General features: G+C 33.7%; 10 protein-coding genes across 10 annotated transcripts; 5 read left to right on the top strand and 5 right to left on the bottom strand.

Moving 5' to 3' along the window:
- Positions 1 to 4645: 4645 nt before the first annotated feature.
- Positions 4646 to 6182, bottom strand: LOC145730594 (uncharacterized). Its single transcript, XM_081981879.1, has 6 exons — positions 6055 to 6182; positions 5953 to 5985; positions 5672 to 5842; positions 5372 to 5618; positions 5138 to 5319; positions 4646 to 4963 (listed from the first exon to the last, which is right to left on the bottom strand). The coding sequence occupies exons 1-6, from the start codon at positions 6099 to 6101 to the stop codon at positions 4732 to 4734; spliced, it is 912 nt and encodes a 303-aa protein (XP_081838005.1). The 5' UTR covers positions 6102 to 6182; the 3' UTR covers positions 4646 to 4731.
- Positions 6183 to 7148: 966 nt separating this feature from the next.
- On the bottom strand, positions 7149 to 8799 carry LOC145730593 (4-vinylanisole receptor-like). The gene is made up of 6 exons (XM_081981878.1): positions 8284 to 8799; positions 7889 to 8234; positions 7737 to 7836; positions 7582 to 7680; positions 7371 to 7526; positions 7149 to 7314 (listed from the first exon to the last, which is right to left on the bottom strand). The coding sequence occupies exons 1-6, from the start codon at positions 8741 to 8743 to the stop codon at positions 7270 to 7272; spliced, it is 1206 nt and encodes a 401-aa protein (XP_081838004.1). The 5' UTR covers positions 8744 to 8799; the 3' UTR covers positions 7149 to 7269.
- Positions 8800 to 22461: 13662 nt separating this feature from the next.
- LOC145731205 (uncharacterized) lies at positions 22462 to 24512 on the top strand. Its single transcript, XM_081982871.1, has 6 exons — positions 22462 to 23273; positions 23333 to 23678; positions 23727 to 23826; positions 23882 to 23995; positions 24051 to 24206; positions 24271 to 24512. The coding sequence occupies exons 1-6, from the start codon at positions 22820 to 22822 to the stop codon at positions 24319 to 24321; spliced, it is 1221 nt and encodes a 406-aa protein (XP_081838997.1). The 5' UTR covers positions 22462 to 22819; the 3' UTR covers positions 24322 to 24512.
- Positions 24513 to 25503: 991 nt separating this feature from the next.
- LOC145731201 (uncharacterized) lies at positions 25504 to 26891 on the bottom strand. Its single transcript, XM_081982867.1, has 2 exons — positions 26060 to 26891; positions 25504 to 26003 (listed from the first exon to the last, which is right to left on the bottom strand). The coding sequence occupies exons 1-2, from the start codon at positions 26843 to 26845 to the stop codon at positions 25554 to 25556; spliced, it is 1236 nt and encodes a 411-aa protein (XP_081838993.1). The 5' UTR covers positions 26846 to 26891; the 3' UTR covers positions 25504 to 25553.
- A 3474-nt stretch (positions 26892 to 30365) lies between these two features.
- Positions 30366 to 31768, top strand: LOC145731202 (uncharacterized). Its single transcript, XM_081982868.1, has 2 exons — positions 30366 to 31192; positions 31283 to 31768. Exons 1-2 carry the CDS (start codon positions 30404 to 30406, stop codon positions 31721 to 31723), a joined length of 1230 nt encoding a protein of 409 aa, XP_081838994.1. The 5' UTR covers positions 30366 to 30403; the 3' UTR covers positions 31724 to 31768.
- Positions 31769 to 32212: 444 nt separating this feature from the next.
- LOC145731206 (uncharacterized) lies at positions 32213 to 35755 on the bottom strand. Its single transcript, XM_081982873.1, has 2 exons — positions 32795 to 35755; positions 32213 to 32734 (listed from the first exon to the last, which is right to left on the bottom strand). Exons 1-2 carry the CDS (start codon positions 33566 to 33568, stop codon positions 32294 to 32296), a joined length of 1215 nt encoding a protein of 404 aa, XP_081838999.1. The 5' UTR covers positions 33569 to 35755; the 3' UTR covers positions 32213 to 32293.
- Positions 35756 to 36174: 419 nt separating this feature from the next.
- LOC145731203 (uncharacterized) lies at positions 36175 to 37604 on the top strand. Its single transcript, XM_081982869.1, has 2 exons — positions 36175 to 37021; positions 37119 to 37604. Exons 1-2 carry the CDS (start codon positions 36233 to 36235, stop codon positions 37557 to 37559), a joined length of 1230 nt encoding a protein of 409 aa, XP_081838995.1. The 5' UTR covers positions 36175 to 36232; the 3' UTR covers positions 37560 to 37604.
- A 456-nt stretch (positions 37605 to 38060) lies between these two features.
- LOC145730436 (uncharacterized) lies at positions 38061 to 42378 on the bottom strand. The gene is made up of 4 exons (XM_081981649.1): positions 41561 to 42378; positions 41043 to 41498; positions 38643 to 39419; positions 38061 to 38582 (listed from the first exon to the last, which is right to left on the bottom strand). The coding sequence occupies exons 1-4, from the start codon at positions 42338 to 42340 to the stop codon at positions 38142 to 38144; spliced, it is 2454 nt and encodes an 817-aa protein (XP_081837775.1). The 5' UTR covers positions 42341 to 42378; the 3' UTR covers positions 38061 to 38141.
- A 1606-nt stretch (positions 42379 to 43984) lies between these two features.
- On the top strand, positions 43985 to 46334 carry LOC145730435 (uncharacterized). Its single transcript, XM_081981648.1, has 3 exons — positions 43985 to 45525; positions 45664 to 45737; positions 45863 to 46334. Exons 1-3 carry the CDS (start codon positions 44775 to 44777, stop codon positions 46304 to 46306), a joined length of 1269 nt encoding a protein of 422 aa, XP_081837774.1. The 5' UTR covers positions 43985 to 44774; the 3' UTR covers positions 46307 to 46334.
- A 3259-nt stretch (positions 46335 to 49593) lies between these two features.
- On the top strand, positions 49594 to 51031 carry LOC145731204 (uncharacterized). Its single transcript, XM_081982870.1, has 2 exons — positions 49594 to 50445; positions 50506 to 51031. Exons 1-2 carry the CDS (start codon positions 49657 to 49659, stop codon positions 50938 to 50940), a joined length of 1224 nt encoding a protein of 407 aa, XP_081838996.1. The 5' UTR covers positions 49594 to 49656; the 3' UTR covers positions 50941 to 51031.
- Positions 51032 to 51233: the final 202 nt, after the last annotated feature.

The raw sequence follows: 51233 nt of genomic DNA, 5'->3' as shown, positions 1-51233 counted from the left end.
ATTATATTCCACAATCACTGTTTTACTTAAAGAGAAAATAACGTTTTTAACATTATACCAAATTAAAAAGTAATGCAATTAACATCTAAAAATATCAAAATTGTACCAAATACAAATTTAAAAAGGTTACACATATCAGCAAACTTCGTTCTTTTGATTGTTAGAATAGGGAATGAGGCATATTTCTTGTAACTTTAAAAAATCAGCTACTTCGAGCAAATTAAAACGTGTATGGATTGTTATGATGTTTTCAAGTTAGGACATTGAAACCTAACACAGTTGACTAGTATCATTTTGGGGGTAACGATCAAATTTACTCAGAATTTTGTTTTTAAAATTGAACAACCATTTTTCCAATTTCAAACCAGTTTCAACTGTTCATTACTACAGCCCAGATTTTAGGCATGTTGTGAAGAAAAGTTACAAATTTAAAAACCTGTTACAAAGAAACAAACTTTTTTCGAATTAAATGCGTATTTTGATTAAAAATTCGACTTTATTGCCGCCTATTCGGTGTTAGTTTAGGGACATGGTGGACAAAAATACATGACAAAAGAATTAACAGAAAAGGGTCTAGATCAGTGGCGCACTATAAAAACACTGGAGCGTTAAAAAGGGTTATCCTCATAAAAAATATCAACTTGTATGTAAGCATTCTTATAGCAAAACTTTTAGCATCTTGCTGAAGTAGAATACATTCACGTTTCTTCAGATGTGCTAAGACTGATGATTAGATAGATGAATGACAAATTATTTCTGGTGAAATTATATACATATTACTGAAACAAATGATTTACTTGAGTTTGGTAGTCACAGAAACTTTCTTGGGATAACCTAGGCAATTGCAAAGTGTGGAGAGAAAAATTTATATTACCCACTAAAATTTATATTTATAATATCCACCTAGTACTGGAAGACAGGACAGGTAGTATAAATCATTTAAAAAATATTCTAAAACAGGCACAAATGTATCAAAGTTAACATTTTCTATAAATATAAGTAGACGTTTTTAGTTTTTTAATATTGCATCTAAATTAAATTAAATAGTTACCTACTAAATTATTCGATCTAAAATCAAACTGACTAAAAAATAAATGGTTTTCTGCTGTTATCTAAAAAGTATTCATAAAGCAAAAATATTTTGCACCGAGACCCAACTTTTATGACACGACTATTCTTTTAGCTTAATGCACATTGATGGGTTTTTAATAGTTTTTACTCATATATAAATTAAAGCAATGTCACCCGACAAGTTAACTTTTTTCTAGATTTCGTTGCTTCCTAAAAATCAATATATTTTTAACTAGCAATCATATATAAACTGGAAAACAAGATAGTCCACTGAAAAGTACCTGCATGATAACCATTATGTCTGTCCGAATAGTCAAATATAATGAACTCAATAAACATTACCTGAGTTTTCTGCAACAAGAGAAAGTTTCGCTATTTTTAAATTATTAGTCTCTAATTTTTGAGACATGAAGGTCTGTAAGCAGTTTTATCACATTTTCTACTAACAAAGAGTTATTTTTGCAAAATCTGATTTAAATATATACCCGCACCAACTTGAATTATGATTTTGTGTTCAGTAGCATGCGATACCCCATACTTCCAGTTTAATTAAAACGAGGCTCAGTTTCCTGCCAATGGCTAATTAATGCAAATACATCGCTTGTTACAAAGTCATTCATCAGCACCGTGCACCCCCCAGATTAATACGAAACTAAATTCTATATTTTATCGAAACGATTATCTAGAAATGCATTAGAGAACGCAGTCCAAGGCGTTCTGCTATTATATACGAGGGTAAAAGCCGAACAGTGTGAACCACCCCCTTTGCGTTATAATGGGAATAAACCGCGTTGTTATGCGCTGATTTCATTTCCTTATCAGATCACATTTACCCTCCAACACTGGTGCTCAGTAAGCCGCTTTGCAGTTTCAATTTTGCTGACAAATATTGGCTGTATGATTATTATACGTTTAGAAAATTTCGATTTCACATGGTTACGGGGTGAATGAATAAAAATTTCTTCAACAAACAATGCTATTTTTCTCAGATCAAACAGAGTTACGTGGAAAATTTAATATAATTTTGATGACGAAACCAACAATTTTAATTACCGAGCGCAACTTTTAGTGTAATTCTAAAAAGTTACTTCCGTTCCGGATAGAAATAACAATAAAATTAATTCAAAGGAATTTTCAAGTTTAATATTACCAGGTATATGAAGGGTACTTGTTAGAGAAATTTCAGCTTCCAGTAAACTTGAAGCGCCTGGATGCGTGCTTTGTAATGAACAACTAATTAATTAATCCAGTAAAGATCCCTATTTATTAAAATATTTACCTTGTTTCATAGAAATTCCACACCAAGGGATCGGGGCAAAGTTTGTAATTGAAAAATTTCATTCTAAAAGATTACTTTGAAACAATATCTCAATAAAGGCTTTAATTAGCTCTTAACCCTAGCTTTCGCATTAAGGAATTTTCAAATAAAACGCAATTTTAACCCGCTGAATGATACGTCTGCATTTTCGCTATCACTCAGGTATTGACCTGATTTCAGCCCTTAATAGAGTGCGGCCTGACAGAATTTTCAGAGAAATAAAATAGAATAGACCATTAAGTATTTAAGGGATGTAAGTGATAGATCGAGTAGACATCATTGTGAGGAAACCGAACACGTCACTCTCCGATAACAATGGCCCATCAATGGTCACAATGGATTTTCCCGATCGCATAAAAACTTCATTCGGTTTGACCGGCAAACTGATTGGAGTGTCTCTTTATCCCATCAACCTTAATTTGATTAGCACATTTTATTCTAGGTCGATTTATTACCTTCTGGTCTGTCATCTAATGCCTTTTAGTTTTACCATGTTAAAATCATTGACGCCAGTAAGAGTGATAGGGAAATGACTGGCAACTTCAATAAACTAGGAAAATATAATTAATATACCCACTGAAGTTGTTAGAAGACGTCTTCTAGAGCCAAAGTGCATAGCTTTGGCGATATCAGCTTTGGACAGTGGAATTTATGGCCAAAGGCAAATTTGAAGAAACCTTCTGCGATCCCGTAGAAGGGGAGCTAGAGACCACCAAAAAATGGTGTCTATCAGTGGGATTGAGAATTAATTCATCAAAAACCACAGTGGTACCTTTCACCAGGAAAATAAAACTTCAGCACTTGAGGAATGTCCGCCTCAACGACGAAGGCTTAGAATGGCGGCAAGAGGTTAAGTAACTAGGACTCATCCTAGTCTCAAAACTTACATAGAATCGTCACGTAGAAATGATCGCCAGCAAGGCAAAATCATCAGTGATGGTGTGCAGGAACATTGCGGGAAAGGTGGGGTTGTCACCCATCAGTACTGCGATGGATGTACTCCATGATAGTGAAACATATGATCTCCTACGGTGCAGCAGTGTGGCACAGCAGAACCGAACTTGCCACAACAAGGAAAACATTAAAGAAGGTGCAGAGACTTGCACGTCTTTGCATAACAGGAACAATTAGATCCACTTCAACAGCAGCACTACAGGTCATTTTGGACACCACGTCATAGTGAGGAGAACTGCTTGAGGAGCCTATTTCAGGTTGGATAAGACTCACCAACTGATGAAATCATCAGAAAGTTCAGTTTTGGAAAATTTCGAACGGAACTGACCAACAAGAGAGATTGGACCAGAGAATCTATTTAAACATTGGAAAAAAATACCATAATATGAATTCTCGTCTGTGTCTTATCACTTGCATGGTGGTTGTGTTACTGATGTTGTTGTTTAGAATTTCCTGTTTTTTTAGTTTTGAGCAGATCTTCTTTGAGCTGCTGTTTTCATGATGTTAACAATTTTTCATTGATTTAATTTATATCCATATTAATTTCGAGAGCTTCATCTGATGGTAAGTGTCTTGCTAGTTCTTTTTGGAAGTCCTCCTTGATTAACTTATTTCTTTCGATTTTGGTATTAATGTTGAAACATGCCTGGACCATTCCGCTTCCTGTGTCGATTCTATTTAAAACTTTGCAACACGATTATTTGAAAGAATGTAAACAATATCATTTCTTGTTAAATTGTCGACGTTTTTCTGATATAGCGACCAATCAATGTCAATTTTTGTTTCTGTAAGAGCTGCACTCCGAATGTTAATTAAAGAATTTCGGATTATGACAAAAATCGAAGAGTGGTACTATCATAACTTGACCATTTAAAAATGAGGACTATCTCCAGGACAAACGTCTTGATTCCACTTGTCCATCAGAGAAAATCTGTTTAAAAAAAACTACACGTTATCATTTTGGATTTTCCACAAATAAAGAAATACTCTTAAACATTACCAAGTTGAAATCCATGTCTAGATAAACTGAGCAGCAAATCCTTTTCTCATATTTTGAGCCGGCTCTTTTACGTCTTCTAAACAACTCGGGCGAATGTGATACGGTGGCTAAGTAGATTTAAATTCGAGTTTTGTTCAATGGGCTGTGCTTCCAACGACTTTTCGAAAACATTTTGTATAATAATACCGTTTATATTCGGTCGAGGATTTTATCTAAAACCGAACCACCCGAATATTTGATTTACAATATTCTATATCAGTTACAATACGGTCTTTGCAATGACAGACTTCATGAATAAACAATTATTAAGGGTACAATTCGCCAAATTTAATTCCGATCCACTGACAAATTATAACTAGGTATCAGATTGCAGTCATTTTACATAAATTCAAGTTTGAGTGAGATTACTGGTGACCAAATCTCCACTAATAGCTATATAACAGAAGGCTCCGTCGTCTGGCATAGGCTGTTCTGCTAGAAATTCATTTGCATAACATCCGGTTGGGTCAGTTATGGGACTATTTTCGGCTGCCAGCTTGGCTGCTTCGGCTAAAGGTTTTAAACTTTGCCAGGACGGATATTGTGCAAAAGGACCAACGACACGCAAATCTTGCAAATACCTAAAAGTTAATAAAATGTAATATCAGTTGATTTGATTATCATATGCCTGGACAAGATACCATAAGACAAATAAATCGCATAGAACATATTTTACCAAAAAGATTCATTTACTACTTTAATTTTAAATACTTCTACTAGAAGAATTATAATATAATATGTTTCCGTATATTTACCCTAATAGTGCCATCATGTAATCATTTCTTACTGCTTTCATTTTAGAGCAACACTCATTTCCATAAATAGAACATAGAATTTGCAACCAAGCTGCCACTCTTGTTCTCTCAGCTCCTCCAGTTATCATAGATGCATAAGGCTTAGCCAGATACAAGAAAATCTGAAACTCTTGATCCAATATCTGGAGATTACAATGATTATAGTCGTCATTACGTTACTGAGCTAGTTGTCACCTTATCAAAAGGATGATCTTTTCGACACTGATCTGGATCGTCATGAACAGTACAATCCAACAACTGAAAGTCGTCTGGCAAATTCTGAAGAGTATCTTGCCACATATTGTCCGTTTCCCATTGGGCTGCTGTCACATTAAGTGGGCGTACATCGTGAAGGTCTGGAAGAGGACCTTCTGGTGGATTATCGCAGAATATGTCAATGGCTTCATCCAATAGCAAAGACGTAGTCAAGTAGCTTAAGTACCTTCATGAAATGCATTATGTTAGTATTGCCAAAGGAATAAATCGTCATTGTACCGATTTCGTTTCTCTCTCAGAAGAGAACTTTGATACTCAGGCCTAAACAATTTCCTTATCCATGGAATAATGTATCTTCTGTCACCTTCTTTAGAGAGTGTAGGTCCAAACAACTTCAAAACTGCACTATAATACAGAAACTCTGTATTTAAAGGATCTGTAGTAGTAGGCCTGTAATAATTTAGTTATTAAACCAAAATATAATATAGAATAATTTTGGTTGAAAATATTAATGTAATGTTGATAATCTGCAGCATCATAATTTCTTCAAAGACACTTACCTGAGTGCTGCTGGTGCATCACTAGCAGCGGGTCTAAAACAGAGGAAAACATGTGATTTCAATAATAACTACTGCTTTAAAACTTCGTATCTAAAAACTTACGGAGCTTCTTCACCTTCTGGCGCTTCAGGAGGATTTTCATCAGCCATAGTAGCAAGAAATTAAATCACTTGAATTTTTATTCCACTGAACTTCACAATTTTGTCAGAATTTTCATTTATAACAATGTCAATGTCAATGTAAATGCCGGTTTCACGACCGGTTGGTTTTAAGATGTAAACAAAGCAATAGCCAAACTCCAAACAATCAAACAACACATCTTTGGAATTATATTCAATACAAATAAAGTTGCACTTGAATATCAGGAGTTATAAACTAAATGATTTAAACTTAGCGACAGTTACAGAAATTATACAGACGATAACAGAGTCCCCAATTAAATATGTAAAAGTTTCGGAAACCCTTCTTTACGAAAATGGGCTTAAAGTTAAGGGGGCGCCAGTTTAGAAATAATCTTATGTAAATCTGTTCGAGCTCACGAGAAGTGAGAAAGTCCCGCTTATAGAGAAGATTAAAAAGAGAAGGAAAGCGGCAAAGTTTTAGAGCAGGAATAGGAGCGTTTAGCGAATAAATTCGCTACCCACCTGGTTGTTCTCAGATTATTTAAACGTTTCTTAATACAGGCCATTATTTAAGATCTCGCTAGATGCTAATTAGGAGCTTACCGTGTGTCTGTTTTAACCCCATCTGGGGGTTAATTTTGGAAAGTTTAGGGCCGGGGAACTTTCCGTAGATGAAAAATATCCCATACTGAGGCCCTGTTTAGGATTGAGTCATATGGAAAATTTATGGGACTAGTAACTAGTAAATATAATCACAAAACAGGGGTTGTTGAATAACAAACACAAAGTCGTCTCCACGACTTATTTGGTCTCTTAAACTATAAAATGCTCTACATGTTTCGAGCACAGAAGCAGCTCATCTTCAGGGGCTTGTTAAGCGGTCTGATCAAATAGCTGTCTGTGTGAAAACCCTCATAAAACTGTTAAAATACCGCATATCGATAATGGGGTAAACATGCATGGCAATAAATCAAGTGTCATATTTTTCTATTACTTGCTCTCACTTAGGTTTAGGTACGTTACTATAATCATGCAGACTCAATTTATTAATTGTATTCAGAAAATAAAATCATGTTTTCATTGATTTATTCTATTATTGCATGTATAATGTGAATCAAAGCAATTACTATCAATAGTACTAAGTGCTCAAAATTGGTTAGTGCTTAGTCGTCTCAATTAGTACTATATTTTAAATTTATTTTTTCATTATATTAATATAAGAATATGCAGCTTTAAGTATCTAAAAATAAAACACACTTTCGCTGAATTTCTTGGAAAACATCTTATTAAACTTACCAATACACAAGAATCAGTTGTCATAGGACCGAATGGACCAATTGTCATTAACAAAGGCCGTTTTGTACTAGTTATTACGCATAATAACATTTGTTTTGCTTCTTGGTTTAAAACGTACCATTTGCTTTGATATAGAGCAATTCCAATGTTTTCGCTCTTTAATTAAAGCAGAACTGTTAGAAACAAAAAACTAGTTTAAGGTATTGCTTACTTGAATTTTTATCTCATTGCAATTCCACCCAATTAAGAAAAGTTGAGTAACCATTAAAAGACAATAGAAAAACACCCACCCATCTTCCATTGTTACATCCTAAATAAGTGGAGTTTAAAGACAAAAAGCATATTATAGTAACTTAGACCTGTTACATTAGATAAATTCATGCTGACAGAAGCCAAATCCAGTGAACTAAAAATGAATTCAACCATAGTAATGTATTTGACTTTCTCGTTGAATTGTGTAATAAATCTAGAATGTAACACTATCAGTACAAGTTTATTAGTTAAAAAATTCTACTAACAGAATAACAGACTGATGCTCCCGTATTAAGTTCTTAAGTAGATCAGTCTTTTCTTGAACCTTATCATTAGAGCTGCATAATTCAAAATCATCTTGAACAAAGCTTCTAAATTTCACTTTAAGAATTTCCAATTTCGTAGCTGCATAGACAAGTATTGTGACATAGATCAGTTCTGTGCCCACATTCTGTGTAAACCCAATCCAAGACCAAAACATTTCGGATAAAAAGTAAGCCTTTATGTGGGCCATATTGTTTAACGGAAAAATTAGTTGCAACATTAAATGCGATTCTAAAGTGTCATTGGTGGCTAAGTTGTGGGAATGTATTCTCAGAGTTCCCATTACGCCTGAAATATTTCCGAAAATTACAAAATACTAACTTAACGCCTATATTACCAATAATATCCAGTGAAATCACCGTCATAGCATCAGCAAAAATAAAAACTGCGGCACCAATATTAAGAAATGTAGTTTTTCTGCGATACACCTCTTCAATTTCTCGTTCACCATATACCCATTTCTCTTGGTCTCCATCAAGGATTTGACTGAATATATCTAAAGTGTTATGCTTCAAATAAGTCCACGACCTGGTAATAACTCTCAATTGGGTCACCACAATTGCAACACTTGACACGATAACTTCTTCTGGATAGTCAAAAATAATAAGTCGAATTAGTTCTGCGGTCAGAAAAATCCAAAACAAAAAACAGCTGGCTCTCATGCCCACCGAATAAACGTGCAAACAACTGTTGATAAACTTTATGGAACTAATTGGTCTATCCCAATAACCAGTAATAATCATAATAATTCGAATCCAGGAAATTAATTTTTTATTTAAATTTTTGTTGGCTTCCATAATTTGTTTAAATATCACTACTATAACAGGTTGAGAGTTAACAAATAATGATATTTCTTCCAAGAATGAAACAGATGGGGCAGGTCAGCAGAAATAAATTATTTAAAATTCGGTTTGATTATTCTTACTTTAAAGTCTTTGTAATAGAGTCATATGGAAATATTTACCTAGTTTTTCCACACCTGTATTATTATATTCTCCTTGTAATTTGAGTAGCAGGATAAAGTAATAGCTTTATTAAGGGATACAAAGCCCGCTCTGTTATAAAAACTTTGCTAAATAATTAAGTGTTCTTAATTAAGGCAACGTTTCTTTACATAATATGTGAGACACGTCAACCAAAATGTTTCCTAATAGCTAGATATCTTTAAACCAATGCCAGTTCCTATGATAAGAATAGAATCGTCAAAGTTGTACAGGGCTCTTAATTGTACTGTGTCTCTCATATTATAACTCTCTAAAGTAGAAACTTTTCGTATTAATTGGGGGAATTTTATGGATTTGTATTCTTTTAAAAAAAAAATAATTTATACTGGAACCAAAGAGCGGAAATCCGAATTCAAAACGCAAGAACCACTGAGGAGGGTGAAATAAAAAAGGATGTCCGTCAGGGATGCACCTTACCTCCAATATTGATTAACTCTTATGTGGAAAGAGCTTTCACCGACTCAATCTCCGACAGTCCCATGAGCATTAAAGTAAACGGAATTCCCATCAGAAATATTCGATATGCGGATGATACCGTGATATTAGGGGATAGTGCTAATGATCTACAAACTCCACTAGATAGGGTCAATGACGAAAGTCAAAGACTGGGTCTGAAAATTAACAATAGTAAAACCCAATGCATGACCATTAGTAGAAACGATATCAAATATCATAATATCCATAAATGGAGAGAGCATTAAACAATCAATTTAAATACTTGGAATGCATGATCAACCAAAAATGGGACCCAGATCAGGAAATAAAATGCAGAATCGAACAACGTTCTTAAAACTTTCTCTCTTTCTCAGTAAAAACCACTGTCCACCACATCATCTGCGTACTTCGAGATGTGGCATGACAAAATCTATTCGATTTTTCACTATGTGGTTATTTCGATAGGCTGGAAAATTCCACGAATACCTGTAAAAGATTTGTTTGAAAAAAGTGTTGGCAGCAGAGAAACGGTGCTCTGAACAAATTGGAACTAGATGATCTCCTCTAATGTTGCGTGTTCCCAGGCCTTAATCTCCACAGACCTAGCAATCAGCATCCTTCTCGGTTTTGGCCTTAAAGTCGCCAAGAACAATTGGTTTCTCATCTTGTTTAGTTTATTTCATAGCTTGTTCTGAATCAGAGTGGATAGCTCCTCAACCATCTCATCAGGTTTGTCCCTTGTTGGAGCATATGCTGGAATAACGTTCATAACTCTAAGAGTAGTGAGGAATCTCAAATCGCTCGTCTCCGAGTGGGACAATAGGTAAATACTTATGGTTCTGATAATATGGTAACATCTGAGAAAAGCTTGTGGACAATCACTAAGAACAATATTTTGAACAGTGATTTAGAGCATTTAGATAATCATCAACTAATATATTGGAAAACATTTCTATTACAAACCAAGACAGCTTTTTGCATTTTTTGCAATAAAAAACTAATTGGGCACGTTAAGAAAACCGTTTTTTTCACTTAAATTAGAAGTAATAATTATTTTTTTATCAAGAAGCTCTGAAATTTAGCAAACAAACGGCGTTTCTAAGCTAATTTTGTCTTACGTCTAGTATTGAATTAGTTTTATTGTAGACTTATCTTTATAAACCACTTTATTTGTGGTAAAATTGATAATACACGTATAAACCTTACTGATTTGAAATTTCTTGGTATTAAACAACTATTGGTGTAATGTTTATCTACCGATTTGTAGCAAGGGTCCAGACGTGCCTATGATGGTCGTTGCAAGTCGTATCCAGGCTATAAAGGATAAAGCCGAAATCCAAAGTTTTAATTCCTGTCGAGCCGCAAACGACACGTAAACCCCATAGGGTGGTGGTCTGTTTAACGAGAAACTGCCATATAACGCGTTTGGAATTACTATTGGCTCCATTAAGGTTGACAAGGTCTAGATTTAAACGATCCATTAACAAGGTATGTTGGGGGATAGTTTGTCCAATAAATTTATTTTCGTATTTGTGCCGTTGTTTATGCTCTAACGAACTTTAATAACTTGATAATTATCACCTTAATTCATTAGCGAAAAAAGTCTCTCCCTAGGAGATGTTAATTGTTGAGAAGGCCATTTCTAGTGGTTTAACAAATTGGGGTAAAGGTCGTTCAGATATTTCCACTTCCATTATCCAAGTCTTAAGTGTTGTTACACATCGTAGAGGTATAAGAGAGAATAGTTGTGTAAAGGAGGGGAACAGTGGAGGAAAAGATGTATTTTTGTTTAGGGTTGGTTTTTCTGGTCTTATTAGTGTAGCAGATACTAGTAAATATAGTAAGGGGGACCGGAAAGTAATGACGATTTTTTACGCTAAATTCAAACAGATACACTTTCAGCCAGTCTTTATTTTTAATCAATGATGTATTCCCCATCGTTTTCAATAACCTTTTGCCATCTAGTGAGTAAATTTTCCCTCCCAAAATTAATTGGTTTTTCAGCGGATTCTGCGGATGCCATTTGGATATTATCCAAATGTGCCCGTGTTTGCTGTCACCTAAAGCCCATCAGTCAAAATCTACCTCATAGAGCTATAAAGTGTCATTTTTATGAGTATTTTGCTACCAGTTAACCAAGATTCAATTCTTACTTTATACGTTTATAATGTAGTTTTTACATTTTTTTATATTTGACGGTGTTACTTAACTTTCACCTTTATTTGTCAAACGGGTTACATTCATAAAAGCCATTAAAATGTTACTGTGATGCTCGGTCAATACGAAAGTGCGCAAAGAAGATAATTCTGAAAATAGACCTGTCAAAATTCAATTACACGTGTTAAAACGTTAGTTAGTTTAGGTTAGGAATTGACAGTAGAAAACCAATAGTTTTTGGTGTTATTGTAAATTTTGAAAGTAGCCACTTGCCAACGTTGCCAAATTAATATTAAGTAAGTAAAATTTGACTTTTTGGAGTACTTGGACTTTTTTTAGAAAATCAAATATCTAAAATCTTGGTTCTCCTTGTCTTTCATTTCAAATAAGGGTGAATGGAACTTCTATACTTGTAGCAAGTAGTTTTAATGAGTTACTGTGTTACATCAAATTAAACCAGTGCTCGTTAGCTATCCAGAGCAATTTAGCATGTTTATTGCATTTTTCAAAATATGTTAATTCGCATCTAGCCCACCCTAACGAAAATTTAATTACATCGATGATTTATTGTGGTTTAACGTGTATTTTAATTTTAAATCGCGTTTTATCCATCCCCGCAGACGTTCTAGAGTCAAAAACTTAATTACAGAAGGGTCACGAGCGTTTTTATCGAAACATGTGCGCCATTAAACTGAAAAGCAATAATTACAAAATATTTTATCAAATACCAAATCTTGCTACATTTTAAAAGGGTGTAAGCTATAACTCTGGAAATGGAGTTATAATAATCCAATAGGCTACTTACATTATCGCGTAACAGGCCTCGGCCGAGCTCGTTTAAAAAAGTATTATAGTTTAAGTAAATTTATTGTCGGCACCGGAGGCTGGACATAAAAAGTCCATAAAGCCTGAAATATTACGTCGTACGTTAAGACGAAATGCTCACAAGCATGTGTAGCCTGAAACACGTGTAATTTAGGATGGGATTTGGTCAGTGACATTTTTCGATTTTGCTTAAACCTGGTTTATAAAGGTGGGAAAATATCTGGGCGAATCCATTACGACCACTTAGATTTATGTGTAATAAGACATTATGTAGACCTTTGGTCCAAAATACATGTTCTTGTGGCAGTTTCAGGCTAAAAGAAATAATAATAATGATAAGATCCTATTTGCTCAAGATTGTTACACACGAAACAGCAGTCACACATGCAATATGTAAACATACAGGGTGTCAATCTAAAAAATTGCAATGCAAATATTTCAGAGTGACACCTTGGAACCAATCAAAATTTTCTTTTAAATCGATACAGAGAGTAACAGAAAATAAAATCTAAGTAAAATAAACTGTGCTCTTATGTAATGTTATCTTATTTGATTCGTAGTCCAGGACAACGAAATCCACGAAGAGATACTTTGGTACAATTCTGTCAAGGAGGAAAACGGACTCCACAGCGACCACAAACTGGTACATAGCAATTTATACGTAAAACTGAAAAGGCATCAAAAACCATCTGCTACTTGCTACCTGAATAATCCTGCCACACTAGAAAAAGTCAGACAATATGTAAACGTATACTGAGCAACATAGAAAGAGAAGAACCAGAAATAGAAGAAAGGGGAGGAGCATGACAGACGACATACTACAAATGATGGAAGAAAGAAGAAAACATCAGAACAAAGATGCAGAGAAATACAAATAAATCAAAAGGGACATCCAGAAGTAAGGCAGAAATGGTAAATGGAAGTGCTGGAGAGAAGAAACGATCATTTTGCTGTGCATAAGAAAATAAGCGAAGAGAGTAACAGAAAATCTAACACGTGTGCCTTACTTGACGATAATATTAGGGCAGTTTTAAAAATAGAGGATCTTGGAGTCTACTTACTCTAAAGATACACTGGAAATCTTCTGGAGGAAACAAACCTAGATACCCTGGTGGCGCTTTTTAACACAACGTAGTACTGACCTACATAAACAACCTGTTTTTTAATTTGAACTTATCAAATTTGTTTCATATTTCCTTTTGTGCTCAACTTTAAAAACGACACTTTAAAAAATGAAATCAAAAAAGTATTTAATAACATTTTCACGCATTTTTTATAAATCTGCACCGTTCTGTTGTAAGATGGCAATAAGGGAGCACCCAAAAGTTACCCTCGCGTTGTTTAAATTAAATTGGACGCGTTGAATGTTTAAATGATAAATTCGTACGATATGAGAGTCTCCAACAGTCGCTCCCAACATATAAACCTATTCAGTGGTATCCAGATAATGTGTGCGGCTGGAACTAATGACCGGAGAGTCCGGTGATTTATCCGGGCCACAGATTCCGATATCTGTGTTTATAACCGGCTCGTTGCTACATTTTGATATATACGAGGGACTTATTAGTTCTAATTCCATTCAAACTCCATTACTCGCCCAACCCGTGCATAATTTATGCCGTGGCCAATCTAGCGACCTTCTTTGTATTGCTTTGGGATCGTCTTTGATTTATTAGTTTCATCGATTGTTATTATTCGATTAAGACTGTTATCCTTCATTGCTAAACTGGTATTGAACGCTAATTAAAGTTTAAGGAATTCAAATTAATAATTAGTGTAACATTTGGAAATAAGTTTACTCAACGAGAATATACCATAACAAACATGCACGTAGATATGCCTGGAAACACTTACTCCATTTTTTTTACTAGAGGTTATAGGTTTTTCCAATCAAACCAATCAAATTCAGAGAACCTTTCTAGTTCCACCATTAAAAGTCGTTTTATACTTATAACTAACACATATTAACACAAGCTTAATGCAAATAAGAATATGGTTAAAAAGTCCCTTAAACCACCTTAACGCCAATTACATTCCACGTTCAATTCACCATTCACTATCATATATCAACAACCCCCGCCCTTGCCGCAATAATTCTGTCGGAAAATCCACCACACTGATGATTCCAGAAACCATACATTTCATATTCAGGAATTGCCGTGCCGGAATTCCAAATAGACATGTTATGAAAATGTGGTCGGTTCTACATAACCTTGTCTCGAATTTGCGTTGGACCCTCGCTGACAGAGAAGATGCCTGTAACTAATTAACTAATTAATAACATTTTCATGCTTGTTCTGTAGTTCACGTTAAAATCTTCAATCACATGGTACAATCACGCACTCTTCAGTTGACATCTTAAAGAAACTCTCTTAAATAATTAAATTTTATACGATAGCTTCCAAGGGTAAAAGTATGTTCACGTACAAGCTTTTAGTAGGTATTATTTTTATTAAGCAGACCTGTTAGTTTGAGAGGAAAGTTACAATTAGGAAAAACATTGTGTATGAATGTTGTGGTATCGAGAGACTGGTAAAAGTGAATGAATAATTTCTCTAAAATGTAGAACAAATATGAACTCATAACTGTGATAGTTTGGAACATTGAATTGAAGCAACAATGAGCAAGTGGAACGTGACAATAGGGCATCCGAAAAGGAAGTGGAAACGGCCATGTTATCAGCGCATAAGTACGGCAGTTGCGGCTTTCTAAATATAAACAGGCAATTGTCTGAAATGAAGCAATCAGTGGTTTAGTAGACGATAAGAGCACCGCGTAACGATCGCCGAGGGAAACATTAACAGACTTCTCGTCAGATTACTCTCGCATCTCGTGACGCTGGAGGCGCTACTCCTGTTTGTAAAACGCAGGGAATCACGAAAGCCGAAATATGACTTTCGGAATGAATATATTACTTTTCCTGCTTTGTTTCCTTATCATGTCCTATCAAAAGCAGAAGGGTGCGGTGGTGCAGGTAACATAACAAAACCGCTCCCATAACTTGCTTTATGGTCCGGAGCTGACAACGACGAGGTTTTCGTAATTACTGCTGAGGTTCTCCTCGTTGTTAACATTAATAGAATGACCAGCCGTTTACGTTAACGTCATATAAATCCAAACTGCAATTTAATCCAAACAGGGTTTCACGTAAGAGATAACAATTTATCCAATTTAGGGACTCTTTACGTTTCCTTAAATCCTCTGTTGGGGAAGCGTACAAATCAAGTTTTGTTTTTTACGTTGTTAGAGTAGTAGACTTTCAGCTCTTGCTTATTTATGTGATTTAAATGTTTGACCTATGACATATCAATATCATATCATTGACTTGACAAAAAGTTGTTTCAAAAATAAAAACTTGATATACAAATTTTCCTCAGAAAACATATTGAAAAAAGCTATTGGAAAAGCTGGTGTTTAATCACTGTTAAATTTTAGCAGCTAGGAATTTAAAATTCAAGTAACTCTAATATAAGAAGTTCTAGGAAGAAATGGAAGTTTTGACAGTTGTCATGTGTCTGACAGTTGACACTAAGACGTCAAAGTCGACTTGACCTCTGGTTTAAATAAAAATACCACTAGGACTAATATTAAGGAACGGTTCTCTCAAAAACATCAAAATGTTAACAAATATACACTAACTTAGGTTACCTAAGGGTTAAAGTTAATTTGGTGCATATGACTTACAGTAAAAACATTGAAACTACGGGTATTTTTGGAAACTGCTAGGGCCAATTGCACCATTAAGTTAACTTGCCCAAACTAGGGTCACCTGGGTCTGCCAGATCATGCGTCGTCTTTCTGAACCTCTTCTGCCTTGGATTTTGGCTTACATAATATTCTGCCAGATACAATATTTTTTTCTTCTCATAACGTGTCCAACATACTCCAGCTTGCGTTTCTTGATGGTAAACATGACTTCCGGTTGATTCCGGAGACAGGCAAGCACCTCGGTGTTCCAGGCTCATGATATTCGTAGCAGGAGACAATAGCACCAAACCTCAAAAGCGTTTTGATTACACGTTGCACACATAGCCTTTGTTAAAGTTCATCCTTCCATTCAATAGTACAGAATAGTAAAGAACTTTCTTCATGTTGCAAATCATGCTCGGTATATCGGCCCTTCTTTCCTCCTTGTTATCCCACTCACTGCTCAACAAGCACCTCAGATATCTGAAGCTGGAGGTTGGCTGTACGCAGGTTTGCTAGAAGCTCCTCATTATATTTGGTCTTGCTGATATTTAACTTGAGTCCTCTTTCTTTGCATTTGGTTACCATGCTATCCAACAACGCCTGAACAACAACTAATTTATTAATTCTCCACTGACAGGACTAAGTTGATATTCTAGAGGATGTTGATAAGCTTTTCATGGTCATCACACCACTTAGGATGGAAACTGCTAAAGCCATTTCCACCATTAAGTTAACTTGTCCTAACTAGGGTCACCTGAGGGATTAAAGTTAATTTAAATTGGTGCCAATGACTCTTAGAGTAATATAATAACGCATGTAGTCTCAAAAACATAGAGACTGAGTATTTGATCTAATATTCCAATGAGCTTCTAATCTGCTAGGGCCACTTACTCTACTGAAAATTAACTTGCCCCAACTAGGGTTGTTTAGGGATTAAAGTTAATTTAAATTAGTGAAAATAACTCACAGTACTCTCAAAAACACTTAAATTGCCGGGATATTTTGAATCGAATTCCACTTAGCTTGGGGACTGTTAGCATTCCCAAAGTAAAATCCAATCTTGCAAAACATTTGGAAATATAAAAACGTTTTTAAAATAATGAAGAATACATTTGCCAGCAAATTCTTCAGACCAATATGAGTTAGATTCTTATTTGATTTGATATTTAAATCTGTAACAACCAATGTCAACAATCTATCAATGAAAATCTTCTTAACCTTGTATATTATACAGCTGCTTAAAGTGCTGATAATTAGAAGTAAGACAATAAAGAAAGCCACTTAAAATACGTATTTCTCAAAACGATGTAAATATCTCACGTAAACGCAGTTAGCCGAATAACGGAGATATTTAAAAAAGAATCTTAAAGTCGTTAAGGAGATGAGCCGACGGCAAATTGGGCGGAAAATATGTGCCAAGTTCTTTATTCCCTACGACAACGGTTTGTAGATAATCTTTTTAAATTTACAGGGAGGGGTTTGTATTGTTCACTCCCTTGAAACAACCTATAAATTAAACTTTATTCTAACCTTTATTTTATCAAAAGAATAAATATAATTTGATAACTAGTTAGCTTTTTGTGACTCATTCTGAATTAAAAAAGGATTGATAATCAGCAATGAAAGACGGTCCTGTGAAGGAAACGAAAAAACTCGTCTAATCTGAGATTATTCGCTTTGCCCCTTCTTTCTAGAATTAATCTTGAAAAATTTACTTTAAGTGGATTTTGATAAGTGGCAATTTAAATTTCCCTAAACGCCCATTAGGGGTCTCTTTAAGGAGATTCTTTACCTTGGAGTTGAATGAAAAATGTGGGAAAGCGTTATCTTGATATTTACAATAATTGTAATTAAACCTTTTTTACAGTTAATTACAAAGATGTTGTTTCACATTCAAACCTAAAAACATCCTATAAGGTGAACACCTTAGGCTGTGCAACTAATGAGTGGTACTTTCTTTCCTTTATCATACGCAGCGTTTTGCCTTAGGTTATTTACTTTAAATTAGCTTTAGCAAATAGATCATAAATGCACGTTTGCATAGGTGTTGATTTTTCGTTACAGTGAAGAATATGCTATAATTTAAGGTAAACTACGCTGTTCCAGTGTAACTTTTTAGGTCACGATTAGAGATGGCCCAAGAAAATTTTCTCTACGAAGAATTTACGAAAAATTATAAATTTATTTGTTAATTATTTTTACTGTAAAACCCACTTTTAGTGACCATGTCGCATTTTTAGGCACTTTTCTGGAATTCTCATTAAATTTCCTATTCAATAAACTAAATTAGAAACTAACTCAGAATTCTCCTAAAACTATTTAAATTTCTGAGAATTGTCAATCTCTAGTCATGATGCACCATGATACAAAAGCTTTAATATCCACAGAGGTTTTTGTTACACAAATTATTTCCTTTCTAATGCTTCTTTAAAAGTTTCAGATCATTTAACCCGATCAACCTCCCTTTTGTATCAAACTATTAAGTCCAAGACTTGAACTAACTCAAAGTAATAATGCTGAAGCCGCAATGTCCCAACTTAACCATAAACGGATTAACTCAAGTAGTAAATCTTTGTTTGCAGATCTTAGGCAACACTCCGCTTGTAAAAGTAACTTTGTGCTCATAAAAACATCAAACTCTCGTTTAGATCGTCGGGTTTGAAGGGGAACAGAAAGAAACTTACGTAGGTATGTCGAGGAAAAACGCGGACGTTTTAATGAAACGGTTTTGATAAGAAGCTGAATTTGTTTTGCTGGCCCCTTTCTCTTAATTACCGAGTGTTTACCCGTTTTAAAAACGTAAAAAAGTTGAGCCTCATTAGGCGTTTCGCAATTTTCTAATACAAATATAACAATAAAAGTGAAATAACATCGTTATTGACTAACAGAGAAACAAACAAACGAGTCTCGGCTAATGTTTTTACGATCCGAAACGCATTAATGCAAAACATTAGAAAGCGCAAGAAACTAATAAAACAGTTCCGAATCGGTCTCCCACCGATTTAATGGAACAACTGAAGTGAATCTGCGAACGTAAACTTTTGAAATTAAAGTCATAAACATAATTTTATAACGACTATATTAACAATAACGTGAAATTTGGAAAGTTCCTATGGGAAACGACTTGCTTAAGACAATTGTTTTTTATTTTTTTTTATGAGAACCGAAAGTTTTAAGTTAAGCTGTAGAAGAATGTTATATAACTCCTTCTCTTAATCGCTTTATAGAAAATGTAAATTTGGTTGAGTACTTACAATAATTTTCTGCTGATATTACTCCCCATTAATGATCATTTTCGAATTAAGGGAGAAATTTAACTGAATCGCAAAACAGTAAATGCTTTCCGAATATGCGGCGAATACGTGGACGTTTTGATCATAATTGCTATTATCCCATAAAGGGTTATTTAATCTATGAAATATCCAACACTTTAGTGTAATGTTTTATCACCATCAGGTATTAATACATTAATTCCTCTTCATCAATTTTCATCCTGCGTATAGTTAATTAAACAGTATTATCTCACAATTACTACTTGAATTAGTATTATAGAAAATCAAAAGTGAATGATTAAACCGCCGTTATTATTCGAACTTGTGATTAGTAACGGTCATTTGGCCATCCACGATGACCAAATTAAGCAATGTTAACAGAGCAAACACATGTTTCCCAATTAGTGTCCTAATGTTTGTCAATTAGAGCCATGCGTCTGGACCTTGCATGTCGTAGAAGCCGTATTATGGGAAGTAATGATATATAAATATCAAATCGTCCTCTGTTTATAGTTGAAATCTGTTTGCTATTTAGATTTGTTGTTATAATTTTTGGAAACGTCAAACTGTTTAAATTAGAGATAAAAATTGCTGATTTTTATAAAGTGTTGCATTTTTTGTTAAGACTATACCCAGAGTTATAGTCCCGTATCAGTAAGACTTAAGAATTAAGACATCAATGTCTTAAGTAACTAAGAAACAAGGTTAATTAGTTCTTCTTTAAAATGTGTTTGATACTGAGTGACTATAGTTGGCCCAGAGACAATTCAGAAGGTTCAAAACGCGATTAGTAAATAAAATATGGACAATTAAGGTCAATTACCACACATGTCATAAAGCGGTAACAATTAAGCTGAAAAACAGTTAATGGCGGTTTCTAAATCATCACAAAACTTATCACCTGGAAACTGTTTTCAACGAAAATCACGTTAGTTCTGAAGAAATCAGGATCAGAGTGAAAAAAGTAAAAGCCACATTTACTAAAATGAAGAAGGTGCAAACGAAAACTAAGACTTTAAAAATCGCTTTAAGAGATACGTGCTATCGGTTCTTTTCCACGGAATGAATAGATACAAACGGACGAAAAAATATCGTAGACAGAGAGAGTGAAAAATGTGGAGGTTTTGCGGAGGATGCAGGAAGAACCAATTGACACTTACTATTAAGAAATTCGCTATTTTTAGCGATGGCAAATCACCGCTACTGCTATGCAGAAAGAGGAAGCGTAGCCCGCCAATCAATCGAGTATAAATTGAGAGACGGTTGGAGACTCCGCCTCATAACACCATGATGCAGTCGTCCCGAATTCTGCAACCCGCACCGGGTTCGTAAATGAATTAAATAGTAAACCATTTCTTAAATTATAATATATCGCGAGTGCCAAACCCTCCAGTTTTATTATTGTAATATTTTGTGCATGTAACAGGTGTTGTTTAAAGTGCTACTTTGGGAATTATGTTGATGATTTTACTCTGATTGAGAGATTGAAACTGAAGTACATTGAGTTATTAACAACTGGTTTTTGCCAGAACTTCATACTCCAGTCTAGAAGGACAGAAGACCATCAAACATTTACCATAGATACTGAAGACAGTAAATCAATTTTTTTTAAGAATTAAGTATTTTCTTTTTAATGAAATTCAATGAATTAACTTTTAAGACGGTGGAATAGTGGATAAATTTCTGTGGAACATCTTGGCGAGTTTTCCGCTCGTTTTCACACGCTCGACTGGCGGCATCGGGAGTAATTAGTCGCATTTCGACCGGACCCGTACTATTAATAGTGGCCCGGAGCGGACAGACTTTCTGCCGAAAGCGCCACGATAGCCTATCTGCATCACGCAGACCCCTAATGGAATAGCAATGAAATTAGTAAAATAATGTCCTTAGTTTAATTGCTAAACGGAAACTCCTCGGTCCGGTCAGCCAGGAAATTAGTTTTGATTAAAAGGGCACCATCGAATAAGTTGGTGCATCACATGTTGGATAAGAATTTGTTCTGTTGAGATGCAAAATCAAGGAATTACTCACTGGTTCACATATCAAGCCAGACTTAACTACATTATTTATGTTTTTAGTGAATACTTACCTAATTCTAAGAAACACGCACACTGTATTTGTTTATAGCCAAGATCTTTCTTAGCAAACAAAGTAAAGCTCAACAACTACATTTTCAAAACTCGAATGTGAAACCTGTCAGCAAAAAATTAAAATATCTGTAATAAACGAAGGTGAAACAATTGTTGAGGACAGAAATGAATTGCAAAAAATGTTTGGATGAGACCAGATAATATACTCCTTACAAACGAAAAACACAAACATAAAAATAGATATAAACAAAAAGATAATTAAGGAAAAAACAAATAGACTACATGATTAAGGAGTAAAGATGTCAAGATATAGAAGAGAGAAGGAAACCTGCACAAGAAACTGAAAGAGATTACTGGCAATATACGAAAAAGAATACCACTGGTAATAAGAGTTTCAAATGGAGAACTTCAGTTAACTGAAGAAGACAAAATACCAAAATGGGAAGAATATAAAAATGACTTATTTGCAGATTTATTGATTGCTAAAGTCTTGATCTGATCTGCTTTGCAAATCAATATCAAACTATGACTTATAACTATACAACATTTTTTTGTATTTGTACATTTTAATGCAGGTATTTAACTATAGTATAACTAAACAGCCCGACTGTACCCTTCTTCAATACAGTCACAAGGGATGTAAATAATTTGCGTTTCGCAACAAACAGCGGCTTACACTTTACATCCGGCTGGGCAATATTTTAATAAATATGGATAGGGACAGTTGGGATTCGTACTTTTGCATTATTAACTCCGGGGATGATGTGTAACACTGTTAGCGTTATAAATCATCAATTTGTAATTCAAACATTTTAGGAAATATTGCTAAAGTTAAACAATACTTTTTGTTTTTTTCGACTAATCACAAACTTACCAACAGTGCTGTCATTAACAGTGCTGATCTTAACATCAAAGTTAATAATAGTTATTTTAGGTGTATTGTTATACATATGTACTAAGTGTCAGGGGTAAGATTATGCAAATGAGAGAGCATTTATATTCAAACTATATTACAAGAAAAACTGAAATTATTAAGAAAAATTTTAATTTCATACTATTCTTCCAATAAAACATAACTTTCTTACAAGGTTATTTCGTACATCTATTCTTGTGTACAGATAAAGTTTTAATTGATGAGGATAGCAAACAAATTTATTTTTCAAATACTTAGGTAATATACGAGAAAGCTACTTGTTATTAATTACAAGGAACGCTTTAGATTAAGAATTTATTTAAGAAAATTAATTACAAGACTAAATAACAGCGGCTACTATTACGATATCATAATTACCGTTTGGCACATTTTCTCGATTAGGTTTCATGGGAACTGTAGTACAATTTCGACATTGATACTTAGCATTATTACTCTGTAAAAACCCTAGTAAAATAACTGTTAAAACATGCCAGTCTCTGCTAACGAAAAACTGATTGTTTGGAGCAAAACTCTGATGATTGTTGCCGGATGTTGGAATCAACCAATAAGTAAAAACCCAATAATCACCAAACTGTTCTTTCTATACTCGCTAGGGATGAGGATTTGCTGCATTTTGTTTTGGGTATTTCTATTCCTAGAGATGCTAAGGCTGATCATTTGTGGATATGAATGGGAAATCATTATCCCAACCCTCAGTGTTGTTTTTACAGACAGTAAAGTTATGGCAAAAATGATAATCTACATGAAAAACAATATTTTGGATATTATTCCTGACATGACTAAAAAGGAGAAAGAAGTTTGGGCATCTGATTGTAAAGAAATAAAAACTGTGTACCTAAATAAGATTAAATTTCTTCGAATTGCCACTGTTGCTGTGGCTACGACTAACTTTTTAACCATATTTTTGCTAGAGCTCATTGGTACTATACAAAAATTGGTTTATTTTTTAATTAAGCTAGTTATTATTATCTTTTTTTAGGTGTTTTTGCTACTCTTCAAGTCAGGGATTACAATAAGTTTCACAACGGAACCACAGAAGTTCATTTTATGTATCAAGTGCTGTTGCCTTTAGATAAAATCAACCATATACACTGGTTTTTTTCAACCCAAGTCATTTGGGCTTGGATTGGATACATCTTCAGTGTGGTGACACAAATAATCTATTTCACAATTCTTTGTTATGCCGCAGTTCATCTACAAATCCTACAAATTCGATTTAAAAATTTTGTTGAACCTAATTTTAACTTTTCTGCTAGCTTCGAAGCTTTGGAGAAAAAAACTGAAGTTCTTATAGGGCTAATTCAAGAACATCAACAAATTATAAAGTAAGTCAGCTACTGTTTTTGACAACTGTTTTAGTAAAAAAAATTCAGGTTTATAGAAACTTTCAATCAAAATTCAAGGTATATTACTATGATGGAGTTTGTGATGAGTTCATTTGATATGGCAATGGTGGTGGTCCCTCTTTTGAAGGTGTAAAAGTACAATTTGTGTTTTCATTCAAAAAATCTTCTTTATTTGTCAACAGGTTGATGGGAGACCTCAAGATTTGTCTCAAATGATTTTTTGGGCATTTTATTTTACTGTTTTAATGACACAGTTATTTCTAATTGGTTGGACATGCAACGAAATTAAAATTCAGGTACGTACTACTATTTCTACTGTGTTAATTGACAATTAACTGATTCGAAATTTAGAGTGGAGCAATCGGAAACGCATTATTTCAAAGTAACTGGTACCTGCTGAACCATGAGACACAAAAACTAGTTCAAATGGTAATACTGAGAACAAGAAGAGATCTGACAATGTCTATTGGTTTCTTTGGGGCTATGACGACAGATTCGGTTATATTGGTATGTTTTTAGTCACAAGTTAGATTTAGAGTATTAGGAAAAAAGGAAAAAATATATTTTGTAGGTTCTGAAGGGTGCTTATTCTTATATTAACCTGATGAATCCCAGAAATTAGTTTTATTCCTGACATTAAAGCAACAGCAAATTATTTATCGACATAGTTATAAATGTAGAAACAAAGAATATATTATGAGAGCAATTTAATTATTTGTATTATTTAAATATAAAGCATTGAGCCCTGGAGAACTCAATCACAACAGCCATAGAAGCTAGCACAAACAACAAGGCGTTTTATTCAGAAACGAGGAAAACTCCTGAACTAACTCAATAGGAGAGTCAAGCAGCTCTGCAAGAGCAATGATACATCTGGTGACACACGGAAGTCGTTGATCCGCAGGACTAAAGTGTAGAAACGATACAGGGGGCTGAAACAGACGAAAAAGTCAATACTGCAGTGAAAAACTGCAAACTCCTGATTTTCATCTTCCTGCACCAACAAAGACATGAGTAATTCGTCTCAACCAACTTATAGAACATATCTTTAAAAGGCACCAGTTTTCGACTTAGCCAAATCAATTTGCTGAAATTTTTCTTCCTTCTTCATGTGATGATTACGCCCCAAGGACAGAATCTGACAATATACGCAGATGACACAGCGATTTTTAGATGGTGCAACACATAGAAGATGGAGGAGCTGCACGCAGGCCATTATGTTTAGCAAGAGAAGAAAGCTCAGACTTGAAACCAACATACGAGTCCAAGAAGAAAAAGTATACCGTGGTGTGGATCTAGAAAAGACTGAAGAGAAATGCTTAGTTTTTCAGAAAAGCCACTCGTAAGACAAAGATGACTCTCATTCCTTCATCTCAGAATTAAAATTCCATCACACTTGACAAACGCCCGTTAATGCAATAAATGGTAAATTGGGCTCTAAAAATCGTCAAACAACACTGCCTGTGGTGTTCCAACATATGGAAATGACTTTATTATTTATGGCCATCGTGGAAGCTATAAATGCTAAACTGCCACTCAAATGCCACCAACATCTTTTGACAGTTGGCTACTAGGACATCCAAAAATCAACTAGGCGTCGAACTGACGAAGAAAGAAGATACGACATGATCAGAAGTGTTCCAGAATGTAAACCAAGGACAGGAGACGTCAACGAACTCTGGGAACTTTCCGAAAGAGAAGATTTGCCCAAATATAGACGGCCCGACGTCTTCTTATCGTTAGTGCGTTAATTTCCTTAACTTAGAGGAGAAAAATAAACGGGTTGAGCTTCAAACATACAAACTTTACACAGAAAGTAATGAACATTATATTTTAACTGTACAAAGTTACAATTTAAGCTGTACCCTCAAATGGATTATTTAAAAAATGTTTTACTGCTGCTAAAAGTCGCGAACGTAGGAGTTGGTTGTATTTTCCATTAGTCTGACCACATCGTTCCACAGTTTCGTTCTGATCGATATCCTGAATATCTATTGATTCTTCTTTATCAGTCAATACAAATTTGAGCACAGACGTTCCCATAATAAATCCTAAGATTGAATAGGTTTTCCATTGTCTCTGAAGTTCTGAGAACGGAAATATTATTTCAGGATCGCAGTTTAGCTCCTTAAGAGATTTTGATAAAGACTGGTAGTATGTTTTTATCAAGTGGTCAAATTGATTTAATTCCACTTCTGAAGAAGTAGAGTAGATGTGGTAAGACAAGTCAATGACTAGAGAAGCAGCCCTTGCTGCTTGAAAGTCTAGGAAAGCTACTGCTTCTGGTTGTGTGCGGTCCAATCCCTAAAAATCATACAAAAACCTAGTAAAGTATTTTTAATAATTTGACTTATGCTTACATTATACTTAAACATGTAATTGTTATTCCAACAATCACCATGAATAATGGTGCAGTTTTCTTCTCTCACTTCTAAAATCTTGGAAAATGTCCGTACAAACCCGCTTGGAACCTTTGCTCTTAGTTTAGCAGCCAAGTTTAATTCTCCAGCTTCTTCTAATACAGAAAGCATTGTCTTTTCACCCACATCAAACACAACTGAGAATCCAGTTAAAAAATCTTTTACAATGCATGGTAAGTTGACGACTTTTTCTTGAAACTCCACTGGATTTTTATGTTTATAAGCAAAGCCAAGGGCATGAAATTTACCATAGTTTGTCAGAGTTAGGTTTAAGTGGTTTATGTTTAAAGTTTGGAGTCTATTGTTGAGCTGGTATCCAGCTGCCTTAAGGTTTTCCAGTAACAGAATTTCTTCACCATCACGTAATATAGTCCCATAAACTTTGGGAAAAAACTGATTCAAATATTCAAGCCGATACTCAGACTCTAAACGTTGATACAAAGGCACAATGGTGTCATACACAAATACCTCTCTCTCAAACACCATCCTCAGAGGAAGCTTTTTGCGTAAGCTTTTAGATTGTTTTCCACTTTTCACAACAACATCTAAAACACTTATTCCACCATTTTTGGTATAAAACACTTTAGCAAACGTGATATCTCCAAGATAACCTTCACCTTTTTCTGAAGATCCGGTGATTTTCACTTCACCTGTGTCGTAATTTTGATGGGATAATATTTCTAAAACCCAATTTTTGATTGTGTTTGGGTCTAATACTTCAGACATAATTACTACTGTCGGTTATTCATTTAAATTAACTTACACAATGGTACATAAATGCGTGCATTTACTTATAAATAGTTGTGCTGATATCAAACCAGAGAGCAAATGATTTTTTATTTTCATTTATCTCAAACTAAAACACCAAAGTTCTATTATTATCGTTGGTGCAATGCCAAAACCATATTATGCAAATTGTTAATGAAGATAGGTCAGATATTTGTAATCCCTCAGACAATTTAGATTTTGATGAAATTTTAAGAAATACGTAATGTTATACCATTAGCTCAAAGAGTAATGATTACGAAACTAACAGAATATCATCCTGTCCTATACTGTCTCTAGCACCACATCTGCAAACTCCCTAGCCAGGGGTTGATCTAGAAAAAAGTGTTAGTTTGAATTAGAAGATAATAGACTTAAGAAATTGTAGAGGCATTACTTGTCTAAAACGAAGGACGAAAAACGCTAAGCAAAGTTAGGGCTGCTATGATAGAGAGAAAACGAGAAGAAAAATAACGTACTTCTGGAACTAGACAGTAAAATGTTTAAGATTCTACTCTCTAAAACAAGAAAGCTAGTTAGAGAGAGATGTAGGGTTCCTACTAAAGGCATAGGGACAATCGTTTATGTTAAATTGAGCAAAATAAGGAAGCAAGAATTTTAGTAAGTTTAGTTATTAGAACTTTACTAAAACTGTTGTTCTGAACAATTTTTGCTGCTAAGTTCTCGCAAAATTTTCTCAGTCTGAAAAATTTTAGGAAAGAACAAATACAGTCGCCATTCTCTGTAAGAAGTGTTCAACTATTTTCGTTTTTTAATAATTTAGTTCAATTTTTTAAAATACATGCCATCTTTTAATATCTGACATTGTCTTTGATAACGTCAATACTTTGGTCTTAAATTAAACTAATTACTGTATGTAGAACAAAATGAACCCATATAACATTAAGTACTATAGGATGCTTTTTAAATGCAACTTCCGCTTACCACTTTAGGAAGCGAGTTAAGTTTTAATTACTTGGCGAATTACCCATTGAATGGGCGCCTGTACCCCGACCAAAATTAAGTCATTAACACTTTTCCAATTTGGCCGGTCTCAGGTTCTATAATAACAAACCCACTGCGGTCCAATTAAAATGTGTGCGGCGTAAAAGAGAATTACTTTGACGTAAAATAATTAGCTGGAAGAGAAAAATCGGTGATTATATTTGATCCGGGACGAGAAGGAAGGGTGCAAATTGCCAATCTTGTTAGAAGTTGTTAATTGGCAAGCTTACACTCTATTCAGTCTATTCGTATGCAATGCGGGTCCTCTTTATACTTCTGGGTCGTCAACTCTGTTGTTTGGGTAATGTCTGACTTCTATGATATTGTGTAGGAAACTATTATTTTTACACTTTTGAGTGCGTAACTCCAAACTTTGATATGTCTTTCTTGGTGATTATTATCAAGAGTAGGGAAATAAAATTTATGAGTTAAACGTGGGGATAAATAATAGTAACAAGGACAACGGTCCTAATTGAGTTACTTGGGAATTAAGGCTAATAAGGCCCTCGTATATATCAAAGCGTGTCGTGTCGTAGCAACGTGCTAGCTAAACAGAGAGATACCGGAATCTGTGGCCCGGATAAATCACCGGACTCTCCGGTCATTAGTTGCAGCCGTACACATTATTTGGTTACCTTCTAAATGGGCCGGCATGACTAGGAGGAGAGTGGAAAATGGCCGATATCAAACGGCTTCCAATTGTCTGTTTAATAGAGGAATGATAGACAATGAAAGTCAGGTTTCCATTTACGTTAGACCATAAATGAGGAGATTAATTGGCATTTCGTAACAGTTATTCTAGAGTAGGCACGTGAGTTGCATAAAACATCTTTATATAATCTAAAAAAAGTAAAAACAACGTTCAACATCAATTCTATAACCTTATTCCCTATATTTGCAGTAAGAGGTTACTATCCAAAGCAGTGATAACAAATTAAATCAAATTGTGTTCTCACCAGAAGTAGTATTTTTCAATTTTATAAAAATTGGTAAGATTTTAAACTTGTGTGTTACTTTAAAATTACTTTATTATGTAATGTTTAATCCTGCAAGTCAGAAAAATATTGTGTTACATGCCCATGTAAACGCTGTCAAACAAATCATTCTCTTTTGTACATCTTGTTTGGTAAATTTATCACAAATCTCAGATATTAAATTTAATCATAATTACATACTTGCAGTGATGGTGCACTTTTAATGAAAATATCAAAGTACTTACGTTTTTCTAAGATTTAGATCAAAAAAAATTAACAGTTGCGAAACATGTTTCAAAGTTAGATTAATTAAGCAAGATTGCAACATAGAAACAGATAAATATTGCGCAATCTTAGATTCAAAATTTCAACTCAAACAATATGGTTTTTAAATTATATTATAAAATTACAACGTTATGAATTAATATTGTATCTATATTTTATTAGAAAGCGATTAGGACAATCTAGATTTAATCCTTAAATTTTCGACTAAAACCATTTGTTATAGGTTATGTTAGTAAGACTAATAAACCGTAAACTAAAAATCAAAATTTTCAATGTTTTCTGTCGTTGGGTAGTGGACATTATTGTATCCACGAACCATATAAACATTTTCCAACCTTATGAATCTTCTTCATGGATCTACAAGAAGAATACCGAACCAGGAAAAACAATTTAAAACACATTTTAACAATTTAAACTGGATTTTAGGTCATAATTTCGAAATTGGCGGCATTAAAGACTTTCAGATTGATAAAACTCTACTTGTTTTGTTAGTATTAGCAAAATAGCAAAATAAATAAAAACATACAATTTACAGGAAGTGTGAATAGAAGAACATTCATACCTTCACATTTTGTTAATTATTGCAAAATTTAGACTTATCCTCCACAAAAAATTAAATTTTCTCCAAGTAAATAACTAACGGTTTTCAAAAAAGTTTCACTATTAAGACTATACAGAGTGTCCAGTAATTATTATGTTTTTAGACATTTTCACAGCATATTCTTCTAGTCTTTTTCGGACAAGTGGTCTCCATGAAACATTTCTTAATGCAAAGTAAAAAAAATTAGGATATTTTCTAAAAAAGTAACTTTTTACATTGTTCAATACTTTTATAAAAAATATATATTTTAAAATCTATATAAATTAATCTAAGATTTATAAGAAGAACTGATTGCTCAAAAGTTTTGTTTTAGAAACAACAATTTTTGATTTACGTTCTTCCAACTAAAGTAATAGAACAATTAGCTCATTTATTAACTTAATTTTTTTGTCGACTTCTCGCTAAAATAAATTGTCAATGAATATTGTTGCAACATATTATGTATAGTAATCAGAATTAATTTTATATTGTGATTACAATACGCAATATTTCACAATTAACAAAGTTTTTCAACATAAAAAAATCAGACGGTGGATCTCCGATCTGATTACAGTTATCTCAATATTTTAGTTGATTAAAAAGCGAAAATTTCATTATTTACCTGTAGTAGGTATTGTAGTTAGTGAAAGTATAGCTAGTTTCTAAAAAGTAACAATGACTGGCACAGATCTAGTTTCAGATAGAGCTGAAAAGTGGATTAAAGAGATATTATCAAAACAAAAATATGACATAACGGAAGTGAAAATTACGGGTTCTTCAGAAAAAGGTGAAGGATATATGGGAGATATAATCTTCGCTACCGTACATTTTGCCAAAAATGGAGAAAATGGTGTCTTGGATATTGTGGTCAAAAGTGGAAAAATATCCGCAAGTCTACGAGAAAAGTTTCCTGTTCAGGTTGCTTTTGAAAGGGAAGTTTTTATGTATACCTACATAATTTCAATATTTCAAAGTTTAGAAACTGAGTGCCAGGTCGATTATTTGAGTAAGTTCCTACCCAAAACTTATGGAACGCTACTTCGAGACGGAGAAGAAGTAGTGATACTGCAAAATCTTAAAGCAGTAGGATATGAACTTCATGATAGATTCCAACCTCTAAACATTGACCACCTGAAACTAACTTTAGATAATTATGGAAAGTTTCACGCTTTAGGCATGGCATTTAAACATAAAAACCCAGCAGTGTTTCAAGACAAAATTGCTAGTTTACCTTGTCTTGCAAAAGGTTTCTTAGATGGAATGGTAAATATACTGCAAGTAGCAGAAAAAACGATGTTATCAATACTAGAAGAAGCTGAGGAGTCGTATTTAACTGAAAAATTGAGGAAAATGTTTCCAAATGGATATATAAAAGAGTATGAGGAGATACTGGACGTGGGAGAAGAAAATTGCACTTTAATTCATGGAGATTGTTGGAACAATAATTATATGTTCAAATATATTGTGAGTACGATTAGAATGTTAGAAACTCAATTTTGCCCTGTTATATGCTAATTATTATTTAAGAAAATAAAATTTTAATGGTACTTTCAGGACTCAGAACAAACAAAACCAGAATCAGTAGCTTTCTTGGACTTCCAAACGATAAAAGCAGGTTCTCCTGTCTTGGACTTGTCTTACCACATCTACTCCACATCTTCAGGAGCAGAACTAGAACAATTTGATGTTTTACTGGAAACATACTATCAATCCTTAGCGAAATCTCTTGAAGAACTGGACTGCAATCCTGAAGAAGTATTTTCTTTCTCAGAACTACGTCGACAGTGGAATGTGTTCTCAACAATGGGATTTCTCACGGGAACGTGTGCTATACTGCTTACTTTGAGTAATCAAGAAGATGTGCTAGAGATTGAGAATATTGATCAGAAAGACGTTTTGGATAGGTGGGGTCAGCTTAATGAGAAAAGTCACGACATTATAGCTTCCAGGTACTTAGCAATAGCAAAACATTTTGTAAATCATAGATTTGAGTAAACATTACTTTTAATTTGAAATTTGTTATTAGAGGTGTTTGGTACATTTTATGTTTTTATTATGAATTGAGTCAAGAAGCTCCTAGCTAGATTACCAGCCAGTCCCTGAAATAGACGCAATTTTTATTACATTTGACGTTTAAAAAAACTAGATTTTTGGCATATTTAAAGGGGGTAACCCAATGAATTTTTCTGGAAATTTTTTAATGATACCATTTGTTGAAACCTGCCAAAATTGCCGTAATTTCAAAGCCAGTGACAAAATTCACAAACAGACACCAGATTCGTGTTCTCTATTACAGAATTAGATAAAACGACCAGCTTGACAATCTATATTCAATATGGCAGCGGTCGGTATAATAGGCCAAGAAAAACCTTAATTTAGAAAAAATGTCGCCGCATTTTTCCAAAAAATTGCCAATAACTTGATTATTTGAAATATTTATAAAGACACATCTTATGATAATAGGTACTTAATGAAGGTCGCTAGAGGGCGTCAAACTTTTATTGAGATGTATAAAAAATACATTGAATAATGTACGTCATTTCTAAACTATTGTTTATGTCATAGTTACAAATTTTGTATACCATAGTAATGTCTGAGACTTGACAAAAGTCTAGGGACAAAAAGATTTAAATTTTTCTTTTGACCCTGTTCGATCCTCTTCTTAAGCAGCGATTCATCGTTAGATGTAAAGTCCACTGTATCTGTTTCGTCTGCCAAAGCAAAAAACAAAGCCAAGATTGCCATTATCACGCCATATAAAGCATACTTCTTCCATTGTCTTTCTAACTCACTAAACGGAAACAACTTGTCCGAACTGAATCCCAACTGATTCAAACATGTAGACAACGAATCGTGGTATACTCGTAAAAGAGTTGGAAACTCTTTCAGTTCAGTCTCTGACGCTGTGACATAAACATGGTAAGCTAAATCATAGATTGGGGAAGCTGCTTGTATGAACTGAAAGTCTAGAAACTTTACTGCACTTGGTTTAGTCTTGTCTGGTTCCTAAAATTACATAGAAATAAAAACTCAATCAAAGTTGTTTTTAAAAGTTTTGCTACTTACTTCATATTTAAACATAAAGTTATTGTTCCAGGCGTCACTGTGAATGATTACGCTGTTTGATTCATCGATCTGACAAAAATCAATAAACTTGCTGGTGAAACCTTCTGGCATTTCTTTCTTTAGGAGATCCAAAAGTTTTAATTCACCGTTTGCTTCTAAAACTGAATACGCAATATCCTGGGAGATATCGATTATTTTTTTAAAAAATGGAAACGTTTCCTTCATTCTCGCTTTAAGGGTTAATCTCAATTCATTAAATTCTGTCGGACACTTTTCTCTATATGCCAGCCCAAAAGCGTGAAACTTTCCATACTTTTCGAAAGTAAGCTTCAAATGGTGGATGTTGAACGGCTTCAGACGATCGTGAAGCTCGTATCCAAGAGACTTCAAGTCGTCAAGCAATAAAACTTCTTGATGATCGTACAATAGAGTATTGAAACATTTCACTATAAAACCATCAATTTCACTAAAATTGTTTATTTTTTCCATATCTTTCCAAATGGGCACTAATGTAGCGTATAAAAAAATTTCATTTTTAAATGAATTGCTAATTGAAAGTTTTTCACGCAATTCTGGAGAGTCCTTGCCATATTTCAAAGCAACGTTGAATTCTTCTTTTCGTCCATCGTTTGTTTCACCATGTACTTTCGCAAAACAGAAACCACCCAAGTATCCGTTACCTGCGCCTGTTGAACCACTTAACTCTATATTTATTTTCTCGAAGTTGTATGGTTTAAAACCATCAATAATCCATCTCTGAACTAATTCCGCCATTGCAAATTATATTGTAATTGTACGGCACTTCACAAATTTATTTTTACTCTCTTAGGCTACAAAAATCGAACTAAACACATGATAAGAAAAAATAAGGCTTGCATATTTTTTAATCTCAATTAAAATGGCCTTGCTGATAAGTAACTAATTGGATGTCACGTTATTGCTGTTTTTGCATCATTTAGCTCATATAATAAATACTTAAAAAAAACTTTAAAAAATACTACTAAAAAAGACCAGTGAGTTTATTTTCTATTGGAAAGTAAAGAAAATTGAATTGCGACATTTACGTTTGGAGTTCAAATCTAGATATCACCACTGTTATTTTAATTTTTCTTTGTTTTCAAGTTTTACAAAAAAACTAAGTACCTTCTCTAGGAATTTTTACGCAAGTTTTGCCTTTAAACATTTTTCAAATCTTTACTAGTTCAGGAGATATCCCACAAAATTCATTTTGGGAACCAGAAACGCCTTTTTTCTTAAAAAGTGTCTCAAAACTTTGCCTGGTTATAGCTCAGTTTTTTTTTTGAGGAACGGCAACAGTAAACCATTCAATAATCTCAGTTTTTTCTTCTCTTTAAAATTGTTTGATCCAAAAACCGCCCTCTGTATAAGAAAGCCAAGAAGGTGCATGCCAAAAATTCCAATATGGCCGAAATATGGGATTGACAGTTTGCATTTGTTTGTATTGTGGAAATTGAGTTTTTGGATGATTAAATTAATTTTTAAGGTTTAAAGTCAAGACTTGGGATTACTTGCCAAAGTAATTTTTGTTTGCTATTATATATTGTTGTTTATATGTTTATTGTTCTAGTGAAAGTGTAGTTTGTGTTCATTTTATTGTGTTATCGCTATTGTTATTGTTCCTTCATTGTTCTATAATTTGTGGTTGGTTTTTTAACTTAAATTCTATTGCTTCTACAATATGCCGTCCACTGGTTGTTTGCCAAATTTCTAAAAGCAATTTGGTGAAAGGCCCAAAAGTGTCAGTCTTTTCCTTTCCAAAAGACCCTGCTCGAACCCAACAGTGGTTGAAAGCTTTGAACTGGAATGATTTTACTCCAACACAATACTCAGTGGTAAGTACAATATGCTTTCTCATTCAGTAAACTTATTGCCTCTTACATACATTGGTATGTGACTTATGTGAGTTACATTTTGAGGCCGCCTGCATTTTGAGAGCAACAAAGGTTTACTCTGAAGAAACAGGACAGCTTTTAGAAGTTCTATTGGCACATTTACATTTTAAAAGAAAGGTCTTGGTAATAATATAAAACCCATTTACCAGTTTTGCTTACCTAGATTCAAGGATTTCCAAATTTTCTTTGATTGAGCAGTTTTTACATTAGTTTGTTGTACTTTCCAAGACAAAGGGTTCTAACCAAACTTGCTTTGGCTGGACTTTATTGGATATAAAAAGCCATATCTATACATATCTGGATCAGGAATGAAGCGTTCTTTGATTTTTCACTCACAACTTCTAATCAACTACACGAAAAAATTAAAAAAAACATATTTTCTACTGCATCTCCATAGGTTTGTGTACAAAAAAAAATCCGATAACGCCGCCATTAAAAGTGACATTCTAGGCTTTCTTGTAAAGAAGGCGGTGTCCAAAATCATCTTGACAGTCTTTGGTGTAAACGATGAGTCAAAATAGTAATATGACAATGTTTAGCTAAGCCGTGTTCAAGTAAATGGAATGTAAAAATTGTAATATGTGATCATTTTCGAGTTGATCCAGCATCAGCATATTTGATTTGATTTATATTTTTAGAATCAGAAGAAAAAGATCTATCCAGTAATGAGAAATTACCAATGTACACCTGTATTAAATTATCAATTTAATACAGGGTGTTTCATTAGGAATTTATCAACATTGTATTTTTTTTTTCACTTTTGCCATGATCTTTTATTTTTTTCCATAACACTTTCTAAATTCAAGATAAGCATTATACCTTTTCTATTCACGGTTTTTTCCTACCTATCAAAATAAAGTCGCCAAAAGTTGTCTAAATATTCGGACCAACAATATTGTTCTCCATGAGAATTTTAATTATTGTCAAGATTTCAAAGCAAAATAATGCATACGTAGAATGATACACACACTATACACTGATAACATTAGTAATTTTCAAAAACATAATTTTATATGTAACTTTTAAAAAATTAGGATATTTTCTAAGAAAGTAACTTGTTACATTGTTCAATACTTTAATAAAAAATATATATTTTAAAATCTATATAAATTAAATTAAGATTTATAAGAAGAACTGATTGCTCAAAATTTTTGTTTTAGAAACAACTATCTTTGATGTGATTTACGTTCTTCCAACTAAAGTAATAGAACAATTAGCTTATTTATTAACTTAATTTTTTTGTCGACTTCTCGCTAAAAAAAATTGTCAATGAATATTGTTGAAACATATTATGTATTCTAATCAGAATTAATTTCATATTGTGATTACAATACGCAATATTTCACAATTAACAAAGTTTTTCAACATAAAAAAATCAGCGGGTGTACAAGCAAGTTACATTCCATATCTCCGATCTGATTACAGTTATCTCAATATTTTAGTTGATTAAAAAGCGAAAATATCATTATTTACCTGTAGTAGGTATTGTAGTTGGTGAAAGTATAGCTAGTTTGTAAAAGTAACAATGACTGGCACAGATCTAGTTTCAGATAGAGCTGATAAGTGGATTAAAGAGATATTATCAAAACAAAAATATGACATAACGGAAGTGAAAATTACGGGTTCTTCAGAAAAAGGTGAAGGATATATGGGAGATATAATCTTTGCTACCGTACATTTTGCCAAAAATGGAGAAAATGGTGTCTTGGATATTGTGGTCAAAAGTGGAAAAATATCCGCAAGTCTACGAGAAAAGTTTCCTGTTCAGGTTGCTTTTGAAAGGGAAGTTTTTATGTATACCTACATAATTTCAATATTTCAAAGTTTAGAAACTGAGTGCCAGGTCGATTATTTGAGTAAGTTCCTACCCAAAACTTATGGAACGCTACTTCGAGACGGAGAAGAAGTAGTGATACTGCAAAATCTTAAAGCAGCTGGATATGAACTTCATGATAGATTCCAACCTCTAAACATTGACCACCTGAAACTAACTTTAGATAATTATGGAAAGTTTCACGCTTTAGGCATGGCATTTAAACATAAAAACCCAGCAGTGTTTCAAGACAAAATTGCTAGTTTACCTTGTCTTGCAAAAGGTTTCTTAGAGGGAATGGTAAATTTGCTGCAAGTAGCAGAAAAAACGATGTTATCAATACTAGAAGAAGCTGAGGAGTCTTATTTAACTGAAAAATTGAGGAAAATGTTTCCAAATGGATATTTAAAAGAGTATAAGGAGATACTGGACGTGGGAGAAGAAAACTGCACTTTAATTCATGGAGATTGTTGGAACAATAATTATATGTTCAAATATATTGTGAGTATGATTAGAATGTTAGAAACTCAATTTTGCCCTGTTATATGCCCTGCTGCTATTATTATTTAATAAAATAAAATTTTAATGCTACTTTCAGGACTCAGAACAAACGAAACCAGAATCAGTAGCTTTTTTGGACTTCCAAATGATAAAAGCAGGTTCTCCTGTCTTGGACTTGTCTTATCACATCTACTCCACATCTTCAGGAGCAGAACTAGAACAATTTGATGTTTTACTGGAAACATACTATCAATCCTTAGCGAAATCTCTTGAAGAACTGGACTGCAATCCTGAAGAAGTATTTCCTTTCTCAGAACTACGTCGACAGTGGAATGTGTTCTCAACAATGGGATTTCTCATGGGAACGTGTGTTATGCTGCTTACTTTGAGTAATCAAGAAGATGTGCTAGAGATTGAGAATATTGATCAGAAAGACGGTTTTGATAGGTTGGGTCAGCTTAATGAGAAAAGTCACGACATTATAGCTCCCAGGTACTTAGCAATAGCAAAACATTTTGTAAATCATAGATTTGAGTAAACATTACTTTTAATTTGAAATTTGTTATTAGAGGTGTTTGGTACATTTTATGTTTTTATTATGAATTGAGTCAAGAAGCTCCTAGCTAGATTACCAGCCAGTCCCTGAAATAGACGCAATTTTTATTACATTTGACGTTTAAAAAAACTAGATTTTTGGCATATTTAAAGGGGGTAACCCAATGAATTTTTCTGGAAATTTTTTAATGATACCATTTGTTGAAAACTGCCAAAATTGCCGTAATTTCAAAGCCAGTGACAAAATTGGGGCAGTTATAGCAAAACAGACACCAGATTCGTGTTCTCTATTACAGAATTAGATAAAACGACCAGCTTGACAATCTATGTTCAATATGGCAGCGGTCAGTATAATAGGCCAAGAAAAACCTTAATTTAGAAAAAATGTCGCCGCATTTTTCCAAAAAATTGCCAATAACTTGATTATTTGAAATATTTATAAAGACACATCTTATGATAATAGGTACTTAATGAAGGTCGCTAGAGGGCGTCAAACTTTTATTGAGATGTATAAAAAATACATTGAATAATGTACGTCATTTCTAAACTATTGTTTATATCATAGTTACAAATTTTGTATACCATAGTAATGTCTGAGACTTGACAAAAGTCTAGGGACAAAAAGATTTAAATTTTTCTTTTGACCCTGTTCGATCCTCTTCTTAAGCAGCGATTCATCGTTAGATGTAAAGTCCACTGTATCTGTTTCGTCTGCCAAAGCAAAAAACAAAGCCAAGATTGCCATTATCACGCCATATAAAGCATACTTCTTCCATTGTCTTTCTAACTCACTAAACGGAAACAACTTGTCCGAACTGAATCCCAACTGATTCAAACATGTAGACAACGAATCGTGGTATACTCGTAAAAGAGTTGGAAACTCTTTCAGTTCAGTCTCTGACGCTGTGACATAAACATGGTAAGCTAAATCATAGATTGGGGAAGCTGCTTGTATGAACTGAAAGTCTAGAAACTTTACTGCACTTGGTTTAGTCTTGTCTGGTTCCTAAAATTACATAGAAATAAAAACTCAATCAAAGTTGTTTTTAAAAGTTTTGCTACTTACTTCATATTTAAACATAAAGTTATTGTTCCAGGCGTCACTGTGAATGATTACGCTGTTTGATTCATCGATCTGACAAAACTCAATAAACTTGCTGGTGAAACCTTCTGGCATTTCTTTCTTTAGGAGATCCAAAAGTTTTAATTCACCGTTTGCTTCTAAAACTGAATACGCAATATCCTGGGAGATATCGATTATTTTTTTAAAAAATGGAAACGTTTCCTTCATTCTCGCTTTAAGGGTTAATCTCAATTCATTAAATTCTTTCGGACACTTTTCTCTATATGCCAGCCCAAAAGCGTGAAACTTTCCATACTTTTCGAAAGTAAGATTCAAATGGTGGATGTTGAACGGCTTCAGACGATCGTGAAGCTCGTATCCAAGAGACTTCAAGTCGTCAAGCAATAAAACTTCTTGATTATCGTACAATAGAGTATTGAAACATTTCACTATAAAACCATCAATTTCACTAAAATTATTTATTTTTTCCATATCTTTCCAAATGGGCACTAATGTAGCGTATAAAAAAAATTCATTTTGAAATGAATTGCTAATTGAAAGTTTTTCACGCAATTCTGGAGAGTCCTTGCCATATTTCAAAGCAACGTTAAATTCTTCTTTTCGTCCATCCTTTGTTTCACCATGTACTTTCGCAAAACAGAAACCACCCAAGTATCCGTCACCTGCGCCTGTTGAACCACTTAACTCTATATTAATTTTCTCGAATTTGTATGGTTTAAAACCATCAATAATCCATCTCTGAACTAATTCCGCCATTGCAAATTATATTGTAATTGTACGGCACTTCAAAAATTTATTTTTACTCTCTTAGGCTACAAAAATCGAACTAAACACAATACATGATAAGAAAAAATAAGGCTTGCATATTTTTTAATCTCAATTAAAATGACCTTGCTGATAAGTAACTAATTCGGTGTCACGTTATTGCTGTTTTTGCATCATTTAGCTCATATAATAAATACTTAAAAAAAACTTAAAAAAATACTACTAAAAAAGACCAGTGAGTTTATTTTCTATTGGAAAGTAAAGAAAATTCAATTGCGACATTTACGTTTGGAGTTCAAATCTAGATATCACCACTGTTATTTTAATTTTTCTTTGTTTTCAAGTTTTACAAAAAAACTAAGTACCTTCTCTAGGAATTTTTACGCAAGTTTTGCCTTTAAACATTTTTCAAATCTTTACTAGTTCAGGAGATATCCCACAAAATTCATTTTGGGAACCAGAAACGCCTTTTTTCTTAAAAAGTGTCTCAAAACTTTGCCTGGTTATAGCTCAGTTTCTTTTTGAGGAACAGCAACAGTAAACCATTCAATAATCTCAGTTTTTTCTTCTCTTTAAAATTGTTTGATCCAAAATCATCTTGACAGTCTTTGGTGTAAACGATGAGTCAAAATAGTAATATGACAATGTTTAGCTAAGCCGTTTTCAAGTAAATGGAATGTAAAAATTGTAATCATCATTTTCGAGTTGATCCAGCGTCAGCATATTTGATTTGATTTATATTTTTGGAATCAGAAGAAAATCTATTATGTTATATCTACTATATTATCAATTTAATACAGGGTGCTTTATTAGGAATTTATCAACATTGTATTTTATTTTTCACTTTTGCCATGATCTTTTATTTTTTTCCATAACACTTTCTAAATTCAAGATAAGCATTATACCTTTTCTATTCACGGTTTTTTCCTACCTATCAAAATAAAGTCGCCAAAAGTTGTCTAAATATGCGGACCAACAATATTGTTCTCCATGAGAATTTTAATTATTGTCATGATTTCAAAGCAAAATAATGCATTTGTAGAATGATACACACACACTATACACTGATAACATTAGTAATTTTCAAAAACATAATTTTATATGTAACTTTTAATCGCAATGATAAACCAATAATAAAAATCGTAAATAACAAGAACGTAATAGTTTTGTGTATATTTACAATAATTATTGATAAAAAATTCATTGATTTAAAGGCAGTTGTACTGAATAATAGGCTGAAAATATTTAATGAAGATAAGTCTGCGGTCATTATGTTGTAAAACGGGAAAAAAGATATGTTTAGAAGTAGCCGACTAATGCTGAAATAAATACTTGATTATTTTTTTAAGTGTTTATCTTTATTGACATAGTATGAACAAACCGAACCATGAATATCACTCTGACCTACAGATTATTACTATAATAACACATGTTCCAGATTCCTCTTTGGAAGCAAGAACCAAATGGAATTTTATGTTTTGTCTGGGAATGTTAAGATATTTACTTTCGTATCTATTCAGCAAGTTATCGCACACCACAACTAAATGTAACAATACATAATTATTAAAAAACTACTTTATTGCAGAATATTGGTTTTAAATAAACTTAACATTAAGCTGCTACAATGTAGTCACCATCACTAAACCCATAATGATGTCTTAGAGCTGCTACTATTCTAGGAGCAAAAAGATTGAATTTCTTCTTCTTAATATGTTCGAACATGTTCTTAAGCTGGTTATGCTCATCGTTTGACGCAAAATCTACTGCGTCTGTTTTGTCTGCCAAAGCAAAAGGCATAGCCATGGATGCCATTACCACTCCGAATATTGAATACTTTTTCCATTGTTTTTCTAACTCACTCATAGGAAACAATTTGTCCGAACTGAATCCCAACTGGTTCAAACACGTAGACAGAGAGTTGTGATATACTCGTAGAAGGGCTTGAAATTCTTTAAGCTCAGTTTCTGATGCTGTGGCATAAATGTGGTAAGATAAGTCATAGACTAAAGGAGCAGCTTGTATAAGTTGGAAATCTAAAAATTTAACTGCGCTTGGTTTGGATTTGTTTCTTTCCTAAAATTTTAAACAAAACAAACTTTAAACTATTTTAAACAATTTTGTTAGGTACTACTTACATCATATTTAAACATAAAGTTATTGTTCCAACAATCACCGTGAATGATTGTGCTGTTTGGTTCATCAATTTGAGATAACTCATCAAACTTGCTAGTTAAACCTTCCGGTGCTTCTTCGCGCAGACGATCCAAAAGTTTTAATTCACCTTTCGCTTCTAAAACTGCATAGAGAGTATCTTGAGTGATGTCAAATACTTCGGTAAAAAGTGGCATAGATGCCTTCATTCTCGACTTAAGCGTTATCCTCATTTTATTAAAGTCTTCCGGATTCTTTTCTCTATATGCCAGTCCAAGAGCATGGAACTTTCCGTACTTCTCTAACGTAAGATTCAAATGATCTATGTTAAGAGGTTTCAAACGGTCGTAAAGTACATATCCGAGAGACTTTAAGTTTTCAAGTAATAAAACTTCTTGATTGTCGTACAGTAGGGTGTTAAAACATTTCACCATAAAGCTGTCTACTTCGTTAAAATTATTAGCTTTTTCCATTTTCCTGAATATTGGCACTAGTGTGGCATATACAAAAATCTCATTTTTAAATACTTCTGTTACTGGAAATACCTCACGCATCTGTACGGAGTCTTTTCCATATTTCAATGCAACATTGAACTTTTTGTTACGTCCGTCTTTGGTCTGACCACTGACTTTGGCAAAAAAAATACCACCCACATATCCGTCTCCTACGTCCGATGAACCACTTAGTTCTATGTCAATTGTCTCGAATTTGTACGGTTGAAATCCATCAACAATCCACTTTTTAACTGATTTTTCAAAAGCCATGACAAGAACTAGTTGACTGTTATTTTTCTACAAGCTAACTAATAACTACTGTATCAAATTGTTGCTTATATATCAGTTTAAATTATTATTATAGATGATTAAAATAGCTTTTAGAACAAAAGTTTGTACTATCATGCTGATAAAAGCGAAATTGCTACTGTCTGTTTTGCTATAATCAAAATAGTGTAGTTTTCTTTGTGTAAGGTCAGACAAACAATAAATCATTTTGTTACATATTACAAAATGAAACGAATTGAAATGTAAACATGTATTAATAATGAAGGAAAGTCATATTTAATGATATTATTATATTGGTTATATTGGTATTGCCCAGAAGGAAACCAGGGGTCAGCGTATATTCCAAATATCACACTAGACGGAATTAACTACAGCGTGTAGGGCATGAAGAATAATCACCAGGAGACCACGAAATTAGCATTGGAAATATCAAAATGGTAGGAACCACTACTAAAAATACTGTACAATTTATACAATGCTTGCCTGAGAAATACTACAACCCATAAGCATCATCATAATATTGCTGCATAAAAAAGGTGATATAACACCACAAATACAATCAGCATACTTTTGCAGATTTTTAAAATCTTTATGAGAATCATTACCAAAATGTTAACAACGAAATTTGGTTTCTATCAATCAAACGAACAGGGAAGATTCTGTAAGAGCTAGGACAACAATGATCACCTCCACACAGTGAAAATACTTATTGAAAATTGTATTGAGTACAATTATAGCCTTTGGTGCTCGTCTTTCGATACAGTGGAATATCGTAGTTTGCTCCAAGCCCTCACAGATTGCTGAGTCGACTATAATCAGACTCTATAAAGATACTCCTGAATTCTCCAAAATAGAGCGAGGAGTGAGGATGGATGATGTTATCTCTACCAAATTTGGGATACATGTTTAAGCGTACTAAGATCGAACATTTTGTTATTAACATCAATGGAGCTAAACTGGAATTAGCATCCAAAGAAGTTGGGCTTAATATCAACATCAAAGACCAAGTTTATGACAAACCTAGTCACCATTGAAAATTTCAAGGCTAACATTGAGCAATTATGGTCCTATAAATACTTGGGCTAAGAAATATGAATGGGGAGAGACAATCAAATTTGTAAAATTGGCACAAGAATAGATCTCACCTAGACAGCCTTTGAAAAACGTGCACTCCTGAAGAGGCTTATTCCAATTGTCTCCAGTAGAATTTGTGGTGAGCGGTTTAGAACCAGTTCCACCCCGAATGTCGCCCCTCCACTTCATATGGGGTCGAAAGACATTTCTTTTTCTTTCCCTAAGTCGCCATCTATCCGAGAATGCTTTGAGTTGTAACCCCCGAACTTTCCTGCTAGGCATCTAACACTATTAAACCATTCCTGAAAATTGAATTTGTTTTGATTTTTGCTTGAACTACACTACTTATCCAGTTATCTATATACTTTCTTGCAAAAATCACGACATTAGACATTATAACCTACACGTATTTAAATCTTATCTGATGACGCGTGTCGGTGTTAATTACTTTATTACGAGTGTCACTGTAAATAAAAATGGCGATAACAGCTGCTGCAAGGTGAATTTAAGTGTTTTGATATCCTTGAAAAAAGTCAGTCAACATTATTTATACCTAATAGGATATATAATCTTCATCTGAACTCGACAAATGTATGCTTCTGTTTTCTATTTAATCAGCACTCTGTAGAAGCTCGGATTGTACAGGACAATTAGTAAATATCACTGTAATGATAAATACAGGGCGGTTCAAATTGATTGTAGGATAATTCAAGTGTGGAAAGTACCTTAACAATAAACTCCAAAGTGTCATATAAACTGTAGTCAAAAAGTGGGCTCTAGCGGAGTTAGAGCACCTTAAAGGCAAGCCACAAATAATTTTTTTTATTTCCAATTCCTAGACGAAAAAAGTTACCCAAATGATGATGTTGAATTTTTATACGCTATACACTTTGGCGTTTATTTTTAATGAACTTTCTACCCTTCAAGTATCCTACAATAAATTTGGACTACCCTGTATACAAACCCCCATCTATGACCTATTACGGACATACTGATTTCTCATTGTTTCAAGGACAGATTTAAAAACAGGAAATTTATAGTAATTGATGACTTGCGAGCTAAAAAACTTTACATATAATTAAACAAACCAAATTGACCAAAATGACTTAAATCCAAACAATATTTTTTTCGTCTATAGACAACCGTGTATTTAATCATTATTAGTTGAAAAAATGTTATTAGGAAGAGATTACATTTTTAACAAGGTTATTGACTATGACTAGCACTTGTACACGTGCGTTTAAGTTGTTTAGATATAAACACATATATTATTTAAGATCAAGGATTCAGTTTAGTTCAATTCAGTGATAGATCAAAACAATTGCAATCTCCGTGGTACATAATGAGTATTGCAAGTATTGTTAACCAGTGGATAAGAGATGGGCTAAAACCCTACAATTACAAAAATATTGAAGTTGAGTTAACTGGTTTGTCTGAAGTAGGAGACGGTTATGTGGGAGATATTGCATTTTCCAAAGTACACGTACTCAAATCAGATGGAACTAAAGAAGTATTGAATATTGTGGTAAAGTATTCGAAGTCTGATCCGGTAAAGCGAAAAGAGTTTCCAGTTGCCGCTCTTTTTCAATCAGAAATATTTATTTATGGAACATTGATACCACTTTACAAAAATTTTGAAAACAATGCTAAGTTGGAGTTATTAGACAATTTTTTACCCAAATGCTATAGCACCTACGAATATGAAAACCAAGAAATTCTCTTACTTGAGGACCTACAAGTTGGATTTGAGATCCATGACAGAATGACACCATTAGACGCGGACCATCTGAAAATTACCTACAAAAATTATGGTGTATGGCATGCTTTTTCAATAGCATACAGACAAAAATATCCCAAAGAGTTTCAAAAAGCAAAAACAAACCTTCAATCGCATCTTGCAGCGCTACAACCATTGTTTGAACCACTTTTTCTCACTTCCGAAGAAAATGTTTATGCCGTTTTAGAGGAAGCTGGTGAAGCGGACCTGGTGGCCCAACTTAAAAAAGAGGTTTCTAGCAGTTTTTTCTTGAAAACTAGAAATTTGGACCATTTGAGCGCAAACGAGACTAACAATGTTATTGTACATGGTGATGGCTGAACTTCATGTTTAAATATAAGGTAAAACAAATTTTTATATTAGTAATTTTGCTTTGTTACTTTTATAAATTATTGTGACTATATCCCTCATCTAACTACAATGCAATTTTTTAACTCCCTGTACATTTCTTCAGATTTTAAGAGTACTCATAAAGACAAATACAACGATTTACAGAATTACTACTTTTACAACATTTTCTCTCAGAGAGTCAAAAACACTATTTTATGTAGTACGAAAATTTGATGAACTTTTAAACACATAAATAACAATAAATTTAAAATCAAAGTTAATTTCTATATCTAAACTACAATAAAATATTTTTTTTATTTTAGGGAAATAACCAAGTCAAACCAGAGAGTGCCAAGCTGATTGACTACCAATTGAGTCACGTTGATTCTCCAGTCTTTGATTTGTCCTACCATCTCTATGCGACTGCTTCAGAAGCCGCTCTAGACGAGTTTCCTGGTCTGCTTCGGATATACCATGACACGCTGTCATTCTGCTTAAAACGATTGGGATACGATCCCGAGAAAGTATTTTCCTTCAGCGAGCTGGAACGTCAATGGAAAATCTTCTCGATTAAGGGGTTAATATGGGGAACCATGGCCAGTCCATTCGCTATATGCGAAAAAGGGGATATTGTCGATATGGCACTTCAGGAGGCCAAAGTGTTTAGAGAAATGTACAAACAAGTCAGATTGAAAAAATTTGAGTCTATTAAAAGTAGATTTTTGCCTGCTGTTAAGCATTATTTTAAGCATCGTAATGGATTTTAATAAATTTTGTATACTCTGTAAACTACAATTTCAGTTGTTTTAATGTCAATTACGTTTAACATTGTTTGGCTAAACGTCCCTTAACCCTTGGTATACGTTACTAAAGAAAGGCTTAAATTCCTTTAACTTACTACTCTTGGGTATAAACAGAACATCATTAAGGAAACATTGTTCAGAACGAAAAGTTTGTAACAGATACAACTCATCAGATCTTCTTCTTCTTCGTCAGCCTTTAATGGTCCACTGCTGAACATCAGAAAGAAGTCTCTTCCACAGTTTTACATGTGTCCCTATCTAGGGCAAGTTGGTGCCAGTTTCGGCCCACCAACTGCTTGATGTCGTCTACCACTCTCTTCTGGGGTCTTCCGATACTCCTTTTTGTTAATCGTGCTCCTGCCTCGTTCTCTTTCACATTTTTCTTCTGTGTTGCGATCGCTCTTTGGGTTGTTCTAAGACGTTCTGTGTTAGTGTTACAGTTTCCAGCCCATATGTAGATACAGGTCAGATGCATGCTTCATAGACATTTCTTTTGAAATTTAGAGGGATGTTTTGGTTTTTGAGAATATGTGCCAATTTCCCGTATGCCGCCCAGCTCAGTTGTATTCTCCTGGTTATCTCAGACGTTTGGTTTTTCTTGCCCAATTTAACTAAATGATCTAGGTACTGATAATCTACGCATTACAGATAATCTACGCAAAGACGTGATAATCTATTGTTAAATGGAAATCATCTCTACTCATGATCTTGGTCTTATTCAAGTTAATTTTTAGTCCCACCCGCAGGAATTCTTCATGGTGTTCTTTCATCATAATTTCTATTTCAATGGGGTCGTTGCTTATGTAAACAATTTAGGTGAGTATCATCAATCCTCCATTAATATACACTGCACTGCCCTGTTTCCTTGTCTTTCTCATATAACTTTATTATGTGAGAAAGAATATGATGAGTCTTCAAATATGGGTTGTTCCATGTCGGCAGATACACCTTTTTAAATTGAAAATTGTTTAAAAATTGACCCAAAATAATGGAAACATATAAACAAATGAGATTTAAGATTATTTATGTATACTTAACCTTAAGTAATAACAATTTACAATTTGAATATCGCAATAATGGATATGTTCGTAAAACTGCATTGATCTTGGATTATTAGCAAAATTCTCCTTTTAGAAGCTATCAATTACTCACTATAACTCTGTCAATAAATCAATAACCCGACAAATATTATACAGTCATGCGCCTCTCGTCAAAAACTGTCAATGTCACGTGGTCACGTAAACGTTCAACCAGTGAGAGCTTTTAATTCCAATCTCCAGCCAATCTAAATCCTGAAATGTACTCTGATGAGAGTACTACCACAATACTACATCAAAACTGAATGACTGAACAATATGGTGACGGAATATTTGCATTACGTCCTAAAAGAACTATCTGTAAAACTTTTCTTGACATTGGGCAAGCGCATAATCATTATTTCTTTTAATTTGTGTAATATATGTTATTTACTAATTTTTTTTATTAATTATTAGTGTATTATACCTGTTTCCCCGATACTTCCAAGTCGATTTTAAGTACAACTTAAGCTAGGTTGAGGTTTCAAAACTGCAGTCTAAACTAAACTAAAACTGGCCTTAAACTCAATTAAAGTAAATTTGGAAATGCCAGACAATGTTTGTACAACTATTTGGAAAAATTATTTCAAACTGTCAAAGGCCTCGAAATACTATCTACTAACCTCTTAAGAATGTTCAGTACTTTACAAGTGCCCTAAACAGTTCTAGACTTTTTAAATTGCCCTCAATACTATTGAAAACCGCCCAAACAATTGCTAGAAGCCTTTACAGATGTCTTAAATCGTCCAAACATTTTTTAAAACCGTTAGGGCCTTCTTAAATTATTTTGAGTGCCAAAAGCATCTAAATAGTACTGAAAAGATTTCCAAAAATGTTCAGAGGATGCACAGTGTGTGTTTTTTTGATATTGCTCTACTGCAGAATCTTCTTGTAAATACCATCGGCCTCTAAATACCACTGAAAACCTTAACCGAACAATTGTCAGTAGTCTCTACAAGTATTCTGAGCCTTTTAGTATTATTTAATATACCAGATGACGACTCCCTTTGGAGTTCCAGAGCCTTCTAAATATTACTGTTAACCTACCTACCTAACTTTTTGAAAATCCTTTGAAGCACACAGAGGCCTTTAAATACAAGTGTCTCTCTCTTCTACAAATCCTAAACATTCCCATATGCTTAATTTGCCAGATGCATCTAGAACAATTTCGGAAATGTCATGGACCTCTAAATACTACGGAAACTTCAGACATTTTTTTAATGGCGAAAGAATTCCATAGATTCTTCAAAAAACCTTCTAAAATGTTAGGGAGCAGTAGAATAACTGACCTATCTGTTTCATATTTATTTTCAAAAATGCCAGAGCCCTCAAGAGTCTTTTTGGAAGTTCCAGAAACTATGAATAGTAATGTTAAAGTTTGATCATGAAGGTAAGGCATGAAGATGTGTAAGTTTAGTACAGTTTTCTTACAGTGTTTGACACAAGACGTGTTTCATAGGCTCATGATTCCTAATTGGAGAGATGACACTTGACTGTTTAAAAGTAAATGATGTTCTAGTATCTTATGACAGTTGGCACATACGTAAAAACTGTTAAAATTTGCTCAGTCTGATCTGGATTGTGTAAGAACCACAGTTTAGATCAGTTTTCTTACAATACTAGAGACAAGACGTGGTTTTTAGCTGCTTGATATTTATTTTCGCAGTGGTCACTTTACGGTCTAAGTAAATTATGTTCTAGTGTCACATGACAGCTGTTATAAATGACGTCAAAACTGTCAAACTTTGCTCAACCAAGGCATAAGGCTGTAAAAATTGAAGTTTAATCATCGAATTCAAATTTATTATTTTATATGTGACTTGTCAGAGAATAGGTACCTACGTTTAATTTTCCAAGGAGAAAAATTAACTTAATTACATCAAACAAGATGATAGTAACATGCAGCTACCGAATATTTTAACTAATTTGCTATCATATTTTTTCTACGTATTGATCAATAAAACTTGTTATGTTTTGACGTATAAATTAAGCTGATTAATGTGACTAAGAGTTATCACGTGCAATAAAGTGCAATACACTTTTATTTAATAATTCTGTTTGTAAATTTTATAAAGCGAAAACAATGAGAAAAGTATTATCCAATTCAAAATCATTACGCAAGATCTATCATTACAGAGCACTTTGAAAACTACATATAAATGATCTTTAATACGGTGTCTCGTTTATTTACAGTTTCAGAATCTACGGTAGTGTATCGTACTAAACATTTGCGGTGCAATGAGTAATCAAATTGATCTTGAATTGGAATTGCAAAAATGGGTTAACGAAGGATTTAAATCATACAATTTCGAAACCGTTACACTGGATGTAACTGGTTCTTCTACAGTGGGTGATGGTTTTTTAGGTGGTGTCGCTTTCGGTAAAGTGATCGGACAAAAAAATAAAAAGAAAGTGGAATATGATGTTGTTATAAAGTTTGGCAAAAAAGCTGCACGCGACAAAATTCCAGTGAAAGGGATTTTTGAAAATGAAATATGTTTTTACTCATATATTGTACCGATGTTTAAAAAATTCGAAAAGAAATGCAATATTAATGTTCTTGACACATTTCTACCCAAGTGTTATAACACTCTTTTACTAAAGGACCAAGAAGTGATCACACTAGAAAATTTGAAGGCTGAAGGATATGAGCTTTATGACAAATACAAGCCGTTAAACTTTGAGCACTTAAAGTTAAACTTTGAAAAGTACGGGCAAGTGCACGCCTTTTCTATGGCTTTTAAAAGGAAAGATCCCGAACAGTACCAAAAAATTTTGACACAAATTGCATCGAATTCTGGACCCAAGCAGTTTTTTCCGGAAATCCACAGCTTATTCGAGAACGCAGAAAAGACAGTTTACTCAATTTTGGAAAATGAAGGAGAAATGGAGCTGGTGAACAAACTAAAAAAGTTGACACCTAAAGGATTCCCGAAAAAGCATTTAGAGTCGATGGAGGTAAAAGTGGAAAAATCTGTTATTTGTCATGGTGACAGTTGGAATAACAACTATATGTACAAATACACTGTAAGTATTGATAGAACCATAGAAAAAGAAACTTATAAAACTTATTTTGTGTTATTTCAGAATGATTCAAAACCAACATCCGTGAAAATTTTGGATTTCCAGTTAATAATGCTTGCATCACCAGTATACGACTTAAGCTACCACTTGTATTCCACTGGATCAGAACTGGAATTTCAGCAATATCCCAAATTGATCAGGGCCTATTACGAGTCACTTTCAACATGCCTAAAGCAATTGGGATGTGACCCAGCAGTAGAATTTTCTTTGAACGAATTAAACGAGCACTGGAAGTTATATTCGTTATACGGAATGTTAATAGGCATGGTTGCATTAACATTTGCGTTATCTGATCAGGATAACGCTATTAATTTTGAAACTGCCGATGAGCAAAAGATTAAAGAGATGTACGAGGATGTGAAGAAAAAAAATTATGCCCGCATGGCATCTAGGATTTTACCGGCAATTAGGCATTATTTCCATGTATTGGAACATTAGCTTTTCAAAAGTGATAACTGTTGATAATATACTGTATTAAATTTTATTTTATTTTTAAGCCATTCGAAATAAATTTATTCTTTTTATAAAAGGTCTTTTTGTTGGATTTTGTGCTACAGAGTGGTCCGATATGTAAATTGGCCAAAACTTAGGATTTGAACTATAAAGCAGTAATGCAAAGTCTAGTTAATTCTGTTTTAGTAATTTTACTGTTCTCATGACAGGAAACTTGATTTATTTTTGGATTTCACTCTCTCTCTCTCTTTCTGCATAAAGCGCTTCCTCCATTGAAC

Source organism: Ips typographus, linkage group LG6 (assembly GCF_016097725.1).
Source record: "Ips typographus isolate SLU linkage group LG6, UJ_Ityp_2.0, whole genome shotgun sequence".
In the NCBI taxonomy this organism is placed as follows: Eukaryota; Metazoa; Arthropoda; class Insecta; order Coleoptera; family Curculionidae; genus Ips; species Ips typographus.
The sequence above is the reverse complement of the archived record's forward strand: the minus strand, read 5'-3'. Positions and strand labels throughout refer to the sequence as shown.

Bases quoted from the DNA above. Each gene is read 5' to 3' on its own strand.
- LOC145730594 (XM_081981879.1), bottom strand. From the start codon at position 6,101: ATGGCTGATGAAAATCCTCCTGAAGCGCCAGAAGGTGAAGAAGCTCC. The intron at 5,843-5,952 runs GTAAGTGTCTTT...AAATTATTACAG, and splicing joins GATGCACCAGCAGCACTCAG to GCCTACTACTACAGATCCTT. The intron at 4,964-5,137 runs GTAAATATACGG...ATTAACTTTTAG, and splicing joins TACATGATGGCACTATTAGG to GTATTTGCAAGATTTGCGTG.
- LOC145730436 (XM_081981649.1), bottom strand. From the start codon at position 42,340: ATGGCTTTTGAAAAATCAGTTAAAAAGTGGATTGTTGATGGATTTCAA. The intron at 41,499-41,560 runs GTAAGTAGTACC...TTAAAATTTTAG, and splicing joins ACTTTATGTTTAAATATGAT to GAAAGAAACAAATCCAAACC. The intron at 38,583-38,642 runs GTAAGTAGCAAA...ATGTAATTTTAG, and splicing joins ACTTTATGTTTAAATATGAA to GAACCAGACAAGACTAAACC.
- LOC145730593 (XM_081981878.1), bottom strand. From the start codon at position 8,743: ATGGAAGCCAACAAAAATTTAAATAAAAAATTAATTTCCTGGATTCGA. The intron at 8,235-8,283 runs GTAATATAGGCG...GAAATATTTCAG, and splicing joins GATTTCACTGGATATTATTG to GCGTAATGGGAACTCTGAGA. The intron at 7,527-7,581 runs GTAAGCAATACC...CTTTAATTAAAG, and splicing joins GCAATGAGATAAAAATTCAA to AGCGAAAACATTGGAATTGC.
- LOC145731206 (XM_081982873.1), bottom strand. From the start codon at position 33,568: ATGGCGGAATTAGTTCAGAGATGGATTATTGATGGTTTTAAACCATAC. The intron at 32,735-32,794 runs GTAAGTAGCAAA...ATGTAATTTTAG, and splicing joins ACTTTATGTTTAAATATGAA to GAACCAGACAAGACTAAACC.
- LOC145731204 (XM_081982870.1), top strand. From the start codon at position 49,657: ATGAGTAATCAAATTGATCTTGAATTGGAATTGCAAAAATGGGTTAAC. The intron at 50,446-50,505 runs GTAAGTATTGAT...GTGTTATTTCAG, and splicing joins ACTATATGTACAAATACACT to AATGATTCAAAACCAACATC.
- LOC145731203 (XM_081982869.1), top strand. From the start codon at position 36,233: ATGACTGGCACAGATCTAGTTTCAGATAGAGCTGATAAGTGGATTAAA. The intron at 37,022-37,118 runs GTGAGTATGATT...TGCTACTTTCAG, and splicing joins ATTATATGTTCAAATATATT to GACTCAGAACAAACGAAACC.
- LOC145731201 (XM_081982867.1), bottom strand. From the start codon at position 26,845: ATGTCTGAAGTATTAGACCCAAACACAATCAAAAATTGGGTTTTAGAA. The intron at 26,004-26,059 runs GTAAGCATAAGT...TATGATTTTTAG, and splicing joins ATTACATGTTTAAGTATAAT to GGATTGGACCGCACACAACC.
- LOC145731205 (XM_081982871.1), top strand. From the start codon at position 22,820: ATGCCAGTCTCTGCTAACGAAAAACTGATTGTTTGGAGCAAAACTCTG. The intron at 23,827-23,881 runs GTGTAAAAGTAC...ATTTGTCAACAG, and splicing joins TGGTGGTCCCTCTTTTGAAG to GTTGATGGGAGACCTCAAGA. The intron at 24,207-24,270 runs GTATGTTTTTAG...TATATTTTGTAG, and splicing joins CGACAGATTCGGTTATATTG to GTTCTGAAGGGTGCTTATTC.
- LOC145731202 (XM_081982868.1), top strand. From the start codon at position 30,404: ATGACTGGCACAGATCTAGTTTCAGATAGAGCTGAAAAGTGGATTAAA. The intron at 31,193-31,282 runs GTGAGTACGATT...TGGTACTTTCAG, and splicing joins ATTATATGTTCAAATATATT to GACTCAGAACAAACAAAACC.
- LOC145730435 (XM_081981648.1), top strand. From the start codon at position 44,775: ATGAGTATTGCAAGTATTGTTAACCAGTGGATAAGAGATGGGCTAAAA. The intron at 45,526-45,663 runs GCTGAACTTCAT...ACATTTCTTCAG, and splicing joins TGTTATTGTACATGGTGATG to ATTTTAAGAGTACTCATAAA. The intron at 45,738-45,862 runs GTCAAAAACACT...TTTTTATTTTAG, and splicing joins ACAACATTTTCTCTCAGAGA to GGAAATAACCAAGTCAAACC.